Below are 72,089 nucleotides of genomic sequence, written 5' to 3' on the forward strand. Positions count from 1 at the left end.
ACAATAATCCAATAGGTGAGTACTTGTATTAAATGTCTCCATGATTTTCAAATGCTTTAATTTTTTTCTTTCTTATGACATAGAATATAATGCAATGTTTTTTTTAACGTGGTGATGTGGTGAAAATTAAAACATTAGCTGGTTTTGTGAACATTAGGAAATTTTGGAAAGAAATTAAGTGTGGTTAATTCTGTGGCTGGCATACATTCCAAATCTCATGAAGGTTTTCTTCCTGCTATTAAAATAACACCTGCAAGCCTCTTGTATCTGGAAGCAAGGCATTGTCACTTTTGGTTGTGTTCAAAATATGTAAGTGAGAGAGCTTTAAATGATTAACTTATGATATCATATTGTGTCATGTGTATGTATCTATATAATATGAAGAAGTTTTGAGAATTTTACTATAAATATTTTGAAAAAATATTATGCATGTTTATGGGAACAGAAAATGCATGAATGGGTGTGTAGAGAACAGGGTCTATGAAACTTTTGATAAAGCTAAGAATTATCATATCAAATATTTTTTTAAATAGAATGAAAACATTTTAACCAAAACTTTTGCTGGTAATTGGTACAGAAGTTTGATAATTGCTTTCTTAACCATCATTGCACCCAATAGGAGCTGAATAGAAACCATTCACTTTCAAGAAAATACTTGTATTCAGAATTCTGTTGAGTCCAGTCTTCTTGACTATGTTCAAAAGATTTTGCTATTTGATTGGTTGGGATCATGTAAATGTACTACAACAGTGGTTGGACAATTATAATGTAAACTATTGAATCAATTGTTGCCTTGTGATTCAAATTATTTATTAGTTATCCAATGATCCTGAATCTATATTCCTTAGGGGAATAAATTTAATGATTTTCTTTAATGTGACAAGTCCAGTGTTTGGAATGCTGCATAAATTATCAAATTCAATCTTCACAACAATCCTGTGAGAGAGGATTTACCACTTCTATTTTGCATGTATGAAGCTATCTAACTCACAATCTTACAGTAAGACAGAGTCTGAGGGTTAGATGGCACCAAAAGCTATATTCTCCACTGGACTCTTTGTACAGACAATATGTGGTTAAGATGAAAGGTATCTGGTTCTAATCAAGAACTCTAAGAAATAGTGATTAGTACAATTCATCATTTCTAGCAATTAAAAATAACAACTTCGTTATAAACTACATAACAAGGGTTTAAGTGGCAGTATTAAAAGAAACCAAAATAATTGTTCTTCAAATCTTACTTACAAATGACTACTGCCAAGCTGCTAGCACAATGAATCTAGTGAAAAGTATGCTCAATAGCTACTCTTTCTTTTTATATTATTTATTTATTTATTTTTTAGACATACCAACTATGAATTTAAAAAACATCCTGAGCTCTATAAAGCATAAAACTTCCCCGGGAAATCACAAATTCATTCTCTTTTAAAATGTTTACTTATGTATTTTTATCTACTTGAAAGGCAGAATGTCAGAGAGAGAGATCTTCATTCAACTGATCAACTTCCAAAATGCCCACAGATGCAAGGACTACAGCATAAATCAGGAGGCCAGAACTCCATCTGGGTCTCTCATGTGAGCAGCAGGGGCCCAAATATTCCAGTAATCATCCACTGCCTCTCAGCTACATTAGCAGGAAGCTGAATTGAAAGCAGAGGCACTTTGATACAGGTTACCAACATCCTAAATGACAGCTTAACATTCTACTTTCTATGAATCTTATTTTGTATAATTCCTCTATTCTTTGGACTCTCAAGGCTCTCAAAGGTGACATGGAAAATGAATTATCGGGGCCGGTGCTGTGGCATGGTGGGTAAAGCCGCTGCCTGCAGTGCCAGCATCCCATACGGGCGCCAGTTCTAGTCTTGGCTGCTCCACTCCCTATCCAGCTCTCTGCTATGACCTGGGAAAGCAGTAGAAGATGGTCCAAGCCCTTGGGCCCCTGCACCCACGTGGGAGACCTGGAAGAAGCTCCTGGCTCCTGGCTTTGGATTTGCGCAGCTCTGGCCATTGTGGCCAACTGGAGAGTGAACCAGCGGATGGAAGACTTTCTCTCTCTCTCTCTCTCTCTCTCTCTGGATGGAAGACTTTCTCTCTCTCTCTCTCTCTCTCTCTCTCTCTCTCTGCCTCTCCTTCTCTCTCTCTCTGTAACTCTTTCAAGTAAAATAAATAAATCTTTGAAAAAGAAAGAAAGAAAATGAATTGTCAAATGGTTCAAGACTAGGAAAATGATAAAGGGTATGAGAAAATAACAGAAAAAGAAAACTACAATATATTATGATTTCAAATTTAAAAATTGGATAATTGTGAGTTTTTCAAGAAAGAAATTCTAGCAAACGCTATCAAATATATATGTTTAGTAAAATCTGCTTGGTATCTTTTAAATGGCAATCTTTGGCTTTATGATAAAGGACACCACTCTATATTCAGAAGTTCTCTGAATTTAATTTATTCTGAGCTTCCTTACTGCTCATTATTGTGTACTTAATGTTGCCAATCAATGATTTTGCTTTTTGCTCTTATCCTATAAAGTCAACTTTAGTGTAAATTCAAGCTCAAAAGATTTTCACTTCTAAAGTGACTGATAAATGTGAGTAATGTCACAGACATACTGTATTCAATGTTGTACTTTTGTCTGCCCAGTATTTCTTCTCCTTTCCTTCAGAAGCTGCACTTCCACCATCATATGCAAGCCAGGTGGCACCATCAATGTGCTTCAATCCTCTCAGCCCAAGAATAGTGAGGAATAAGTGTGGCCCCACCCATCAGACTCTCTTTTTCTTTGTAGAATTACAATCCAAAATGAACAAAAAAAGGATGGAGAATAGGATACATTGACCTTCAAATGAGATCTTTGGGAATGTTCTAATTCCTGTTCCTTCTGAAACACAATTAAGTAGGCTTTTTCTTTAAAAGTGTGACCTACAACATATCTTTCTTGTGAAGTTCCTTTTTGTTCAGGAAAATCAAAGTTTATGACTGTTCTTGGACCCAAAGTTCAGTATAATTGATATGCATCGTTAAGATTTCTACAAGGCATCTAAAAATGATTGTCACAAACTCTTCATAAGCAAGGTTGATAAACATGGTCTCCATGACAAATAGCAATAATTGTCATGTACTGGTGACCCTTCTATTTGCTAGGCTAATGGCCAGATATTCATTTCAATGATTCATTTAATTCCCATATTTCTAACTGACATATATTGCTCTTGCCTCAGTTTTACAGAAGAGGAAACCAAAACACATGGTCATGCAATGAGTAAGCGGTAACAGCCAAATCCTGAACCCTAAAGTCTGATGCTAGACGTTCATTCCCATGACATGACAATGCTTGAGATTCCATTGCTGATAAAATAGCTACTATCGAGGATGAATGGATGTATTCTAGACTAGAGAGTTATTTCTAGCACTAGGTTCTCAGGCTCAGAGAATATTTATATCATCAACTTTAGTGAAGACATGAAATATGTTAGTAACTCAGAGCATGACAGAAAGCCTGAAGGAGTACATGAAGGTAACACACTTTAAAAGGAACACTGTACCCCACATAGTGCTCAGTAAATGTCCACCTCCTTTCTCTACTTCCAGAGCTGCTATGAGGCATCATTCAATAAAGAGCTGGATCTCAGGGCCATAATCTTTTCCAACATAATCCTTACTTTTTTTGTAAAGCAAACTCTGATATCTTGCCCAACTTCAGCCTTATTTATATGTTGTAGACATATTTCTTTCTTAGTAAATGATTATCAGAGAATTTAATTTAGTTAAGGTGATTTGGAGTCATGACTATAATGACTGAGAACAGAATTACCGTTCAGTTCACTTTGTTGGAAAGCCCAATATAATACACCATGTTAATGTAATTGACTTACTTCTAACAGTTGAAAATATCTCTCAAGCTTAAATATCAAGAATGTAAAGCATTATGATCCTAGGTATGAAACATTATCAAAAATAACAAAACATTAGAGCAAAATAAAATGTCTATGAAGTATTTTCTCCATTAAATAAATACCCAAACACCATTCATCTCCCAAATTTTGTAACCCTTAAAACTAGAGAGATCCATATTACTAGGAAAGGAAGAATAACAAATAATTACATTGATTACACTTAATTTACAAAACAGCTCAATACCAGAAATGCTTGTATAAGTAACAGTATCATGAAATTATTAAAACATGAAATGATGTTTTTGAGAAAAAAAAACTCACTAGATTGAGGAATAAGTGGCATTAAGTTAAATTCCTAAGATAACCATCAAAATCTAAGAATTACATAGAGCTGAATTTTCCTACCATTCTATACAGTATTGGAATTCTAGTCTTTTGGGGATACAGATGATACTAGTACTAACCCTTACATTGTGAAACATCTTCTCTAAGGTTGTAAAGCATTCCCAATGATCCATCTTGCTAACTCACTTATATCTGTAATTGATACTAGGAAAAGAATAATAAAATATATCTTTGACTTATGCCAACCTAACCATATTCTCCACCTCATACAATATTCCACCCACTAAATTTCAAATTCATAAGACAAAAGAAGTTGGAGTAAGCAGAAAGAAAATGGGAAAAGAAAGATTTTTGATAAAGCAGTTTTCAATAGTGTACAGTTCTCAACCTAAGGAAACCTAATTTCATTTGCCAGAGGAATTGCCAAGTAACATTCTGCTTACCTTCTGCCTCAAGTATTGTTAACACTTTTTCATCTCTGTAATATTTGAAAGGTCTTTTGGTCACTATTTTGAAACCCTTCTTCATTTATGCTACTTGTGAAGAAATTGAGGACACGAGATTAAGTTATTTGGTCAAGGCTACATAGCTATTCACTCATCTCCTGAAATAGAGTCAAGTACACAGTCAGCAGTCACTTTCTTGAACTCAGGGTCAGCCAGTGTTTATTTCTCTAAACCACACTGACTTATGTGGCAATCTGCCTTTCTTGATTCAACATGCATTGTGTGAAAATGCTTATTCATATTCATCACTGTCTAAAACACAAAGAAATTGATGATATACTTCCTGCTGTGCAAGAATTTATAATATTTTAGGAGAAGATGAAGAATACACACATTATAACTTACAGTATATATAGTGTAGTATGATGTTAAGAAGAAAGACAGACCTCATTTTGCATCCTGGCTCTGATATTGATCAGTGTGTGTTCTTGAAAAAATTGGGATTTGAACCTGTTTGTCGTTCTCCAAATAAGAGCAATAACATTTAAAACAATTTATTTGAGGACTTAATGAAATGATGGATATAAAATTATGAATCCAGGCTTTGCCCAAAATGAGTGTTTAAGACAATCCAGTATTACCATTGCCTTTGTTGTTTTTGTTATTATTCTTTTCCTGGAATATATTTTTTCAGACATTTTCATAGATTCCTTCCTGTCATTATCTAATTCTTAATTCAAATATCACTTCTTTAGAGAGGATTTCTTTGTTTAACATTTGGTATAGCTGCTTTCCCAAATTATGTCACTGTCTACACCATTTTTAATCACAGCGTATCTCAATTATTTGTTTATCGCTTTACTGTGTGCCTCTCCCCCTGAAGTATAAACTCTACCCCAGCTAGGAGCCATCTTAATAACTACTGCATCCACAGTGCTAGCATATAATAAGTACTCAATATTTGTTGAAAGAATAACCGCTTATCATGTCATTGAAATACAGATATGAGTTTTCAAACATTTTCACATATAATAATCACAATAGCAACACAAGGCAGGTTTCATTATTCCCATTTTAAGAATAGAGCATTATTTTTTCCAAGTCTGCTGTTTTTATCATTGGATTCAAACTGTCTAGAATAATCAAGCTGGGGGATGCTGTAGTGGCCTAGTGGAGAAAGCTGCCGCCTGAGATGCTGGCATTCATATGGGTGTCTATTTGTGTTCTGACTGCTCCACTTCCAATCCAGTTCCCTGCTAATGCACCTAGAAAAGCAGGACAAGGTGGCCTCCACGTTGGAGACCACATAAAGCTCCCATCGTCTGGTTTCAGCCTGGCCCAGTGCTAGCCATTGCAGGCATCTAGGGAGTGAACCAGGAATGGAAGTTTCTCTGTCTCGTCTCTCTCTCTCTCTCTCTCTCTCTCTCTCCCTCCCTCTCTCTCTCCCTCTCCCCCTCCCCCTCCCTCTCTCTTTTCTTTTCTGTAACTCTGACTTTCAAAATAAATAAATCTTTAAAAAAGAATAATCAAGCTACATATATTAATACATTTCAAATAATTCCTTCAGAAACACACCATATACAATCACATAAGGTTAAGCAAGATCTGTGAATTAGAATATCTAAGAAAGGCAATGTGAAGAAGGGAGGTTAGAGCTTCTAACATAGGTTGGATTTGAGATGGTAGAAATATATAGTGTACACTATACCGATAGCATGGTATGTCCAATTATTTTGTACAAATAGGCATGGCTAGAATACGTACCTAAAGTTTTATTCAACTTTTTTAAAGATAAGCTCTAGCAAATTTTATCTCTGCATGAAAGGATTTTGGAAGACATCACCGTATACTAACAACAGGTAAAAAGCCAGACTTAAAACTCAGAAACTCTTCTTGGATCACTGGGAAAAGTAAGGACACAAGCCAAACCACTTCCACCAAGATTGGAGGGAAAGATAAATACAGGGAGTGACTGTGTACTGGAGAAGAGACTCACAAGAAGCAATAACCAGTGTCAGGTAAGATAATAGGGACCATAATTAATCAACTGTTAGAGGCTCAGTGTGGACAAGTATGAGTTAAAATCTCCTGAGGAATCCAGTCCTTTGGGGGCTTCCACACTTTGAGTTTTACCTCCAGGAACCTGACACAGTTCTCACAATATATATTAGAGAAAATTGTCCTCATGCTTCCACCAGGGACAGGAGTAAAAGAGTCCTAAGTATAAGGCTAGTTAGCCAAAACTTAATGTGCTGATGTGTAATCAGAGCCTAACTGACCTGAGGGAAAGGAAACACTCAATGCCAGCCTGCTCTACCCATTCTGTTCTTCCTAAAAGAGGAAAAAGCAGGAAGATCACAGTCTACAAACACGATCTCACTAATAGACTGAGACCTACTCATAGGACTATTAAATGTTTCTCTTATTCCCACATTTTATATAATTAAGGGGTATTTACAGCAGTTCCTTTTACCTGGTATGGCATGTCTGGCTAGCAAGACAAAATTACAAGACATACAGAAAGGCAAAACACGATTTGAAGAGACCAGACATGGCAGAGATGCTGTAATAATCAGACTGGAATTTAAAACAACTGTGATCAATACGGTAATGGCAACAATGGTTAAAGTAAGCACTATGTAAGAGCAGACAAGAATATGCAAGCGGTGAGGTGGAAATCCTAGGAAATAATCCAAAATAAATGATTGAATAAAAAAATATTGTAATATCTGTGCAGAACGCCTTGATGGAGCTGATTGGTAGACTTGACATCACTGAGGAAAGAATCTATCTCTGAGTTTAAGTCAATAGAAACTTGCAATACTGAAAAGCAACAGGAAATGCTGTGGGGGGGGGTGGAATCACAGTGCTGAAGGACTGTGCTCAAGTCTAAAAGTTGTGACATAAAGATAATGGAATAATAGAAGGAGAAGAAAGAGGGAAAGGAAAGAAAATAGATAATTTGATATTCAAGATTACAAATGAAACATACCTCATTTTCAACAGGTCTTTCCAATCATTGTCTTTATCACTTTCACTTTAGAGTTTCTTTTTTTTATTATTTGACAGGCAGAGTTAGAGAGAGAGAGAGAGAGAGAGAGAGAGAGAGGGAGAGAAAGGTCTTCCTTTTCCGTTGGTTCACCCCCCTAATGGCCACTACAGCCGGTGCACTGCACCTATCCGAAGCCAGGAGCCCGGTGCTTCCCCCTGGTCTCCCATGTGGGTGCAGGGCCCAAGGACTTGGGCCATCCTTCACTGCCTTCCCTGGCCACAGCAGAGAGCTGGACTGGAAGAGGAGCAACCGGTACAGAATCCAGCGCCCATATGGAATGCCTGCACTGCAGGCGGAGGATTAACCTAGTGATCCACGGTGCTGGCTCTCACTTTAGAGTTTCTGATGACTAAACCAAGCAATAGTTAAACTGAAGTCCATGGAGTAAATCTTACCTCCTGCTGGCTTTATAAATAAAATTTTAATGAGACACAGCCATAGTTTGATGCTACAAAAACATTGTTTGGTTGCTATTATTGTATGACCCATGGAACCTAAAATATTTATTATCTGGGCCTTTAAAAAATGTCTGCTGGCCCTTGATCAAAAATTACCTGTATAAATCATCAGCCTTAGAAGAATGGCTGAGGCTGATAAATGTCAAGATGTTAATCTTACAGTACCAAATTTTTTTGTTTTTTGTTTTTTAACTTTTATTTAGTAAATATAAATTTCCAAAGTACAGTTTATGGATTACAATGGCTTTTCCCTCCCATAACTTCCCTCCCACCTGCAACCCTCCCATCTCCCGCTCCCTCTCCCCTTCCATTCACATCAAGATTCATTTTCAATTATCTTTATATACAGAAGATCAATTTAGTATATATTAAGTAAAGATTGCAACAGTTTGCCCCTACACAGAACACAAAGTGCAAAATACTGTTTGAGCACTTAGTCATAGCATTAATTCACATTGAACTACACATTAAGAACAGAGATCCTATATGAGGAGTAAGTGCAGAGTGACTCCTGTTGTTGACTTAACAAATTAAGTGCTTTTTTAAAAAAGGAAGGTGACATGTCCACGTGTCAAAAGGGTCCAAGTTGAAAGAGCTTCTGAGCAAAGCTGGCAGATTTTGAGCAGCGAAAATAAAATAAAATTAGTATTGGGTTATAAATCAGTATAAAACAAATGTTCAGGAGTCCATGCTTGCATAAGTAATTGATTCCACAAGTAAATATAGAATAAGGAACAAAACATCCTCACTGGAAAATTCCAGCTAATAAATGTGGAAGGAATGAAAAACAAATCAGAAAATCACAATTAGAACACTGGATAACAATTATTATAGGCAAGATAAACTGAAGGGTACTAAAATTAAATGGGGACCCCCTTAAGGAGAAACAGGAGTTTTCATAGCTTCAAAAGTATCTATGTCCTTCATAAATATATACAATTATTAATCAATTAAAATATAAAATAAAACCTTTAAAAGTAAGAAAAATCAAAATGCTTAAAACTCTCTCTGAAATTGTAATACTTATCATGGGATTGTTTTAAAATTAGTGCACAAATTCTTGGATAGTCTCATTTCATTAATTGGGCTTAATTCCTCTCTCCTTATTTATGGGCTGTAGTTAATTACTCACTTCCAAGGAGTAACTATAGAATGGGAAAAACAGTGATTTTTACGATGGAAAAATATGGCAGACACCATCTTTGCCAAGTGATGAAGGTTATCATCAACAGCAATGTCATGTTGATACAAAGCAATGCCTTATATGAGGCAATGAGAAAGGGAATCTTTCTGTGGTGTTCTTCCTGAGGATCAACAAGCTGAGTGTAATCATGAGAAAAACATCAAACTGAGTAATAGTTTGCAAAATAACAGATCACTGATATTTAAACCTATTAAGATCATGAAATACAAGGACAGACTGAGAAACTGTCAAAGATTAGAGGAGAATAAATAGAAATGAGGACTGAATGTAATGTCCTAGAAAAGAAAATGGAAATTAGGTGAAACACAGGGAATCTAAATAGGGCTTGGAGTTTCATTGACAAAAATGTACTAATGTCACCAAGACAGAAACTGAATCAGTAATAAAGACCCTCGCAATAAAGAAAAGCCCAGAACCAGATAGATTCACTGCTGAATTCTACCAGACATTTAAAGAAGAACTAATACCAATTCTTCTCAAGCTATTCAGAACAATTGAAAGGGAGGGAATCCTCTGAAACTCCTTCTATGAAGCCTGTATCACCTTAATTCCTAAACCTGAAAAAGATACAACAGAGGAGAACTACAGACCAATATCCCTGATGAACCGAGATGAAAAATCCTCAAAAAAAAAAAAAGAAAAAGAAAAATCCTCAACAAAATTTTATCTAATCGAATCCAACAACACATCAGAAAGATCATTCACTTGAACCAAGTGGGATTTATCCCTGGTATGCAGAGATGGTTCAATATCCACAAATCAATGTGATAGATAACATTAACAAATTGAGGGGAAAAATCTATGGTTATCTCAATAGATGCAGAGAAAGCATTTGATAAAATACAACATCATTTCATGTTGAAAAACTAGAACAAATTTGATATAGAAGGAACATTCCTCAATACAATCAAGGCAACTTATTGCAAACCCATGGCCAGCATCCTACTGAATGGGGAAAAGCTGGAAGCATTCCCCTTAAGATCCAGAATCAGACAAGGATGCCCAGTCCCACCATTGCTATTCAATATAGTCCTGAAAGTTTTAACCAGAGCCATTAGGCAAGAAAAAGAAATCAAAGGGTTACAAATTGAGAAAGAGGAAGTTAAGCTCTCCCTATTTGCAGATGACATGATCCTATATAGAGGGGATCCAAAAGACTCCACTGAGAGACTATTAGAACTCATAAAAGAGTTTGGCAAAGTGGTAGGATATAAAAATCAGCATGGAAAATAAATAATCTTTGTATACATAGATAATGTCATGGTTGAAAAAGAACTTTTAAGTTCAGTCCCATTCACAATAGGTCCAAAAAGAATCAAATACCTTGGAATAAATGTAATCAAGGATTTCAAACAACTCTATGATGAAAATTAAAAAACACTGAAGAAAGAAATAGAAGATTACATTAAAATGGAAAATTATTCCATGTTCATGGATTGGAGGAATCAACATTATCAAATGTCAATACTACCAAAAGCAATTTACAGATTCATTGTGATCCCAATCAAAATACTAACAACAGTCTTCGCAGATCTAGAAAAAAAGATATTAAAATTCATATGGAAACACAAGAGACTCCGAAAAGATAAGCAACCTTATATAACAACAAACCTGGAAGCATCATAATATCTGATTTCAAGACATACTACATTGCATTTGTAATCAAAACAGTCTGGAACTGGCACAACAATAGATTTTCAGACTAATGGAGCAGAACAGAAACTCCAGAAATTAATCCATGCATCTAAAACCAATTTATTTTGATAAGGAGATACAATAAATTCTTGGAGCAAGGACAGTTTCTTTAACAGATGGTGCTGGGGAAACTGGATCTCCAAATGTGGAAGTATGAAACCAGACCCCTACCTTACACCTTACACAAAAATCCACCCAAAATTGATAAAAATACTAAATCTTTTTTTTGACAGGCAGAGTGGACAGTGAGAGAGAGAGACAGAGAGAAAGGTCTTCCTTTTTGCCGTTGGTTCACCCTCCAATGGCCGCCGCGGTAGGCGCGCTGCGGCCAGTGCACCGCGCTGATCCGATGGCAGGAGCCAGGTGCTTCTCCTGGTCTCCCATGGGGTGCAGGGCCCAAGCACTTGGGCCATCCTCCACTGCACTCCCTGGCCACAGCAGAGAGCTGGCCTGGAAGAGGGGCAACCGGGACAGAATCCGGTGCCCCGACCAGGACTAGAACCCAGTGTGCCGTCGCCGCAAGGCGGAGGATTAGCATAGTGAGCCACGGCGCCGGCCAAAAATCCTAAATCTAAGACCCAATACCATCATATCATAAGATAGTGCTGGGGGAAACTCTGCAAGACATTGGCATGAAACTCTGCAAGACATTGCAAGACTTCTTGGAAAAGACCGCAGAAGCATAGGCAATCAATGCCAAAATTGACAAATTGGATTACATCAAGCAAAGAAGCTTCTGCACTGTAAAAGAAATGGCAAAGTGAAGAGGCAACCAACAGAATTGGAGAAATATTTGCAACCTACACAGCTGATAAAGGGTTAACATCCATAATCTATAAAGAGTTCAAGAAACTCAACAACAACAACAACAACAAAAAATCTAGTTAATAAATGGGCAAGGGATTTAAACAGGCATTTTTCAAAAGAGGAAATCCTAATGGCCACCAGACACATGTAAAAATGCTCAGGATCACTAGTCATCAAGGAGATGCAAATCAAAAGCACAATGAAGTTTCACCTCACCCCAGTTAGAATGGTTTTCATACAGAAAACAAACAATAAAACAAACAACAAATGTGGGTGAGGATGTGGGGAAAAAGTACCCTGGTCCACTGTTGGTGGGAATCTAAACTGGTGCAGCCACTGTGGAAGACAGTATAGAGATACCTCAGAAATCTGAATACAGACCTGTCATATGATCCAGCCATCCCACTTACAGGAATTTACCCAACCAAAACAAATCAGTATATGAAAGTGTTATCTGAACTCCCATGTTCACTGCAGCACAATTCACAATAGCTAAGATGTGGAATCAATGCAGATGTCCATCAATTGTTGACTGGACAAAGAAATTACAGTATATATACACTATGGAGTACTACTCAGCTGTAAAAAAAAAATGAAATCTTGTCTTTTCTAACAAGATGGTTGAAACTGGAAACCATTACACTTAGTGAAATTAGCAGGTCCCCAAAAGACAGATGTCATATGTTTTCCCTGATCTGAGGTAACTAATAGAGTACCTTAAATATAATGTATTGGAATGAAAGAGACATTTTGTGAATCGATGATTGTTTATAGCCCTTGTCTGTTCCATTGAGGAACAGTGTTTTGTTTTGTTGCATTTCTCTTCATAGAGTTTGTTGAATTCTGTTACTTAGAGTAGAATGAACTGTATGATCATTAAGTATACTGAAAATAGATCATTGTAAAAATTAAGAGTGGGAATCCCAGAGGGAGGGAGAGGATGTGTTAGCACGTGGGTGGGAAGGAGGTTGGGGGGAAATGCCACTATATACCTAAATCTATATATATATGAAATATATAAAACTTCTATAACTTAAATAAAAAAGAATAAAAATCTTACTAATATCAGTTCTTAAATTTGTAAAATGCACCATGGTAATGTAAGATGTTACTTTAGAGGATCCTGAATGAAGGGTATATGGGAACTGTCTGTTATATTCTTTTAACTTTTCTATTCATACAAAATGAATCAAAAATAAAAAGTTTAAAAACAAAAAGAAAAATTACCTGTTAGGAAATTGCAATTCTCTTCCTCTCCCTCTCTCTCTCCTCTCTAATACACACACACAGATGCACACACATACACACAATGCTCCAACCATAATATGTGTTCACCTCTATTAAATGTTAACACTAATATACTACAAATGAATAAGAGGATCATTTAGAAAAATAAAGTTAGCATCAAGTGTCATTTTTTTAATACTTGACACTAGGCTATATGGTGGTCAGATATAATGATCTCTACATTAGCATTAAAGTTTGAATATACAATAGACATTTTCTTACAACCATCCCTTTTATGTGATTGTAAAGAAAACTTTGGAATGCCCTGTTGTAAGCTTTCTTAGATATTTTACTTTATAGTGAATTCATCATCATGTGCTCTGTGCTCAGTGTTTTCAAGAAAGAGTTCTTTGTAACTCTTAGTTTCAAAAGTATTACTTGTTCATATAAGCTTAGGAAATTCACTATTAAAAATGTTAAACTGGTTTCTTTACCATAAGATTGCTTAAGAGTTTTAACTTGGCTAAGGTACTTTATAAACCTTAGAGAACACACATTGCATGAAAATTTTCAAACTTCTTTGTTGGTAGACCATTTTGCATTTAGCACTCCATGGAGTTTGTATAGAAAAAACTGATTTAATTTTTCCTTTAGATGTCATAGTTATAGCTTTACTGGATTATGGCATATTAGTTTCCAAAGCTAGGCCAGGCCAAATTTAGGAGCCTAGAATTCCATCTGGGTCTCCCACGTGGTTACAGGGATCCAAGCATTTCAACCATCTTCAAGCTGTTTTCCCAGGTACATCAGCAGGGAGCTGGATGGAAGTGGAGCATCTAGGGACTTGAACCTGAGACCATATAGGATGGAGGTTGCTGGTGGTGGCTTAACCCACTGCATCACAATGCCAGCCTTGAAGATTTTTTTTTCAATCACCCCATTTTAAATATATAAGTAAAGTCCAGATTTTTTTAAGAGGTAAAATGATATCGCCAAGATAGTTTAGGAATCATCATTCCCCATAATAATCAGTCTTCAATTTAATGTTCTCCCCACTTCCAAATTCCAAACTAAATACTTGCCCTTTTTCCTGTCAAAACATCATATACATATTTCTAATTCTGTATTTTTTACTGAATAAACAGTATTTGGTCCATTTACTTGGTAATCAACTGTTTGAAAGTTGATAATCAACAACTTACTGCATTCTATACTTTGTCTCTATAGAACTCCATAGAACCCTTTTCTTTGCATCTTAATTTCTTTATCTTCACTTACCCCAACTGGACTTGACAATGTCACATACTTGTACTCCTTGTTCGTTCCCTAGCAGTGATAGGGAATTAGCAGACTACCCCTGTGGTCACTGATGTGTAGTTACTTTAAAGTAGACCATACAATGTCTATTAAGTTTCCTGGCTACAAAAGTACAGAGGGGGTAGTAGAATTGTCTAGAATATATCCAGAAGTAAATTGACCTTTACAATATATAAATACTATTGATTTTTTAAATGTAGACTAATTCAGAAATATCTGTGCCATCTTTGCAGTTCACGTCCCAAGGTATTAATCATTGAAAAACGTTTTAAAAGTCTTTTCTTCTTCTTAGGAAAATATAATAGATATTTCCAAGTTTTCACAAAGTGTTAAAGAAAGTTCTGTGCTGCAGTTAAATCAAGGCAATATTTTGGTTAAGTATTAAAGTAAATGATAGCTGTTCACAGAAACTCAATTGCTAATTTTTTGTTACTGGCAGTGATAGTAGTGCCCTGGGCAAAGTTATGAAAGACTCACCACCATTGCTGGATATAATAAACCAGCATTTCTATTTTATTAATGTGACCCTTTTCTCCCAACAAAGTAAAATATTTTGAAAAATAATTGGTATATTATGCAGATTCTTTAATATTCATAGCCTGATATATAGATTAAGCAGCAAATTAGTGTTTGCCTTTGGAAAGTATGAATGTTGCATTAAGGTCCTATAGAATTTCTCCTTTTTTATTTCAGCTTCACTCCGTTCCTGACTTTTAGCAACCTGGTATGCATCATTGTCACTTTTACATTAGTGCTGCTACCATGAGCTTTTATGGTAATTTACTATATGTGCCAAAGTTATCACTTCTCAACTGAGAATTAAACGTTATAAAATCAGCTAACTGTGTAGATTTCTGTATATTATTGTCAACAATTTTTAAGGACTCTAGCCCCCCTTGTAGTGCAATGCTTAACTCAAGAAAGGGAGATATATTTTCATCTACACAATAAGTGAACATGTGCCTTAACAGTCAAAGTGTATGATACTTCGGGTGCATACATTTGCCCTAGTGATTGAGATGTCTCTTGAGATACCTGCATCCTGTATTAAAGGGGCTGGGTTTAACTCCTAGCTTTGCCACCAATTCCAGCTTCCAGCTAAAGTAGACCCTGGAGGCCAGTGATGGTGATTTAAACAGCTGGATTCCTGCCACTCACATGGAGGATCTGGATTGAGTTCCAGGTTCATGGGTTTGATTTGGCTTAGCTTTAACTGGTGGACATTTAGGGTGTGAACCAGTAAATGGGAGACCTCCTATCTGTTTCTTTCTCTGTTCCTGTCTCTCTACTTGTCAAATAAATGAAACTTTTTTTTTTAAGATTTATGATCTAGCAGTTACTAGATCCTTTAGTTGTTGATACCTGACCATCTGATAAAATCTCCTAGCATATATTTAATATTTAGATGTGTCCAGTAGCTATAAATCCTGCATGGCTATACACATTTTGATTGCTGTAAACTTTGCCTATATCAATACCTGTTTTGTTTTTTGTTGCAAAAATTAGAGGCAATCAAACATTTTTGAATGTGACAAGCACACATCTGTGGAGGTAAGGGATTTTTGTTACATTTTTAATTTCCTCAGTGTGTGTTTTGAAAAATTTATAGTTGTACATGTGTAATATATCATTATTCCTTTCTTATTAAAATTAAATTGATTGATATTATCAACATCTAAGCTATTTAACATATATGTTTTAAATGTTTACCTGGATCTTATTTGTACATATTTTCATTAAGAAAAACAGCAACAAATAACTTGTTAAGCAATAAGAGCTTACTGAGAAGGATTTATATACTCAGGGAGATTTGTTTCCACTGTTGAGAAAATTACATTGTATTTTAACTTCAACATGCATCATTTTACTTTAATTTTTTGTCAGTAGCCACAATTTTGTGCTATTATATTTTTAAACTCATCTCTAGAGAAATTGGCTTGGAATTGCAGAGAAGTATAAAATATATTAATTAGGATAACAATGTTACAATTCAGAGGATGCTGTAGGTTTAACTTTGAAGACAAAAGGAAAATGTTTATACGTATTCAAATCAATGAAATGGACCACCGTGGTCAGTGCTATGTGTCAGATAAAGTGCCATGGATTCTATGAAGATTTAATCAGTGTATATAAAGAGGTACAAGTATCTTTCAAAAGTCAGGCTGGCACAGTTGGTTTAAGCTATGCATATGTGTTGAAATGTTGCACTGTACTTCTTAAAATGTGAATTACATGTGAATCAAAGTTTTAAATAAAATTTTTAAAAGTCACCCCCAACTAACCGAGCACCAAAAAGGAAACCTGTTGAAGTGAAATGGACACTATGAGAAACGGTGACTTGATCAGCCCTTGCCCTGACTGTTGATGAACAACTTAATACTTTACCCCTCCTATTATGTGTTGTTTGTTTGTTCTACTTAATACTATTGGTTGAATTCTGTAATCAATACACAGTTATTCTTAAGTGTTGAAACTTAACTGAAAAGTGATCCCTGTTAAATATAAGATTGGGAATAAGAGAGGGAAGAGATGTACAATTTGGGACATGCTCAAGCTGACTTAGAGTTAGAAACATACCAGGGAATTCCAATTCAATCCCATCAAGGTGGCATGTACCAATGCCATATCACTAGTCCAAGTGATCAATTTCTGTTCACAATTGATCATAATGATAGGACTAAGAGTCAAAGGGATCACATAAACAAGACTAGTGTCTGCAAATACTAACCGATAGAATAAAAAAGGGAGAGAACGATCCAACATGGGAAGCGGGATACACAGCAGACTCATAGAATGGCAGATGTCCTAAACAGCACTCTGGCCTCAGAATCAGCCCTTAAGGCATTCGGATCTGGCTGAAAAGCCCATGAGAGTATTTTAGGCATGGAAATCCAAGACACTCTGGCAAAAAAAAAATGACCTAAATGAAAGATCTCTGTGAGTGAGATCCCAGTGGAAAGAACAGGTTATCAAAGAAGGAGGCACCTTTCTCTGAAGGGAGGAGAGAACTTCCACTTTGACTGTGACCTTGTCTAAATATGATCAGAGTTGGTGAACTCAAAAGGCTTCCATAGCCTTGGCAACTCATGACAAGAGCCTAGGGTGATTACTGATGCCATAAACAAGAGTGTCAATTTGTTAAGTCAACAACAGGAGTCACTGTGCACTTGCTCCTCATGTGGGATCTCTGTCCTTAATGTGCTGTACATTGTGATTTAATGCTAAAAATAGTACTCAAACAGTATTTTTTACTTTGTGTTTCTATGTGGGTGCAAACTGTTGAAATCTTTACTTAATATATAGTAAACTGTTCTTCTGTATATAAAGAGAATTGAAAATTAGTCTTGATGTGAATGGAAGGGGAGAGGGAGCAGGAAAGGGGAGGGTTGTGGGTGGGAGGGAAGTTATGGGGGGGAAGCCATTGTAATCCATAAGCTGTACTTTGGAAATTTATATTCATTAAATAAAAGTTAAAAAAAGTCACCCCAAAAAGCCAGGCATCTCTGACTCTGAGATTGGAAGTGACTTGGCCAGGATTATGTTACTAGTAAATAAGTCAAACACAGAAAAACAAACACTGCAATACAGCATGTTCTCTTTTATGCATGGGAGGTAAAAAAGAAAAAAAAAAGAAGCCTTAATAGGAACACAGAATTTTGATTATTAGAGGCTACTGGGGGAGAGGGCATAAGAAGGAGTTTTAACTAAAAATTAGGGGAAGATGGGTATAGTGTATGGATTGTGACAAATATACTAATAATGCAAGATGTTAATAACAGAAGAAGCTGGGTGTGGAATATATAACTCTGCATAACTTTACAATTTTTGTTTTGCAAATTTAAAACTGTTGAGAAATAAAAAGTTTAATAGTGATAGAGTGATATTTAAATCCAGGTAATTTTGTTCCTGAAATTCACTCTTCTCATCCAGAGTATACTACCTGCAAGATGTAGGAAGGATTTCATTTGTTGTGTCCTGCAGGACCCAATTGTGTCTAACAAGTGTGCTGCCTCTGCATGTGAAAAGCAACATATCAACTCCAGTCTGTGGTCAATTGCCCAGAAGTAACAACTAATTAACAGGAAGAGTTGTGTTTTTTTTTTTTTTCATCAGGAGGTCAACTCTATGAATAACTGCATTATTTTTAAAAAGTGAGATTAATCTATGTTTTCCTTAAACAATCATATTTTTTTTAATTTTTCAAAATATACGTTAAATTCATATAAGAATGCATTTAAAACCATAACAAATTAAAAGAGCACTCCATAAATAAATATGGGAGAATTACTTCATGGACAAAAATCCAAACACACCGAATTTTCTGTAAAGTTCTTATCCCTTAAGTATTCTCCATTCCAACATGCTTCGTTTACCAGAATCTAGCTAATTTTGGTATGTGTTGAAATAGGAATGGCTATGTGGAGATTTGTTAGACATTCATACTGTTTATATCATCACTGGGGTTGGGGAGGTGAAACAAAATAGTATATTTATATACTATTATATGTATATGTTGGCTATTATACTATCTGAATTTTTAAAGAAATTGGGAGTTTTATTAAGGCTTATTATAACCATTCATTTGTGTCTTAAGACACTGCCCAAACATCAACTTTTCTGTAAGTGTCCCCTGACCCTGTTAAAGAGTGTCAATTGTTCCTTTTATCTAAACCAATTTACTTACACTTTCCATGCCAATTTACACAGTGCCCTAAAATTGTATTTTCATGTTTACCTCACTAAGTCCATTGTGCATTACAGAGCCAAAATTGGGTGTTTATTTAGTGCTGCATCTCCACTACTAAAAATAAGGCCACCACATGGGAAGTGATGGATTATTGCTTGATGAAGAGCTGGCAAATACACTGGTTGAATTCAAAGTCAACTTTTAACTATGATATGTGAGTATGAAAAAATAAGCTTTATAAAATATTGTATCTGGACTCCAAAGAAAATGGATTCATTTTCAAATGAATGGTTATAAAAAGCCTTAATAAAATTGCCAATTTCTTTAAAAATTCAGATAGTATAATAGCCAACATATTGTCAAGCTAAATATACTATTTTATTCCACCTCCCCAACCCCAATGATGATATAAACAGTATGAATGTCTAACAAATTTCCACATAGCCATTCCTACTTCAACACATACCAAAATTAGCTAGATTCTGGTAAATGAAGCATGTCGGAATGGAGAATACTTTGCTATGACTTTTTTTTTTTGACAGGCACAGTTAGACAGTGAGAGAGAGAGAGAGAGAGACAGAAAGGTCTTCCATTTTCCGTTGGTTCACCCCCAAATGGCCGCTGCGGCCCGCACTGAGCCAATCCGAAGCCAGGAGCCAGGTGCTTCCTCCTGGTCTCCCATGCGGGTGCCGGGCCCAAGCACTTGGGCCATCCTTCACTGCCTTCCCAGGGCACAGCAGAGAGCTGGACTGGAAGAGGAGCAACTGGGACAGAATCCAGCGCCCCAACCGGGAGTAGAACCTGGGATGCCAGCGGCGCAGGCGGAGGATTAGCCTAATGAGCCGTGGCGCCGGACAGTATGACTCACTTTGTAAAATTCTGAATGTTGTAATCATAAAGGTTCTGTTTAACTTTTTGAAATTTCCTTAAAGAACATATTGACAACTTGCTAGTTCAATTATTGATAATGCTTCTAGAGAATTGTTGGCTTCCTAAAAGACATGTGACACTTGCCTTTGCTATTATTGACACGTGGTAATCTGATTTCATATATTGCACTGTGCAGCTTCATTTGGCAGTACACCACCAAAGTAGAAAAATGTCAGTGTGCAGTTCTTTTTTGTTTGTTTTGTTTTCAACGCATGTTTTATTTTTCAAAAACAATAACAAGTGATAGTAGTTTACATTTAATTAGGGGTTGATTTGTTTCATCTTCTGTGTGTTTATATGTGTGTCTGTCTGTCTGTGCTTTATTTCTTTATACAGAGTTATTTAACATTAGACACATCAGTTGAGGCTTCCATGACTTAGCGTTGTGGATCGCCCCCAAACGTGAAGGGAGAGATTCTTCCAAAGCTGCAGCCTTCAAAAACCTGAGGTGTAGCCCTCAAAAACCTGAGTTGTGGAGAAGGCTGAGCAGAGTGGTAGGTTTATGTTCCCAGAGGAATGTATCTGATCTCTAGGTGCAATTCTTAAGCAAAACACTAGGTGATGACAATACTAAATTGATAATCAAACAGAAAAAAATATTCAACTCTATACTAGACTACCTTAATTGTATGTTTTGTTATAAACTATGGAATAAATCAAATGTTAACAATAGCAAAATTCCTAACATAATCAGAATGCATTCTTTATCTTTCATAAATATTTTAGCAGTTATCAAAATGTTTTATTTCCACCAGTTAGGGATGGATATATTATTCCAAGTATCTAGTGGAAATAAAGCCTGCTACTAAGTATTTTTTCACAATGTTTCCTCGGAGAAAATTGTACTTTTTAAGTGTTTGTCCCTACCCACCTCCTTCTCAAGAAAACCTTAGACCCAATCTTACAGCACAGCCCATGTGTTCCAATAGAGGGCACTATCCCCCTAAGGAGGAGATGATTGACTAAGCACAGAGCTAATGATAGTTAAGTTGCTGAAAATGAATTATTTCTGATGACACCCTATATTACTCAATATTGAGGACCAAGTACGTGAAATCATTCAAATTTTTCAAAAATCAATTTGTTAAAATAAAATTAGTGACCAGATACTACCTGCTGCCAGTCTCTACTGATGAGATGACTTCCATGAGTTGACAGGGAAATAAAATTCCCAGGAAAGATCTATTTTTTCAAAAATATTAAATACTGCTTGTTTCATAATAAAATTTTAAATACTTTACATTCCTGAAATTTCTTGTGGTACTCACAATGCTTATAATTAAATAATCTTTAAAACATAATTTTACTAATAGCTAAGGAAATTCATAGGACTAGCTTGTAAATATCTAATGGAATAGCTTCAAAAACTGTCACCATATGGTTTTAACATTAAGAGTTCTGTAAGGGTGCTAAGTGAAACATAGCTCAACATTTTACAGACGAATACATTTCCTTTCTCACCCTCTGAACTAGTGTCTGGAATTATTCATGGGCATAACTACTTTAGAACACATTTTGGTTTCTTAAATGTGACCTTTTATACTGAAATGAGTTAGTTCTATTAAAACAGGATTAATGTAAAATGGAATACGTGTGTGTTCTTTAATATCCATAAGGAAGAACATTTTTTATTGCTTAAGGAGACCTTTAAAGCGAACAGAAGAAAAGGGAGTGAAAAGAGATTGAATAGACGATTGTGTTCCTCAGATCTAAGATTTACAAGGTCACGATTTTCCAAAAATGTGTCAATTTGTGTTTTCAAAAAGATGTCATTTCTCTAATATTTAATAATTTGCAATTAATGTTGACTCTGTCATGAAGAATACTCCATATATCTGCTTTTTCATACGTTTTTCATCTTTGGCAGCCTTCTGTGTCTTTCTGGTCTTCTAATTAATGAGCTTTTCTCACCTTGTGATTATCTAATTTTCACTTAATTGCTTTATAGTCATAAAGTTCATCTTGCTTTCTTCCCCCATAAGAATGAGGCTTTTTTTAATGCAACAAATCTTCATCTTGTAGAACTGAAAATGATACTTTATATTAGGAAGATTTCTCCTCCTGAGAGCTTTGGAAGATTACAATTTCAATTAAAGGTTGAGAAGGTTACTATAAGCCTCCTAAATCCAGTTGTTCATCACTTACTGAAAGTCATTAATAAACTTTCTTTGGAAAAGAAAATTTTCCAGAAAAAAGGAGACAAAATTAAATAATATTATTCCAAGTCTATTTCCCTTTTATAAACTAGCAACACAAGATCACTTGACATATTTTCTACAAATGTTTATTTCCACAACTCATCAGCAAGTGCTTAAATATAACCTGAGCTATGTATTACATAGTTTAATAATAAAAGAAATTTTAAATGTTCATTTTTATTATTATATCCATCCTTTGCTTTTGTAAGAATCAGTGCATTAATTTTAAATTCTCATGTTTGACAAATTTTCTTTTATATTTGATACCAAAGACATTACTGGAAGAAATGTTTGGATATTAAGCAAAAAGCTGTAGCAACCACACAAACTAACACATGTATTTCATACGGTCACCCTTTAGAATTGGAAAAATTATTTAGATTAAATTTTGTATCATTATTTTATTGTGCCAAAAACCAAAAAAGGAGTAGAGACTTGTAGGTGAAAGCTCATTGTATAAGAACATGGTTCTTAAGGGATCTAGCTCAATTCTGCTATCAGAATGATGATGTAAGTTTGTAAGACTGTTCCCTTCACCCAACTCTTCAATCAGATTAATGATTTCAGGAACAACTCCTAAGCTTCATTTTTTTCCCAACAGATAACTCAAGAATATTTAAAATTATCAACCTAGGATGTTGAATTTAATGTGAATTCACCTGGTTTAGCAAGTCAATACGAAGATGAAACAAAATTACTCAATTACATAACTAACTGATATTTTCCTCTCAATGCTTGAGGTAAAACAAAAAGTTAAGTACTTTATTCCATGCTTCCAAATTTGTGAATTCTCTAATGTATACATCTAAATAAATTTGCTCCCTCCAAATATGATTTACTAACTCCCATTAGTGCTTAATGCATTTACACAATACTTAGCACAGCTGCTTTTGGAACTCAGTATTTAATAGGTGTTAATGGGATAATCAGTTATGATAGACCTATGAGACTTCAAGATATGTACTTTTTTACTTCATGTAAAGCCATTGAGGTTTAAGAGGATTTTTTGTATTAAAAGCAACATGAAATTACTCTTTTACATCATTAGAAACTTAATTATAATCACTAACTATACGATTTTAATATGAAATGACAGAATGTTTCATGTTTAAATTATAAATTTCTGCTTCTTCTATAACCACCATTAGTCTTGAACACTGTTGTTATTGAAGCTTCATTTGGCTAGAAAATTGTCAACAAGAGCCCCTCTAATGAGTGACACAATTGAAAAATACCATTAGCATTCCACCCCAATCAGTTTCACAAAAGGTATAAGCATGTCATGAATAGCATAGTTTCCTAAAAAAAAACTGAGAGTTTGTTGCTATGGTGTATTCTCGATAATAAAACTAAGTTTAATGAATTAGAGGACTAGGCAAGTAACATTCGACATGATGTGATCCAAATTAGGACTTTGGGCCGGCGCCGCGGCTCAATAGGCTAATCCTCCGCCTAGCGGCGCCGGCACACCGGGTTCTAGTCCCGGTCAGGGCACCGATCCTGTCCCGGTTGCCCCTCTTCCAGGCCAGCTCTCTGCTGTGGCCAGGGAGTGCAGTGGAGGATGGCCCAAGCCCTTGGGCCCTGCACCCCATGGGAGACCAGGATAAACACCTGGCTCCTGCCATTGGATCAGCGCGGTGCGCCGGCTGCAGCACGCTACCGCGGCGGCCATTGGAGGGTGAACCAACGGCAAAAGGAAGACCTTTCTCTCTGTCTCTCTCTCTCACTGTCCACTCTGCCTGTCAAAAAAAAAAAAAAAACAAATTAGGACTTTGTATTGTTAGTGAGAAGTCAAATCACCACCAATTCATAATGTAAGAAAATTCAAGATGTTAAATAACTTGTACTCAAATTAGAGCAATGTTTCACCTATAAAAAACTATATGAAAGAAAGTGGATTTCTAAAAGGCATTTCATCTCTAATACCTCCACATCACTATATCTGTAAAAGGAGAAATAACATTTTATCAATGTTCATATCTAAAAAAATATGCTCAAGGTCAAAAATCCTTGACTTTTTTCCATCAATACCAGCAAGTTGCCCTTTTTTTAAAAAAAAGATGTAAATTGCCAGTGGAGATGAGCATGTTATTTTGAACTCTTCTGTGAAGATGAAATATCCTGACTCAATAGTGAAGTCCCTGAGGGGAAAATTGATGCAAAAAAGCAGGTAGACAAGGACATTTCTTGGAAAGTAAATGACACACACAAAGATTTGAGGATAAGAAAATGTGTGACACATTCACAGTACAGTAGTTGAATATGACAAGGGATGTGTTCATAGAGGAAACTGGATTTTACATGGGACTAGGAAGTCATCCAAGGCCATGTCTCACCAAGCCTCATTACCCTACGTGAAGGCACTCACTGAAGAAGCTTTAGCAGGACTGATACTGCCTGATGTGTATTTTTAAAATATCACTAAGAAAGCAAAATGAAAGACTGATTGGAGGGAACTGATATAAACAAATAAAAATAGGGGCTGGTGCTGTGGCCTAGCGGGTAAACCCACTGCCTGCAGCACCAGCATCCCTTATGGGCGCCAGTTCGAGTTCTGGCTGCTCTTCTTCCCATCCAGCTCTCTGCTGTGGCCTGGGGAAGCAGTGGAAGATGCCCAAGTCCTTGGGACCCTGCACCCAAGTGGGAGACCTGGAAGAAGCTGCAGGCTCCTGGCTTCGGATCGGAGCAGCTCCGGTCGTTGCAGCCAATTAGTGAGTGAACCAGTGGATGAGAGACCTCTCTCTCTCTCTCTCTCTCTCTCTCTCTCTCTCTGCCTCTCCTTCTCTGACTTTCAAATAAATAAATAAATATCTAAAAATTAAAAATAATAACTGATTAGGTTTTTTCATGAAAGTAAGACTATTTAGAATAAAGTAATGTCAGTGAAGTTGTAAATGAGGAGACAGATGATGTAAATATTTACATGTAGATTCCATCAGTAGTGTTAAAGAAATGGAGGTAAGAGATGAAAGAAAGAAAAGTAGTTAGCAGTCTACTGGATTTCTATCCTGAACAGTTGGCAAAATAAGTAAAATTCGGAGTGAAGATGTTTTGATTTAATACCGATTTCATGAATATACAAATAGGACATGCTGGTGGATATAATGGAATTAAAGTATTACCACAAAGGAAGTCTCAAGAGAGAAATCATCTTGGAAATTATTAACATTTGGATTCTGGTTGAATCCACGACTGTGGATGAGATCAGATGGTGGTAGTGCTGATGTCAGAGCTGCCATGAATGGTGAGAAAATATTTCTTCCTTTAAAAAGCCAATTAGGAGCAAGCATTTTGGCACAGCAAGCTACCACATGCAATGACAGCTTCCCTTACTGTGCCAGTTGAGCCACATGAGTCCTGGCTGCTCCACTTCCAATCCAGCTCCCTGCTAAAGCAACTGTAAAGGCAGCAGAAGATGGTCCACGTACTTGGGTTCCTGCATACACGTTGAAGGCCTAGATGAAGTTCAGGCTCTAGTTTCATCCTGGCCAGTCCAGGCAGTTGCAGAAATTAGGGAAGTGAAACAATGGATGGAAGATCTCTCTCCCTCTGTCCCCACTTTTTTGGTAACTCTGCTTTTAAAATAAATAAATAAATAATTTAAGAAGTAATTGAACAGACGTATCTGCTACCATTAAGGAGTAGATGACCTCTTATTTTTTACACTTTCTTGTACATTGTGGTATAATTTTTATTTTATAATATAGTGTAATCTAGTATATGCCTCTTTCACAAAATGCCAGTCAGTATGAAGAATTTTACTTGATTTTTAATGTTGTATCAATATTTTAATATGTGATTTTTGGTATACAGAAAAGTTGAATGAATGTTACAGTGAACACCTGCAATCCTTACTGCTATGTTTATATGAGTTTAACCTATGTATGAGCCAATGACAGAATAGCTCACTGAGGCATTTGCTAACATCTGATGGGTCCCTTCGCTCAAAACACAGGAAGAGTGAATTTTTAAAAAATAATTCCAAACATTATATAATTTTTGAGACTGACTTTGAAATAATCTAGTGAGAGGAAAACAAGACATAGACTTATATGAAAAAATATTTGTCATAAGTTGATGATCTTTGAAACCAGACGATGGGTACATCAAGATTCATTTGTCTCTTCTCTATCATATATATATATATATATATATATATATATATGTAAGATTTTAGTAATAAAGAGTTTAAGATATAGTAAATATGAACTTATAATAAAATGTATCATAAACAATATAATCAAAACTGAGAACATGTAGTATAAATATTTTATCATTAATTACCAAATAAAAGGATTTTAAAAGGATGGTAGTTAAAATTAATCTCCCATGAGGAAGAAGGCAAATATATACAATTTATGTGCTCATGAGATTTATACAGAATATTTTAGTACACATTATCATGCTTTAAAGTCAATGCTTTGATATTGCTAAGATCAATCTGTTAGAAAAATAAATAAAATCATTAAAAATATAAATTGTCTCTGGAGGAAATTGCTTTTCATATTAGGATTATTTTACCTAACTAGTTTCTATTTTATAACCATGTCAAATCTAATAAAACTGAAATCCATGATATGCTTTTAAAAATACATTGAAGACATTAAATACAAGTTTAATAAATGAAAAAAATACATTGAAGAACAATGCTTATTTTATTATAAACTGGGAGCTATTTTCTACAAATTTAATTTTTCATGTTAAAATTATTTACATTTCCATCCTTAAAATCTGTTTATTTTTTAAAGATGTATTTATTTATTTATTTGAAAGGCAGAGTTACAGAGGGGGAGAGAGAGAGAGAGAGAGAGAAATCTTCCATCCACTGGTTTATTCCACAAATGGTCACAAAGAGCAAAGCTGGCTCAATCTGAAGCCAGGAGCCAGGAGCCTCCTCCAGATCTCCCACATGGGTGCAGGGGCCCAACCATGTGAGCCATCTTCTACTGTTTTCCTAGGCACATTAATAGGGATCTGGGTTCCAATTGGAACAGCTGGGACTCAAACAGTTTTGGTGGGATACCGGCACCACAGCTATGCCACAGCTCCTGCCCCTAAAAACTTTGTTTCTATAACTATTACATTTTCCCCCTTTTTCAGTTGTGGAAAAGGTAAATTAACAATCTTCTACTTCATTACTACATAAATTTAGAATGCCAGTGTCTTGAAGAGTGTCCCTGATGTTTTCCTAGAGAAATTTGATGACATCAGATTGTAAATTTAGATCCTTGATCCATTTTGAATTGATTTCTGTATAAGGTGTAAGGAAGGGGGTTTGTTTCATTCTTCTGCATGCCAAGATTCAGTTTTCCAAACACCATTTGTTGATGAGACTGTACTTTATCCAGGCACTGATTTTAGCTACTTTTCCAAAGGTTACTTGGTTGTAGATATATGGATTGATTTTAGAGGGTTCTATTATGTTCCATTGGTCTGCATGTATTTTTGTGCCAGGCTGTATTGATTGTAACTACCTGAAAGTATGTCTTTAAATTTGGTTTTGTGATGTTTCTGGCTTTATTTTTGTTGTTTAAGACTGCTTTAGCTATTTGGGGTATCTTGTGTTTCCATATGAATTTTAGTATCATTTTTTCTAGATCTGAGAAGAATGTCATTGGTAATTTTTAAAAGAATTTTTTATTTATTTCAAAGAGTCCCAGAGAAAGGTAGAACCCAAGAGAGACAGAGGTCTTCCATTCCTCTGGTTCACTCTCCAAATGACAATGACCAGAGCTGAGTTGATCTGAAGCCAAGAGCCAGGGGCTTCTTCCAGGTCTCCAGATGACTTGGGCCATCTTCCTAGGCCATAGCAGAAAGCTGGATCAGAAGAGGAGCAGCTGGGACTCAAACCAGCACCCAAAACGGAATGCCAGCACTGCAGGCTGGGGCTTTAACCCACTGCACCACAGCACCAGCCCCAGGCATGGGTATTTTGATTGGTATCACACTGAATGTATAAACTGCTTTGGGCAGTATGGACTTTTTAATATTAATTCTTCTGATCCATGAACATGGATGATTCTTTCATTTTTTGTGAGTCTTCTATTTCTTCAATGTTTTGCAATCTTCATTGGAGAGAACTCTTTCACATCCTTGGTTGAATTTATTCCAATGTATTTATATTTTTGTAGGTACTGTTAGTGGTATTAATCTTACAAGTTCTTATTCAGCCATGAGATTATGTATACAAAGGCTACTAATTTCTGTGTGTTGATTTTATATCCTGCAACTTTACCAAACTCTTTTGTGAGTTCCAATAGTTTCTCAGTGGAGTCTTTCGGTTTCCCTATTTACAGGATCATGGCATCTGCAAATAGGGATAATTTTACTATCTCCTTTCCCATTTGTAGTTCTTTGATGTCTTTTGGTTCCCTAATGGCTAAATCTTCCAGAATTTGGATATATTGAATAGCAGTGGTGAAAGCAGGCATCCTTGTCTGATTCTGGATCTTAGTGGAAATGCTTTCAACTTTTCTCAATTCAATATGATGCTGGCTGTGGATTTGTCATATATTGCCTTGATTGTGTCAAAAAATGTTTATTCTATACCCAGTTTGCTTAAGGTTTTCATCATGAAAGGATGTTGTATTTTATCAAATGCTTTTTCTGGATCTGTTGAGATACTCATGTGGTTTTTATTTTTCAGTATGTTAACGTGATGTATTGATTTTCATATGTTGAACCATCTCTGCATATCAGGGATAAATCTCACTTGGTCCAGCTGAATGATCTTTCTGATGTGTTGTTGGATTTGATTAGCTAGTATTCTGGTGAGAATTTTTGCATCTATGTTCATCAGGGATAGTCATCCATAGCTCTCTTTCATTTTTGTATCTTTTTTCTGGTTTGGGAATCAAGGTGATGATGACATCATAGAAGGAATTTGAGAGAATTCCCTCCCTTTTGGGTGTTTTGAATAGTTCTAGAAGTATTGGAATGAGTTTTTTTTTTAAGTCTGATAGAATTCAGGAGTGAAACCATCCAGTCCTGGACTTTTCTTTGTTGGGAGGGTCTTTATTACTGATTCAATATCTGTCTTAATTGTTGGTCTTTTTAGATTTTTTTATGTCTTCATGACTCAATTTTGGTAGATCGTATATGTCCAGAAAATTGTCTACCTCTTCTACATTTTCCAATTTGTTGGCTCATAACTATAGTAATTCATGATGATTCTTTTTATTCTTGTGGTATCTAATGTAATGTCTCATTTTTCATCTTACATTTTATTAACTTGGGTCTTCTCCCTCTTTTTGGTTAGTTGGGTCAGTGTTGTGCATTTTTGTACATTTTTTGTTTTAATATTATTTATTTCTTCTTTAATATTAATTACTTATTTATTTCTTCCTACTAAATTTAGGTTTGGTTTGTTCTTGTTTTTTTATGTTCTTGAGATGCATTGTTTGATCATTTATTTAATTTCTTTTGCTATAATCTTTCCTCTTAACACTGCTTTTGCTATATCCCATACATTTTGATATGTTTTGTTGTATCTTCATTCATTTCCAGGAATTTTTTATTTCTTCTATGGCCCACTTTTCATTCAGAAACATGTTGTTCAGTCTCCATGTGTTTGCATATTTTCTAGAGTTTTTTAAGTTGTTAATTTCCAGCTTCATTCCATTGTGGTCCAAAAAGATATATAGTATGATTTAATTTTTTTTTGAATTTGGGAGATTTGCTTTATGGCCTACCATATGGTCTATCCTAGAGACATTTCCATGCGCTGATGAGAACAATGTGTATTCTGCAGCTGTGGGATGAAATGCTCTGCAGATATCAGGTCCATTTGGTTTATACTGTTGATTAGGTCTGTTGTTTGTTGATTTTTTTTTGTCTAGTTGATCTGCCCATTGATGAAAGTAGGGTGTTGATGCCCCCCATTATTATTATATTAGAGACTATGTCTCCCTTTAGATCCATTAACATTTGTTTTAAATCTCCAGGTGCCCTGGTGTCAAGTTCATATACATTTATATCTTCCTGTTGAATTGATCTCATAGTTATTACATAACATTTGTCCTTTTCTCTTCTTACAGCTTTTGTGTTAAAATTTATTTTGTCTGATATTAGGATGGCTACTCTTGCTCAGTTTTTAAAGAATTATTTTATTTATTTGAAAGACAGAGTTACAGAGAGGTAGAGAAAGAGAGAGAAGTCTTCCATCCACTGGTTCACTCCCCAGATGGCCACAACAACCACAGCTGTGCCGATCCAAAGCCAGGAGCCAAGAGCTTCTTCTGGGTCTCCCACGTGGGTGCAGGGGCCCAAGGACTTGGGCCATCTTCTACTGCTTTCCCAGGCCATAGCAGAGAGCTGGATCAGAAGTGGAGCAGCCAGGACTAGAACTGGCACCCATATGGGATGCCGGCACTTCAGGCCAGGGCTTTAACCCATTGTGCCACATTTTTGCTCATTTTTGCTTTCTGTTAGCATGGAATATCTTTTTCCATCCTTTCACTTCATTTTGTGTGTAATTTTATTGATGAGGTGTTTTTCTTGTAGGCAGCAAATAGACAGATCTTGTTTCCTCCCCCCACCCCAGCCCCGCACTGTCTCTGATAGGGCCTTTATTCAAAATAAGTTGTCTGGGATAAAGCGAGCTGAGACGTTAGGCAGCAGGCTTCTTGTCTTCCAGGCCGGCCTTCCTGTCAGCTGCCTTCTTGTCTGCAGCCGGCTTCCTGGCGGCGGCAGCCTTTTTCCCCAACACAGGCTTCTTCTGCTTGATGCCCACTGCCCTCGGCTTCTTCACCTTCTTCCCCACCACGGGCTGCTTCTTGGCTGGGGTCTACTTCGGGCCGGATTTGGCTGCTAGTGCCACGTCCGCCCTCTCCACATGGAGCTTGTGGTTCTGGGCCTGCCACAGGATGGTGTTGCGCCACGTGGTCTTCGTGTACAGGTTCAGCTTCAACATGATCCTCAGGTTCTTCAGAGGGTTCTTCTTCAGGACTCAGCGATGAATCTTCTTGCGTGGTGCTCGGAGTGCTCTCTGGATCTCTGGGCTTTTCAAGATTCTGCTGAGGTCTGTATTGAGCATCTTGTGCATGCGAAGGTTGTAGTTGCTCTGGAAGGATGAGGCTTTATGCCGAGTGCCATACAAGTTATCCCAGCTTCCGGAAAGCACTTTCCGTCCAGATGCAGAAATGCCCCATGTGCCCACCGGGAGCAAGCTTCAGAATGTTCAGCTTGGTCATGTTGAGCAGAGTAATCCCGGGGATGTTCCGGAAGGCCTTGATGATGCCATTGTCCTTGTTGTAGATGATGCAGGGCCCCCTGCGCTGGATTCTCTGGTGGTTTCTCATTTTGCCCTTGTCGGCCCTCATCCGCTGAGAGGCGTAAACCTTTTTTATGTCATTCCAGGCCTTGAGTTTCTTGTGCAGCAGAACTGCCTCCTTGGTCTTCTTGTAGCCTACAACCTTATCTTCGACCACCAGAGGAAGTTCCGGAACTTCCTCAATACGATGACCAGTGCTGGCAGGGCCAACGCAGCCAGGGCAGAGCACATGGCATATCACTTTGGGTCGTGTTCACTCTCCAGTGCCAACGGCGCCAGGTTTTGGTTGGTGTAAACATGCGACCTCCTTGGCATGTATTCCCAAAGGCACCCTGGCCAGATCAGTGTGTCCCACCACCTCGCACTCTGGGAATTCAAGCCACAGCTCTGCCAGTACCCCACGACTCAGCACTGGTCTGGTGACCTGCTAGCTCACTGACAGCATAGGGCTGCCTGTTGTTCTTGTGCAGGCTGGTGTGCACAGAGTTCACGATATCCTACTGGATGGGAGCTTTGAACACAGTGGGCGAAGTGAAATTTTTGCCGGACAACTCCCCCTTCTCGGAGTACACCAATATAAGCAGACAAGCACACGCCATGGTGGGAAGAGGTGAGAGCCATGCTCCTTTCCTTGTTTTTTTTTTTTTAATCCATTCAGTCAGTCTGTATCTTTTTATTGGAGAGTTTAGGCCATTTACATTCAAGGTTATTATTGACAAGTAATGACTTGATCCTGGCATTTTTTCTTAAATATCCTTATTATTTGCTTTGAATTTCCTTTGTACTTTTACTAGGAGATTTTGTCTTTAGATTTTCTCATCATGATGACCATGTTTCTCTGTTTCTTTTGCACATCCTTAAATATCATTTGTAAGACTGGACATGTGGTGACGAATTCTTACAATTTCTATTTGTTTTCTAAGATCTTTATTTCACTTTCATTTATAAATATGAGCTTTGCTTGGTACATTATTCTGAGTTCAGCGTATTTATTTATTTCTATTAGAACTTGGACTATGTCTCTCCATTCTCTGCTAGTCTGTAGGGTTTCTGATGAGAAATCAGCTGTGGGTCTAATTGGAGATACTCTGAAAATAATCTGGGTTTTTTATGCACATTTTACTTTATTTTTTAAAAGATTTATTTTATTTATTTGAAATACAGAGCTACAGAGAGAGGTAGAGATAGAGAGAGAGAGGTCTTCCACCCACTGCTTTACTCCCCAGATGGCCACAAACAGCAAGAGCTGCACCGATCCTAAGCCAGGAGCCAGGAGTTTCTTGGTCTCCCACGTGGGTGCAGGGGCCCAAGGGCTTGGGCAAACTTTTACTGTTTTCCAAGTCCATAGCAGAGAGCTGGATCATAAGTGGAGCAGCTGGGACAAAAACTGGCACCCATATGGGATGCTGGTGCTTCAGGCCAGGAATTTAACCCACTGTGCCGCAGCGCTGGCCCCTTCATGCACATTTTAAAACCTTTACTTTAGGTTTCCCTGTTGAAAGTTTAACTGTAATATGTAAATGTCAAGAGCATTTCTCATTGTTTCTGGTAGGAGTTCTATGTGCTTCCTATACTTGGATGTCCCTATCTTCCTCTAAATTAGGTGAGTTTTCTGCTATTATTTCACTGAACATGCTTTCTAATCCATTCTCTCTTTGCACCTTTTCAGGAACTCCTAAGACGCATATGTTTGGTAGTATCATAGTATCTTATAAATCTCAAACACTTCTTTCAGTTTCTCTAATTTTTCTTCTTTTTTGGTCTAACTATTTCCAATGATTTTTCTTCTACCTCAGATATTCTTTCTTTTGCCTCACCAAGTCTGTTGCTAAAAAGTCTTTCAACTGAATTTTTGTTTGACCTATTGAATTCTTCTTTTCTAAGTTTACAGTTTCATCTCTTCAATATCTCTGTCTCTCCCAGCAATTTTTTTCTTCCTGGTTGTGTATGGATTTCTTTAACTCATGTATTTGCTTCTCTATGTTTTTGAATAATCTTATAATCATTCTTTTGGATTCCATTTTAGGCATTTCACCAATCTCTTCATCTTCACATTTCACCAATCTCTTAATCTTCGCATTCTAATATTGAAGTGTTGGTGTGTGCTTTTGGAGGAATTTTCCTTGTTCATGTTTCCTGTATTTCTATGTTTAATTTTAGGTATTTGTGGAAAAACTTGTTGGTTTTCTCCTCGGTCCTTTTTTGTCTTTGAAATATGCCTCTGTGGCTTAGTGAAGTATCTGTTCCTTCAGTGGGTATCCAGAGGTGCAAACTGGGTGGGGTGAGGGAGCTCTGGCCAGTGCTCAAGGATGGGGCAAAAGTCAGGGTGACTCCACATTGAGCATGGTAGAACTCTACTGTCATTTGGGCGGTGGATATGCTCACATAAGCCTGCATGATGACAGCCTCACCTCCTGTCTGTCAAGGTGATCAATGCACAGGGTGAGCCCATGGTGGCTACATATTCCACCAACACAGGAGCATGAATCACCCAAAGGATCTCTGTAGTCCTCAGTGTGAGCATGGAACCCTCTGCAATGACCCACCCCAGGCATTCAGCCAACTCTGAGCCTATGAAGCTGTACACAGTGATTGCCCAGAGACCCAGCTACTCCCCACTCCCTACCAATCAGTCACAGGATTCCCACAGTCATAGCGTGGAATGCTCCCAACCCTGTGAACCTTCTCTGTCTACAGAGAGCCAAGGCATTTCGAGAACCGGCTGTCTATTGGTGCTCCTCCTTGGCAGTTTGAGTCCAGGTGTCCATGATAGAGTGAGGGGACAGGAGTGCATCATAGGCCTTAAGTTGGTGACTTGCCCCCTGTTAAGCTGCCTGGCCATACTCGAAATCAATGGAAAACCACAGATTTATCCCTCTTATAAAATCGTATAGTTGCACATGTTGGAGCCACAGCAGCCTCTACTTGCCTTATTACGATTTTGCTTTCACCTCTCTAATTGCTGGGCACCCTTGTGGGGGATAGGATAAAGACAATATGGTTTCCCTCTGGGAACTGGGTGGGTACCCTGCCCCCCACTAGTTCTCCAGGGCAGACTCAAAGTCAGCGTGGTCTTTAAGGTTCTCCCTCAGGCAATATTAGCAGTGACATGTGCTGCCACAAATTCCTCTCACCTTGCTCCAGGAAGAGGGTGTCTCCCTCCAGCCCCCTATAACAAGAGTCACAGGTGATGATAAAGCAAATAAAAGCATATCTTTGTTTTAGTACTGAGCTCAAAAAGTGGAGCCAGTTGGGGATGGTGTAACAAAAATGATGTTTCTAAAACATAAAAAGTTTTCCTGGGGCTGGCATTATGACATAGTGGATGAAGCCACCTCTTGTGACATCAGCATACCTTATTGTAGTGCTGGTTCAAGTGCTGGCTGCTACACTTTCAAATAAGCTTCCTGTTAATGTGCCTAGAAGGGCAGCAGATGATGGCCCAAATACCTATTTCCCTGGCACCCATGTGGGAGAACTTGGTGGTGTTCCTGGCTCCTATATTCAGCCTGCTCTAGTCCTAGCTGTTTTGGTCATTAGAGGAGTGAACCAGATGATAGAAGATGTCTCTCTTTCTGTCTTTCCCTGTCTCTCTGACAGTTCTGCCTTTCACATAAAATAAAATAAATAAATAAATAAATACATCTTTTAAAAGTCAGTTTCCCAAAGTGACAACTATTAATAATATGTGCTCACCAAACCCATTACTTTCTCCTGAGAACACAGATATACTACATTTCTTAGCATTCCTTGCCTAAATGTGACCTTCTGTTTGATTTCCGGAGAAGAGAATGCTAGTGAATGTATTGAGTACTACTTCTAAGTCTGTTCCATGGAAACTTCCCACTATGACCACCCATGCTGTTGTCCACAATGGCTGCAGAAGTTACGTGTTAAAGACAAAGGAGTGACATGATATAAGGAACTTGGATTCCTGAATCACCACTTGTACAAGAGTAGTCAGCTGCCCTAAAACCTCAGTTTGTTTGTTTGTTTGTTTGTTTTTTACCTTAGATAGATGTTAAACCACTTATTTTGGAGATTTCTCTGCTACGATAGCTATCAAAACATTATTTAATACAAAATAGCTCTTTAAGATGTACCACAACAAAAATATAAAATATATGTCTTAAGGCTAAAAGTCAGGCAGTGGGCAGTAAAGTAACTGGATTTGGCTGCTAAAACAATGAAGGTCCATAATATACAGTGGGGAAACATTTGTTAGAACAGTTCCCTGCTATAATTTGGAAGGCAAACCATATGCCCACTGAACTTGTAGCTGGAAACACTCTAAGTCATAGCATACTCTGTTTTCATTTTCTATTTTGATAAAGTATTAAAAGAGATAGCTTAGAAAGGAACTGACCAGCTTGCAAGCAAAAAATGAATCTACTTCTAGATCTGCATAAATAATCATCCAAGAGGTCCTTTCTACTGCATGAAATTTGTACTAGTAAGACTTTGCTGCTCTATCAATCCAAGGGAGTCTAAAGGAAATTGTTAGACTCTAATTTGAAAATTTCCGACATATATCATGACCAGTAGTGGATTCCAAAGAAACAGAAGAAAGGTTAAAACTTAGTTAAGTAGAAAAGCTAAAAGAGAGCCTAGCTCAGTATAGATAATTATACATTACTTTGCATGGAGATTCTCTAAGTGATGTCAATGATGAGCAAATTACTAAATTCAGTTGTTTTAAGGGTAGTGAAAAACAAAACAACAATTATAAGCTTCATGTAAATCCAACACTACAAACTGAAAAATTCAGGGAAAAGGCATCCCAAAAAAGTGATAAATCTGTCCCAGAAATGTGTTTTAAGATGGGTTTTTAAGAAGAGAATGTGCATGAAATTTTGGAAAACCATGATATCAGGAGGAGTATTCACCATCACATTTGTAAATATATGACATCTTCAAATATGTAACATCATAATTGAGTCAAGTAGGGAAACACAGGTTATTTGCCTATCATTTGTACATTGATCTAGAAAAAGGTTAAGAAAAAATAGCTAATATCTGCAACCATATTTATACATTGTCATTTGGTGACAGTGAGACAGAACTGTGAAATGGGTACAGACAGAGATGCCAGCAGTTTGAAAATCTAGAATTGACATCCCAAGGAACTTTTAAACCTCTCTCTTTAGAACATAGTCTCTCATGTAAAGACTATTAGAAGGATGAATTCTACATCTGAAATAATTGTCAGTTATATCCTCTCCCCTGATTTCACATGGCTGATATAGAGGGTACTTCAAGGAGTTTGTGGAAAATAGAATGAAAAGATAATCATATTTTGGCGCAAAACTTTTTTGAAATCCATGCATATTTTTTCCAAAACATGCAAATTCCATATATTATACAAAATTTTGGACCAAAATAAACTCATTCTATTCTTCCATGAACTTTCTGAAGTCCTCTCATATATATCTATAGACAGTATCAATGCTTTCTAAACCACTTTAAGTCACCTGCCAACACAAATTTGCGCTACTCACGACCTCCATGTGTCTACCCTGCTTCGTGCTAACAAAGAAATCTTTCTCAAAGGCATATGCCTATTTCATTCCTTCGTTGAAAATTATTCACTGTCACTTAGAATGACAGACAAGACTATGGCTAATTTTTAGACTTCTCTCATGCCACTTTTTCTCATGTATACTGTAGTGATCCTGTTAGCTATTGTCTGAACCGTAATCATTTTTATACATGTGTAGCTTCACGTGTACTTTCTCCCTATCCAGCAAGATCTCCCTTTCATGCTCCTAGCCACCAATTAGTCTTTGTTTGGGGGTTTAATTGCTGTCCTTTATATGGAGATACTGCCTTCAGGGTAACAGATATACAGATGTCATTTCTTGTGCCCTTGGAGTCCTTGGCATATTAATTTTATCACACTGTGCATCACTGTTCTAGGTGTTTGTCTCCGGTTAGATTTGGAGAGTTTTAAAAGTGAGGAACAGGTCTGATTCCTTCTGAGAATCCCACTTCATAGCAAGAATAGGTAAACAAAATTTTTTCAAATAAAATTCTGAATACTAAAATGATTTAAGTAAGCAGAAAACAGTGTAAATGAACATGGGTTCAAGGCAGAATCTGTTTTTATCTCTTTCAAACGTAGATAGGAAAGGACTAGGACTCTGACCTTGGGAACATGGCTGTAATTAGTTAACAAAAGGATGCAGGCAACAGTGTAGCCTATTACAGAAATACATGCCATAATATTAAGCCCTTTCTAAGTATATTTTTTTCTATTAAAGTTGCCTTGGTTTTCAATTTCAATGTTAGTGTCTCTAAAATGTAAACTACCAGAAATATCTTTTTTTGTGGTCTATCAAAAGTTTGAAGGTGAAGAAAAATAATTTGTAAAATGGATGAGTTAAATTAGTTCAGGAATGACCCAGTTTCATCCACTACTTAAAAGCAGTCACTGTCCGTGTACATGCTTTTCTGTATTTTCCCCAATATTAATCAAATAATAGAAGATAGGGGATTTCGAGGGTGCAGACTACCTAAGCACTAAATGCCATTTACATGCTATTCACCTTTTGATTCCAGAGAATCAAAGGTGTCTCGTTGAGCAGTCTTGTGTGAATGAGAATAAGGTCTTGAATAAATTGCTCACAAAATCCATGCTAAACTAATCCCCCAATGGCTCCCAGTGGTCACATATGTCTTTTACACAAATCTCTACAATGCTTGACTGACTTCAAGGGCCTCCCACACCTCAGTAAATGGGTCAATGGGGGCATTTACCTAAATTTTTAAAGAAAAAAACTTTCTGAATTTAGGCTAAATGCCATATAATCTCTGTCATGCACATGAAAGTAATAATTATTGCAGCTGGGCCTATGGGGCACTTCTTATTAGGGAAGGATCATTTACTTGAAAGATTCCTAAAAACGCAGAGCATTTAGATGGTTCATGCTGCCACATTTCCATTATTAATCATCTAATATTAAACCTGCCAAAAAGAACTATATCCAATATTTTCTTTTCAGTTACCTAAAATAATGATTATATGTGCATATTCTAAGCTTTTGAGATTACAGCAGTCTTACACATTCTAAATTTTTGCAGTACATTTTATGAATGCATGTGAGACTTAACTATACCGGTAATTAGTTGTTAAGCATATTTCAATCATCTTACCAATTTTTATTTTAAATAAATTTGTATATAATGGAGTCAGAACAGGCTAGTATTTCAGAAAACAAGAAGAAATAGAAACTAATCAGACACTATTGATAACTTTATCATTAAGGATCTCTTGGTTTTAATCTTTTAATTTATCATGCATTTATTCATTTTCTGATCTGTTTATTTCTATATGTTTGCTGTCTTAAACACTGAGCCAAAAAAGACATTTTTTTAAATTTTATTTAATGAATATAAATTTCCAGTGTACAGCTTATGGATTACAATGGCTTCCCCCTCTCATAACTTCCCTCCCACCCGCAACCCTCCCCTCTCGCGCTCCCTCTCCCCTTCCATTTGCATCAAGATTCATTTTCAATTCTCTTTATATACAGAAGATCAATTTAGTATAAAGATTTCAACAGTTTGCACCCACATAGAAACACAAAGTGAAACATACTGTTTGAGTACTAGTTATAGCATTAAATCAAAATGTACAGCACATTAAGGACAGAGATCCCACATGAGGAGCAAGTGCACAGTGGCTCCTGTTGTTGACCCAACAAATTGACACTCTAGTTTATGGTGCCAGTAACCACCCTAGGCTGTCATCATGAGTTGCCAAGGCTATGGAAGCCTTCCAAGTTTGCCGACTCTGCTCATATTTAGACAAGGTCATAAAAGACAGAGTGAGGATAGTAACCAATGAACCTAAGAGTGGCATTTACCAGGTTTGAACAATTCTACAGCATTAAGTGGGGAAGAGGAACATCAGTACACACAGGTTGGGAGTAGAGCCATTGGTGGTAGAGTAGAGGTTATGATTACAAAGGAATGAGGCCCAAGTGTGCTAGACAGGGTCTAGAACAAAGGACAGAGTCATTATTAGAGGAGCTAAGAAAGGTGCTATCTAAGCTACAAGTAATTTTTCTGATTGAGAGGCAAATAGAACCTGATAGAAGGGGCTTGATAATAATCTGGTGGGCTTTAGGCCTTGTAAGTTAAGAGGCCCAGACCTATCTATCTCTTCACATGGGGTACATCCTAAGGGAGGTGTGAACCTCCTAGGGGAAGGCACTCTGTTGACTTTCATTACTTGACTGGCCTGGGAGGAGAGCTGGCCAGGTAAAGGCAGGGGGCATCTCTAACAAGAAATTTACAGTTCTGCCTGCAATGTTGCTGACCCTACTTGACCATCCCCTCAGCTGCAGTGGTCACTTTGGAAGTTGGGCTGAGTGAAGGGCTTTTCAGCTTAGAGCCAATAAGATCTGTGGCTCTGACCTGGGCATCCTTCGACTCCAGGGCAGGTCCATTTCCAGTGATCCAACTCTTGGCAGAGCTGCCAGGGCTCTTCACAAGCTGACTTCTGCTGAAGCCTAGGCTTACCACATTTTTGAAAGCCACTGCAGTGGACTGGCCTGTTGGGTCTCCTTGAGGGCAGATCACTGTACAGATCAGCCATTAATAGGCCTGCCACCCATTGCTTCTGATGCCTAGCTTTCTTTTCCTCCTGGTTTGTGTTAAAGCAGACCAGAGGATGCAAGTCAAGGGAGTGCCCGAGTCCCATCTCTAATCTTCTGTGGCCTGAACTACAAGTCTATAGTCACAGGCATGTTCTGTAGTAGTTTTTCTAAGGTAGACAATGCCTATGAGGAAAATTATATTCTCACTTTAAAACTTTCTTTCCCTTTGGTCTGAAAGGGAGGTTTTTTCTACTTACTGTATACTTCGCTGATGGCGAAATAAATCTAGCTATGAGATTATTATTTAAGTTCTTATTTTGGCTATGCTATTACAGAAAAATGTTAGCCATCTCCTTCATAATAGAATTAGTTTCCTACCTTGAAGAGAATAGAGAAATGAAAGAACAAGTTGGGCTTAGAATAGAGAAATGAGGGAGCAAGTCCTAGATCGCTTGCTGACAATAGCAATATCACATGAATACTTAGCAAACAGTTTCAACCATTAGATAACAACTTAAGAAAACATTTACCAGAAGGTCCAATGCCTTCTATAAATTTTAAGAATCATGTATTTGAAAACACCTCTTAAATATCTAAGAGCTATGGGTTATTTAAATATGTGCTTATTTTCAAAGATTTGAATAATCACCTTGTAACAATGATCAAATTTGGTCTATGTTATGTCATGATTTTAAGGAATCTTATTTCAACCAGATAGTTTGGATTTTGAGCCTTCTTGGCATTCTTGACAGGCATTTAAAAAATCAAAGTTTCAAACAATCTGGTCTCTAAAATTTCCAGTAAATCTTGGACTTTGGTTTTTCCAGTTTGGGCCCAACTGAAAAAATTTAAGGACCTATGTCTCTCATCTTATAGAGACACCAACTAATCAGGCTATTTGGAGTATATTAGAAGTACTGTCAAGATGTGATGTAGTACCAAACTTTAAGTTTCTATAATGGAAAATGCTATTAATACAAATGTTTGAGAATTAAAAAGTCTAATGATCTTGAGTTACTAGACATGATAGTTATCTTAATGAGAAAGCCCCAGAGGCCTAAAGGGTTAAATACTTGTAAAATCCTACAGGTGCTTTCAAAAATACTGTGAAGTAAGCAAGTGCCTCTTGTTGGTTGAGGAGTTTATAATTTTAAACATGGCGACTTAAAGTCTTTTGTCATCCACAGTTATGTATGATTTGCTGCTCATAAAACTAAAGCGTTGTTGGTTCTGTGTTTAGCTGTCCTCCTATAGGTTCCTATGGACTTTTTCCAGCCACTTCTATTGTATTCAGTACTTTGGGATGGCTCTGTAAACAGATGAAGCCAATAATGTATTAACAGTACCAACTGAGAGAAAGTATGGTTAACTGAGGTTACTAAAAACAAAAAGCAATTCAAATCAATTGGCAATTTACAAAAAGAGTTATATTTTAAAAGCTATTATTAAAATTGCTATATTGGTCTATTATGCTATGTTATATGTGTGTACATATTGTATGTCCACATGGGGAAATTTTATTAAGAGTTTTATTTTAAATGGCTTATAGATAAGATTGTCCATAAATTTAAGCTGCTAAAATTAATCAAAGATACATTTTAATTTGTGTGACCTGAATCTGTGTATCATATGTTTTAGACTTGTTGGGAGAAAGAAACTAAAAACATTTTAGATGGTTGTGCTTAAGTTTACTGGCTAAACAAACTACACCATGTTAGATATTTAAGAGGTGTTTTCAAAAATGACATTTAATATTACAATTATTCTATTTAGTCTTTTGGTTATTTTTTTCCGAATCTCTATTCAAGGGAATGCAAAAAATAGGGGAGGTGTTGAAATGGCAGAATAAGTTTTCTGAAGTTTGAATCATACTTCCTGATAGTAAATAAGAATATGAGGAATACAGCATCAAACAATGGACTAGAAGTGGAAATATTTAAGAGTTTTGGCTTGTGTTCTTCTTCCAGTAAGTTATATCACCACAGGCATATAATTAGATCTCTGTGCGTCAATTGTCTCATCAGTAAAAATGGCGTTACCACCTTCTTGTTTCCCTGTGTTGTGGTAAAACTTCAACTGCTGACAGCTAATCTACGGGGTTCGTAATTTGTACTAGGTAAAAGGAAAGAGCCACGGATTGCATGAGTAAAAATGTCTAGTCTTCAATCAAATTACATATTAAATAATCAGGTAAAAGAACCAGAAAGAATGGGGGACAAGCAAACAGAAAGTATCCATGAATTAAAACATACAGGATGGGGCCAGTGCTGTGGTGCAGTAGGTTAATCCTCCGCCTGCAGCACCAGCATCCCATATGGGCGCCAGGTTCTAGTCCTGGCTGCTCCTCTTCCGATTCAGCTTTCTGCTATGGCCTGGGAAAGCAGTGGAAGATGGCCCAAGTCCTTGGGCCACTGCACCCGCGTGGGAGACCGGGAAGAAGCACCTGGCTCCTGGCTTCGGATAGCTGCAGCTCCTGCCATTGTGGCCATCTGGGGAGTGAACCAGTGGACGGAAGATGTTTCTGTCTCTCCCTCTCACTGTCTGTAACTCTACCTTTCAAATACATAAATTAAATATTTAAAAAAATACAGGAATCAATGCTATCATTTTAATATGCATAGGCACTGGGGCCAGCGCTGTGGTGTAGCAGGTAAAGTGGCCGCCTGCAGTGCCAGCATCCCATATGGGCATCGGTTTGAGTCCTGGCTGCTCCACTTTCGATCCAGCTCTCTGCTATGGCCTGGGAAAGCAGCAGAAGATGGCTTAAGTCCTGGGGCCCCTGCACCAGTGTAGGAGACCCGGAAGAAGCTCCTGGCTCCTGGCTTCGGATTGGTGCAGTTTCGGCCATTGTGGCCAATTGGGGAGTGAACCAACGGATAAAAGACCTATCTCTCTCTCTGTCTCTCTCCCCCGCCCACCTCTCCTCTCTCTGTGTAACTCTGACTTTCCAATAAATAAATCTTAAAAAAATAATATGCATAGGCACTTTTTCATGAAGCTGTCTCAGGATATCATGTTAATAGTTGACCAATATTGGAAAAGATGTTTGGAACATTGATATCATGGCACAGTACTGTGAATGGTTTGATAAATAATCAAGAAATAACACTGTAGTATTATGAAGATTTGTACTGATCTGATATATAATGAAAATATATCGAAGGGGGCTTCAAAAAGTTCATGAAAATGGAATAAAATAAATTTATTTTGGTGTAAAAATTAAATTCATGCATGTGAGGTATCTTCAAAAATGTTCATGGAAAATGCATGTTATGAAAAAACTATGTATGAATTGGAAAAAATGCACCTAAATGAACTTATTTTTATTACTATTTTTTCTATGAACTTTTTAAGTGCCCTCATGTATTATTATGTTCCAGTAGCTACAAGCTTCTAATTTGCTGTGTTATGTAAGGAGCTAATAACAGCAATACAAACGTGATGAGATAAAATATTTTGAGGAAAGAGTTACAAGGTTGTCAATACCAGATGGTAGGTGCTCTTATTTCACTCTCTTTAAAAGAAATTATATTCTGGCTGCAGTAAAATATTCTTCTTTCTAGAAACAGGTAACTTGCAGTTCTAGGATTCTCTAGCACTATATTGGAACTAAACAGTATCTTTCCTTAAAATGATGTAAGCTATTCACCTCTACTTTATTTAAAACTCTTACAAAAAATATCTTTTCCAAAGGCCTTTTAGAGTAGGTCTTTACCCTTGTGATTAACACATCAGTTAAAAAACCTGTGTGTCTAATCAGAGTACTTGTAGTCTATACCTGGCTTTGGTTACTGACCCCAGCTTCCTGCTACTGGATACCCTGGAAGGCAGTGGTGAGGATTCCAGTGATCAGTTTCCTGCCTCTGATTTGGGAGACCTAGACTCAGTTCTTGGCTCCTGGCTTTGACATAGCCCACTCCTGGCCATTGCAGCCATTAGGAGTGTGATCCAGAAGCTGGAAACATTCTCTCTCTCCTTCTCTCTCTCTCATTTACATCTCCATCTGTACCCACCTCTTCCTGTGTCTCTGCCTCTCAGACAGATAAATAAATACCAAAATTCTTAGAAGACATGACTTTAAGTCAGAGTCTCCTTATCTGTTCCTTCTTTTTCATAAATATGAGTTGCAGCTGAGCAAAAACACTTTCCTACCTGAATACATCTCAGTTACCAGTCACTTGATTATTTAACTGATTACTTTTAAAATGTTTTTAAAGATTTATTTATTTATTTGAGAGGCAGAGTTGCAGACAGAAAGTATGAGAGACAGACAGAGGTCTTCATTTGCTGGTTCACTCCCCAAATGGCTACAATGGCCAGAGCTTCACTGATCTGAAGCCAGGAGCCCTGAGCTTCTTCCAGGTCTCCCACATGGGTGCAGGGACCTAAGGACTTGGGCCATCTTGTACTGCTTTCCCAGGCCATAGCAGAGAGCTGGATTGGAAGTGGAGCAGCTGGGTCTTGAAATGGTGCCCATATGGGGATGCTTGTGCAGCAGACGTAGACCTAACCTACTATACCACAATGCTGGCCTCCACTTTTTAAATTTTAAAAATATTGTCTCCTCAGTGGTCTCTGCTTTTTTTCTCTTGATATTTGGAAATAAAAATTGAGTTTTATATTTTGTTAATTTTTAAATGCATAACATAGATTGGAAAGAAATCAGTTACCACTTCATTCTGTGTTCTAATGATAAGACTCAAATCCATATTTGCAATTGGATCTCAGAGAAACAGGATTAAGAAAGTATATGGCAGGCTCCCCTTGTGATCTAAATCACTTAAGATTATTTAGTTATGATGAAATCAGATATCAGGCCTCACTTAAGTAAGTGTAATGTTCCCATCATTAGATCACATCACAGACACAGGTTTCAATCATTAAATTTCTGCAGCAATTAGTGTTTTATAAAATTAGAAACACACTACAGCAATTGCTAAAATGTTCAACATCCTTGTTCTGTTGAAATGTTTCGCTAATAGATTTCTAGACAGCATATACATGATAAAAGAAGAGAATGTGGCACAATGATATCTGGATTGCATTAAAGTAAATTTAATTTCTTTGTGTCACTCTTTCCAAGCTAGTCATATTTTACATGACCCAAAATATATTTTGTGGTTTAAAAGATGTTGATTTACAAGGATTCAAAGCAAAGACAGATGGCAATTTCTGTTCTGCAAAAAGGGTAAATTCCCAAAGTAGATTAGTTGTAATAAAATTCAGTTTTTAAAGCAAATAAAACAATGTCATTTTTATCTGTGATGCTCACAGTGTATCTGTGATTATGATAATTTAAATCACTTTTTTCTCAATAAAATAAATAAATTTCATTCTAGGAGTGTGATAAGATATAATTACAGGGGTGGACATTTGATCTAGCTGTTAAGTTGCCATTTGGGACACCCATATCCCACCTGGCTTTGAATCATGGCTTCACTTCTAGTTCCAGCCTCCTGTTAATGCACACCTGGGAAGCAGCAGATAATGACCCAAGTAGCTTAGCCCCTGCCACCCATGTAGGATATCTGGATTGAGTTCCAGGATCCCGGCTTCAGCCTCGATCAACACTGGTTGCTGTGGGTACCTGGGGTGTAAACCAGAGAGTAGGAGCTCCCTGTCTCTCTGCCTCTCTCTGTATCTCTGCTACTCAAATAAATAAATGTAAGGTTTTCAAAGCATTTAGAAGAAATGATTATGCAATAATTTTAATTCTAATTTAAGACACATGTGAACCAGAATAGAATAAATGAGATAAGATGCCCAAGTCTTTTCAAACAGTAGATGATTTTCCCATTTTCCACAGTTTCTCCCTAATAGGTCTCTATTGAAGAATCCATTTTTCTGGATATTTAGATCCACTGGGAGAATAGAGAAATAGTAGTTATTTTGGGCCTTATTTATATCAGAATTTTGTCCCTAAAGATTTTTAGTGAGAAAGTGGGATAAATAAAATTATTCAATATACACCATATCACTTTCTGATATATAATTAAATTTATGTATTAAAAATATACTGTTTACTATGTTAATGTTCCCAGATAACAGAAAATAGCATCTAAACCAACACAACAATTTTTATAGAGCAGAATACAGAGAAACAAAATCTTACAGAATCTAACTACGAAGCTATTCAGTACATCTAAGGTATACCAAAGGAGTCATTTGTTCCCACTCTGTTAAGCATCTGGTAGAAGAAACATTTAAGAAGAAAAGTTAATGAAGGGAACCCATAGAGTCTGTACAGTCTGATAAGCCATTTAAAAAGAGAAAATGCATCGGCCTGCCCCATGGCTCAATAGGCTAATCCTCCGCCTGCAGCGCCGGCACTCCGGGTTTTAGTCCTGATCAGGGCGTCGGATTCTGTCCTGGTTGCTCCTCTTCCAGTCCAGCTCTCTGCTGTGGCCCGGGAGTGCAGTGGAGGATGGCCCAAGTGCTTGGGCCCTGCACCCGCATGGGAGACCAGGAGGAAGCGCCTGGCTCCTGGCTTCGGATCAGCGCAGCGTGCCTGCTGTAGCAGCCATTTGGGGGGTGAACCAACGAAAGGAAGACCTTTCTCTCTGTCTCTCTCTCTCTCACTGTCTAACTCTGCCTGTCAAAAATAAATAAATAAATAAAGTCTCTCCTTGCCTGGGTCTGCATTTTTTTTTAATTTGGCAATAGTTAGACAAGCACCCCCTACTCTCCATGATTACCGCTATAGGCATCTGTTGAAAGCAGAAAATTCAGTCAACCTTGCAATATCCTGTGTCCCATCATTTTGGCAAGCAACAATATTTCTCCTTAAACAGTCTATCTGTAAAAAATAGTTCTTCTGTCAGGCTCCTGTGAAGAGAAACAGCCTATAATTAAGGACTTGGCTCAGCTCACATATGTATAGCAGAAAGGGTTCCAATAATAGTAAAATTGTTGCTTGTAAAGTGAGTAGATGATACTACACAAAGCAAGGAGAAAAATATTCTGGCATCCAGGTGAGAAATATATACTTGGTTGTTGCTTGTGATTTGTTATTTCTATATAATACAATTCTTATTTTTCTGCTCTGAAAGTAATTAATTATCTTATTAAGAAATATTTCCATGAAGAAATTTTCTGCCTCAAAAACATTGTGTTTATTGGAATGGTCCAATTCTTGCTATTTTTGGTAATTCACATGGGAAAAATATCAACTGTTTAGAATCATTGATTATTTATTTTACAATGTTCATCAAGTTTAAAAACTCATTTTACTACTTTCAAAATAGTTTTGATAATTTCTCCAGAATCAGAGATTAAATTATTAGGTTGAAACTGTAGAAATAAATTTTGTAATTATAGATAAAAGAAATAGTTTACAATTTTCAATTTTAATTTCAGGTATATTATTATAATTCAGACAGGAAAATGGGTTGTGACATACATCCAGTAAAGAAAGAGAAACCATAAGGGAAACCTATTAGCTCTTCCATAGGAAACTACCTTACAATTCTACATTTTTCTTGTTTGATATGGCTAATAAGATAATTATCTAAAAGAAAAACTACTTATTACTGATCACTACATGTGTAACATATCTTAAAAAGGTTAAGGATAAACAAAAGAAAGGCATGACACTGCTACATGCATCGGAAAGGCATAAGGTGCAACTTGTCAGAGCACCCTGGTTAAAGCCATGGCTTCCCTTCCAATTCCAGTTTCTGCTGGTGCACACCCTGGAAAGTAGCAGTTGATAGCTCAATTGATTGGGTCTCTGTCACCCAGGAGGGAGAACTGGAAAACTCAGACTGAGTTCCTGGCTCCTGACCTGGACCTGGCCCTGTCACAACTATTGCAGGCATTTTGCGAGTGAACCAGTAGATGGAAGAACAAAAGGTGTCTTTCTCTCTATCTATCATCTATCTATGTATCTCTATCTATCTTCTAACTATCTGTCCCTCTGCGTTTCAAATAAATAAGTCAATGAGTGAGTCTAGATTTCCAGCCTGTGCGCTGAAGTGTAATGATCTTAGAAGTCACTGTTCATGTCCTTATATCAATACTGTGGAAATAGATAATCAACAGTTGTTCTTCCATCAATCAGAAAACTGAGATTGCAGGTCAAACTGCCACCCTGAAATATGGCGGGTAGGGAGAATCTCATTCAGAGAGATAAAACATTCAAGTGTTTGCTCACCTGCATCAGAAGCTTCTAGAAGATATAATTGATAGAGCCACTTACTTAACTAGTAATTGTGATGCATTGCTGGAGGCTACATGTTGTACTAGCAGAGAGTGAGAAACTCCTGGGGACTCCAGTCTCAAAAGGGCCTTTACACTCTCCCAGTAATTCCCCTCCAAGAACCTTCAGAGGGTTATCCCACTCAGGATCTGAGAAAGTTCCTCTCAGGGCCCTGCCATGGGGAGGTGAGAAGTCCCATTGTGAAACCCACTGAACGTTCTGTATTACAAAAGACTGTTTTCCAGGAAGAGGGATTTCCACAGAGGGTAATATTAAAAAACCTTTCCCATAGCACTAAAAGAATTCTTCCTAATTCTAGTATAAACTTTCCAAACTGAGATATAGAAAAAGAAAGAAAAACACAACATCTAAGAAATGTGGGACAGAATCCAAAGGTGTAACATAGGCCTAACTGAATTACCAAGAGAAGAAAGAATTGCATAGAAGTCAAAAGAGACAGAGTGATTGTGGTATAACCTTAGCCCTGTCATTCATCCATTATTATTGCGTTATTTAAAAAAAAATTGTATAATAACTACTAGGTATAGACACTCGTGATAAAAGAGTGAGCAAGACAGAACTGCTTTCATGAAGAGTACTAAAGAAAACAGGTCAGGAAGTAAATCAAAAAATTACAGGGTTTAGATTAGGTACTATATAAAACAAACAAACAGGATATAAAATAAAGAACAAAGGTGAGGAAAATATTTAATTTTTAATCATTCCTAAATAGATTTATTTTAAAATATAAATATGAAACCATTTAAGGATATCTATTAGTATAATTCACTACATTTCATATATCAAGAAAGAAAAAAGCAATTTAAATAAATTTTTAAAAGTTACTAGAAAAAGTTAAAAATCAATTTCTGACTTTTAAGCCATTTCAAAACATAGGACTTTGTATATTCCTTAACAAAATTAAATGCATGTCTCTAATAGAAAATATGTATCATGCCTAATAGTGAATAAGTAAATCAAACCCATTACAATTTACATCTGGTGTAGAGATGCTAGCTATCACATTACAGAACAGAAAGAAATATTTGATGAACATAAAAAAGTAAAAAAAAAATGCATTATTTTTGATAACTGATACACCAGTATGTTTACACCTGATCAAAACAGGAAAATCAAAGTAAAAAGCCATTTTAAAAAACAATAGAATTCAACAAAGGAGCTGCTTACAAAATGAATATGCAAATAAAATTTTTCTTACAAACACTAACCAGAACAAAATATAATGGGGGGAAAAAGAACTCATCTATATTAGAAATGGGATAGAAGGAAACTACCTTAGAATAAAGTGATTAGGAACAGACACTCAGAAGATATAATTTAAGTTGAGGCTTGAGGTATTATATGTAGCCAGCCGAATGGAGCATAGAAAAATAGAATGTGGTCATTCTAAGTGTTTATTAATCTCAATTATACTAGAACTATTTCTTCATGGGGCACAAGCCAAATTCCTATATTACATTGGTTTCTATACTTTTGTGTCACTTATGTTTTTGAGCATATGATGAAAGTTATGGATACTCTCAAAAGAAAACTGTGTACTGAACATGCAGATGAGTTTTGATACTGATTCAGATAAAATATATCAGATCACCAGTTATTATGGACTGAATATTTGCAAGTCACAGGGATTCAAATGTTGAATTCCAAACCCTCAATGTGACGATTTGGGGGAGATAGAGCATCCGTGAGGTAGTTAGAGCCAGATGAGGAACCTTGGTCTAATAGGATTACAATACTTATAAGAAGGAACTGCAGAAGGATTGATCTCTAACATTTTCCACCATTTGAAGGCACAGCAGGAGGTGGCCATACTCAAACCATGAGGAGAGCTCTCACCAGAAACAAAATTGACTAGAACCTTGATCTTGGATTTCTAGCCTCCAGGATGGTATGAAAATAAATTTCTTTTGTTTACGCCATCCAGTCTATGATATTTTTGCTATGGCATGTGAGCTAATATACCTGTCAAGTTCTATTAGAATAAATCTTAGATAGGAAGAAAAACTGCATTCTGTGCTCATTGCTGTCGATCTATCACCTCAAAATGGTAAGATAAATATTTAGCCTTTTGAAAATTCTCTGTGCAGACGCTCCTTGAGTTACAGTGGGGATACATCCTGGAAAACTCATCATAAACTGAAAATATCGTAAGCCAAAAATGCATTTCATACATCTAACCTATCAAACCTCGTAGTTTAACAACCTAGTATTATTGAAGAGTATTGGTTTCTTACCCTAGAAACTATGAATCCCTGACACTACCAACATTGTGAGGAAATATCATAGAGAATATTGAAATCCCATTGAAACATCACAATTCAAAATATACTTTCTACTGGCTGCATATCATCTTCACACTACCATAAACTCAGAAAAATCAATGTCAGTCTTACGTTGGGGATTTCCTGTTTATCCAACACAGAGTAGGTACTCAGAAAGCATGTGAAATAACCCTTTCACCCTAGAAACCTGGAACATTTTCTAAAATGACTCATTTCATAGTGCAGGCTATTCCATAAATGCATGCTTATCTGCTTGTTTTCCCCTATATACAAGTAGACAACATTTCATCCCTCTCTCCTTCATGGGCAATGGCAATTTAAACCATACTGTACCTTAAATTTTCATCATTCTCTGCTTTTTTCCAATGCTAGTGACCAGCCTGGAAAATAAACTTCCCTCCATTCTGTATTTGGAGACACTTTGTCTTTTAAGATCTGTCAAATGCTAGTTCCTATGTGAAATCTTCCCTGGATCTGCCCAGTCACAGCTGAGCTAATTTCTCTTTACACATATGTTCCCACATTTTACCTATTCTTCAATTATTTACAGAGGTTTGAATCATCTTAAAGAGATTGTAAACATCTGGTCTTCTCTCCTTCTTTTGCAATCTTGATGGATGCAGCCGTGCATTGTAATGAAAGAAGGGTTTACAGACTGAATGTGAATATGGAAACATGAAGAAAAAACTATATAACAACAGTAAAAACAACAGTTACCCTTGTGAAGTTTGTTTATATTTCAGTAATTCTTGAAATTCTCTAAACTCTCAGGTTGTTATGTTTATAATCAATGTTTCAGTTAACTAGTAACTCAAATGCATATTAGTTTTCATGTACTAGATACAGATGGGTGTTTTATTATTTTATTTTATTTTATTTTCATTTTATTTGAAAGAGAGAGAGAGAAGTGAGAGAGATACTTTCCATCTGCAGGTTAACTCCCCAAATACCTACAACAGCTCAGAATGGTCCAGGACCTAGGTTATCAATCTGGGTTTCCCACGTAGGTGACAAGTACACAACTACTTGAGCTGTCATCTGTTGGCTTCTAGGACGGAAGCCTAGCAGGAAGCAGGAATTTGAAGAGGAGCTAGAACTGAAAGTCTGGCAGATATGGCTTTCCCAAGTGGTATCTTAAATACTGTGCCAAATATTTGCCCTAGTTGGATATTTAAATAAGTCCATTTTATAGTTTTATTTTTTGAAAATATATAGAGTGTTGATTATTTTCAGGGTTGTGTTTAAAAATAATTAGAATAGCTTCCATCCTGCTTAAAGTCACTTTTAAAAATTTTCCCATCAGTGATCTACTTGCACTTAGACATAAAAATTATAAATGAAACAAAATTGAGTAATTAAAACTAATTGAAGTCTGTAAAGCAGAATGAAAGGTTATACCTATAGTGAATTTATAGTCTGAAAATTTCACAATTAGCTATTGACATTTTCTAATTGCTTGCTTCAGTATGTGCAGTAAGTATATTTCCCTTTGTTTGAGAGCCTTGATTCGATTCCAAAGAGATTATATGTGGAATGGGCTAAGTCTCCCTCATTTAGTCTGTTTCACCTCATAACTTGACCTTCAGTTAGTTAAAGGGGATTTATCAGGTAATTCTGTGATGTAAACAAAATACTACAGGACATCAGAGTGAGATTGCCAACTCATTTTACTTAGTCCCTGAATAACTAACAACACATAATGATGTGTTAGGGATATGACTCTGGGCATCATTGAACACAAAACATACTCAACAGATGATGTGCCATATGGTTTTCCTTTCTTGCACCATGAATAATTTCCACATGATTCATCAAAAGTCATAGTAGGAGTTCATATTTACCCAATGCTCACTAAATGAGTAATATGCAACCTTATAATTGTAGCCAGTTTTCCAGTAGTCATCTTTAAAAAACAACAGGAAGACACATGTCCATCATTTTTATGTGTTTTATTAGCTATTTTATGTAGCTTCAGACCACATGGCTATTCTTTAAAGAATATGTCTACTTCTAATAAATTATCTGCAAGTGCTGATAGTTACAATTTAATTAGGCAGAACTCTATCACTGCTCTGCCTAATAAAGTCTTAAGTACCAATTACAAATATTCATTAAAAGTTGAAACCTCTTTTTGAATGAAAGGCCATTGAGTGGGCTGGAGCCATGATGAAAACATAGCAAGAATATCACTTGACATTCTGCATTAATTGAAAATCAAATTAAACCATCCAGAAATCAATTAGAATGTATTGAACATTGTTTCAACATGAAAATATAGGTAAAATTATTTTTAAAAGTTAACTCACAAACAGATAAGTAACCCTTTAAAATTGAAAGTTTTGAGAGCTAGCACTGTGGTGTAGCTAGTTAAACCACCACCTGCAATATCCACATCCAAATGGGCACTGGTTTGTATCTTAACTGTTCCACTTCCAATCCAGCTCCATGCTAATGCTCCTGGGAAAAAAAGCAGAAGATGGCACAGGTGCTTGGGGCCCTGCAACCTATGTGGGAGACCCAAATGAAACTCTTGGATCCTGGCTTCAGCCTGCCCCAGTCCTGGAACCAGCTAATGAAATATATCCCTCTGTCTCTGTAACTCTGAGTTTCAAATATATAAATAAATCTTTAAAAATAAAATAAAATGGGGGCCAGCACTGTGGTGTAGTGGGTAAAGTCACTACCCGTGGCTCTGGCATCTCATATGGGCACCTGTTTGAGTCCTGACTGCTCCACTTCCAATCCATGTCCTTGTTAGTTTGCCTGGGAAAGAACCCACATGCGAGCCCAGGAGGAAGCCCCTGGCTCCTGGCTCCTGGCTTTGGACCAGCCCACGTCCAGCCATTGCTGCCATTTGGGGAGCGATCCAGTGAATAGAAGATCTCTCTCTCTCAGGCCGGTGCCACGGCTCAATAGGCTAATCCTCCGCCTGTGGCACTGGCACACCAGGTTCTAGTCCTGGTCGGGGCACCAGATTCTGTCCCGGTTGCCCCTCTTCCAGGCCAGTTCTCTGCTGTGGCCAGGGAGTGCAGTGGAGGATGGTCCAAGTGTTTGGGCCCTGCACCCCATGGGAGACCAGGAGAAGCACCTGGCTCCTGCCATCGGATCAGCGCGGTGCGCCGGCCGCAGCGCGCCGGCCGAGGCGGCCTTTGGAGGGTGAACCAAGGGCAAAAGGAAGACCTTTCTCTCTGTCTCTCTCTCTCACTGTCCACTCTGCCTGTCAAAAAAAAAAAAAAAGCACACACTCTCTCTCTCTCTCCTTAATTCTACCTTGAAAATAATCAAAAATAAAATAAAATAAATTGAAAAATTTCTCCCCTAAAGTAAAAAAAAATAAAAATAAAAATAAATAACCCCTTGCTCTTCTGACTTTCTGAAATGGTTTGAAATGGTTTGCAGATAATTTGATTTCTAAACTCATGCAGATTTTAAACCTCAAAACCATAAGAAAATCATGTTTAATGATTCTAAGAAGGTAGAAACATATTCGATTATGGTGTTTGAAAGATGGGATTAGGAGGAAGCCCTTAGTTCACTGAGGGTGTACCCTCAGATGGCAAGGCTCACAAAAGGGTTGGTTATGAAATGCTGAGCTCACTGTATGAGCCGCCTTCTGCAAGTGTTCTGCCATTGCCATCAGCCATTCTCATCAGAAGCCCAACAAGTGGTGATTCCCTGATCTTGGTTTTGAACCACCAAAACGGAGAGCCAAAGTAAACCTCTTCCCTTCAAAAGCAGCTTATCTCAGGTATTTCATTTTAACAATGGGATGCCGATTAATGCATTTACTTAATGGATTTCTGAAAGGAACTTTGGCATTACAGCCCAGGACTTGCCTTTTTTTTTTTTTAAACAGGAATCAGACTGATTCTTCTATCTGAAACAACTAAAATATCAGAATAAATAAATAAATAAAACAATGGATCTCAAGATATGAGACATCAGGCAACAGAGAACTGATTCATCAGAGATGAGAATCAAATAAGCCAGGTTGAATGAATGCTGAGCTCATTGTCTGAAGAACTTCCAGGCCATGGTGCAGTTACATGGAACCCAAGTGAAGCATGGTGATCTTTCTGAGTTGAGGGAAAAAAGCAGAGAATTTGAAGAGATCAGGGCACAAGAGTATTAAAGAGGAGAGAACTATACAGAAAGAGAATTCTGGCTACTCTCATAAGGGTTAAGGCAGTAGGTGACTTTAAGTTAAAAATCAGAGTTCATTTACCATTCTGAAAATCCTAGAATCCTTAAGAATAGTACCGAATCTACTCTGCTTATGCTGTACAAATGGAACAACAAAGCCAAGATGATAGAACATCTGTTCACAATATGGTTTACTGAATATTTTTTATACATGTTTCTCAGAGCTCTTGGAAGACAAAGCTCATTGAAAGGGATCCTTTTTCGGAGCAGCAAGTTTCAGCAGCAGTTTTAAAATATATTTATATATATCAGACAACATATAGCAAAGAAACAAGAATATATGAATCATGCCAAGAAAACCAAGAAATAGAAATTACCTGTGAGTAATAAGTTGTTATCTACCACAAATAGATTAAAAAGTATCTACTATAAATATATTTACAAATAAAAGAAAAACAGGACAAAGATAAAGGAAGGTATGACAACAGTGTTACCTCAAATAGAGAATACCATTAAGGAGATAAAAATTACCAAAAAGAACTAAATTGAAATTCTGGAGGAAAAAAGTACAATACATGTTAACTCAGTGCAAAAGAAAGCAGTAAAGGAGGTATACAGTTACAAAAAAGACAAGATAGTATGGAACAGAAAAATAAAATGGCACCTATAATCCAGCTATATCAATAATAATATTAAGTGTGAATTGATTGAATTAATGAATAAAAAAGGGTATATTGTCAGACCAATAAAAATCATGTAAGTATACATTCTGTTATCTACAGTACATACATTTATAGATTAAAAAATATTAATGTATCAAATTAAAAGGGCATAAAATATGACAAGCAAACAGCAAATACAAGAAAGCTGCAATAACTATACAAAAATATTTTTTCAACTTTTATTTAATAAATATAAATTTCCAAAGTACAACTTTTGAATTATAGAGGCTTTTCCCCCATAACCTCCCTCCCACCCACAACCATCCCATCTCCCACTCCCTCTCCCATCCCATTCTTCATCAAGATTCACTTTCAAATATCTTTATATATACAAGATCAACTTAGTATATACTAAATAAAGATTTCAACAGTTTGCACCCACACAGACACACAAGTATAGAAAACTATTTGAGTAGTAGTTTTACCGTTAATTCACATAGTACAACACATTAAGGAAAGAGATCCTACATGGGGAATAGGTGCACAGTGAATCTCGTTGTTGATTTAACAATTGGCACTCTTGTTTACGATGTCAGTAATCACCTGAGGCTCTTGTTATGAGCTACCAAAGCTATGGAAGCCTCTTGAGTTCACCAACTCTGATCTTATTTAGACAAGGCCAGAGTCAAAGTGAAAGTTCTTGTCTCCCTTCAGAGAAAGGTACCTCCTTCTTAGATGGCCCATTCAATAAAATACACTTTTTAAAACATAAAATGTTACTAGAGAAAAAGAGGGATATTTTAAAATGATAAAAGGGTCAATATATTAGGAAAATATAACAATTGTAAATATTATATATTAATAGCAAGGCTAAAAAATGCATAAAAACAAACTGAAAAAATGGAGTGATAAGCAGAGAACAATATCTCATTTTCAGAAAACATATAGCCATCAGAAATACACACACACACACATACACATATATCAAAGAAGATGACCTATACAAAAGGCTGGCTCCATAAGAGTAAATTTTATGACTTCAGATTTCACAAAAGATTTTTAAATATGACACCCAATGCACAAGCAGCTGAATCTTAAAAATCTTTAAATTTTAATTCATCAAAATATAAAAAGAACTTTTCACCTTCAATGGACAATATAAAAAATGTTAAAACCCAGAATATGGGAGAAAATAATTGTAAATCACATATCTGGTAATGGGTTTCTATTTACAATACATGAAAAAGTCTTACAAACTTATTAGTAAAAAGACAAATAATACAATTTAAAAAGAGTCAACGGATCTGAATAGACTTTTTTTTCCTAGACGATATGCAAATGCCCAAAAAGCTTACAGAAAGATGCTTGACAACATTAGTCATCAGGCAAATATAAATCAATGCCACAATAAAATAGCTCTTTACTAGAATGTTTATGATCAATAAGATCAAAGAATAACAAAAGTTGGTGATGATAGGAAGAAATTGAAATATCCTACTCTGCTGGTGGGAATATAAAATGTTGTAACAAAGTTGAAAGACAGTCTACCACATCCTCAAACAATTAAGCATAGAATTATCACATGTCCCAGAATTTCTGCTCTTAGTTATTAACCTAAGTAAATGAACATATTTCACATGGTTATTTGCACAGAAATATTTATAACACTATTATTCATAATAGAAAAAAGATAGCTACCACCTAAAAGACCATAAATGAATGGATTAATAAAATATGTAGTGTCATACAATGGAATATTACTCAGTATTGAAAAGAATTGAAACACTTAGAAAACATAAAACTTCATAACCTTTATTTTTATGATTATATAAGTTCAGTCACTTTCACAATAGCTTAAAGGTGGCAAAATTTTAAATACCTTGGTATAAATTTAACTAAGAATGTGAAAGATCTCTGTAATGAAAATTATAAAACATTAAGCAGAGAAATAGAGGAAGACACAAAAGAATGAAAAAATCTTCCATGATTTTGGATTGGAAGAATTAATATCAAAATGTCCATACTACCCAAAGCAATTTACAGATTCATCGTGATCCTAACCAAAATACCAAGGCTATTCTTCTCAGATCTAGAAAATTAATATGGAAATATAAGAGATCCCAAATAATCAAAGCAATCTTAAGCAATAAAAATGAAGCTAGATGCATCACAATACCAGATTTCTAGGCATCATACAGGTCAGTTATAAACAAAAGAGCCAGATATTTGCACAAAAATAGACCAATGGAACACAATAGAAACCCCGGAAAATAATCGACACATATACTACCAATTAATCTTTGGGAAATGAGCTAAAATTATTCACTGAAGAAAGGATAGTCTCTCAAAAAATGATGTTGGGAAAATTGGATCTCTGCAGGCAAAGGTGTCAAACAAGACTGCTATCATATACCCTACACAAAAATCAACTCACAATGGATCCAGGATCTAAACCTGAAACAATCAAATTACTAGAGGAAAACATAGGGGAAACGATGCAAGAGACTGGCACAGGCAAAGACTTTTTGGATAAGATCCAAAAAACACAGACAATAAAAACAAAATAGACAAATGGGAATACATCAAGCTCAGAAGCTTTCTGCACAGCAAAGGAAACAACCAACAAAGCTCAGAGGGAGAAATATTTCAAACTATACATCTGATAAAGGTTTAATATACAGAATATATAAGAAGATCAAGAAACTCAACAACAATAAAACCAAAAAAATCCTTAAAGAAATGGTCAAATTATATGAACAGGCATTTTTCAAAGGATGAAATACAGACACATGAAATAATGACTGAAATCACTAGCAATCAGGGAAATGAAAATAAAAACCACAATGAGGTGTCACCCCACCCCAATCAGAATGGCTATCATCCAAAAATCAAAAATACCAAGTGCTGATGAGAATGTGGAGAAAAGGGTACCCTAACCCTAATGCCCCATTATTACTTGTCCATTTTCAGTGTGTAGTAAACTCAAAGCTGTCACTTTTCTTAGAGTTTAATAATCAAATTATACAAAGAACTCCTACAATTTCATAATAAGCAAACAAATAACTTGAGTAGGCACGTCTCAAAAAAGACATAATAAGTGGTCAACTAGTACATGAAAAATTGTCCAACACCACTAATCATCAGGGAAATGGGACTTGAAACCATAATGAAGTGTCATTTCACAACTGTTTGAATGGCTATTGTCAAAAAGCTGAATGATCACCTCCCACAGAAGTGTAAAGGAAGCCCTAAATTGTGTTTCAAGGAACCTCTGAGATCACAAAGCAGACACCATGAGCAAAGCTCACCCTCTAGAACTGAAAAAAAAAAATTATGGACAAGAAGTTGCATTTAGAATGAAATGGTGGCACACACGTCCAAGGAATATTGCAAACATTTGCTCTCTTTATGAATCTTGTGATAGATGAATGTGTGGAGCTGCAACTCCAATTAAACAATATTGCAATGGAGGTAATATGAGGAAATATAAACCTTGGATCCCATATAATAATGACTGTTCAGCAAAGAAATCCAAGTCCCATCTCCCAAGGACCTTTCTTACTATGTTGTTAAAGCTGGGTCATGTTCATTTTCATATTAAGGTTTTGTTAAATAAACTTTTGTGATAGCAAGAAAAATACTTAAAAGATAATAAATGTTGATGAGGAAGTGGAGAAATTGAAAACCTTGTCCGCTGTTGAGAATGTAAAATTGTGCTAGATGAAACAGTATGAATATTGCTTAAGTAATTGCAAATAAAATTACAATAAGATCTACAATCTTATTTTTGAGAGTATATCTAAAAGAATTGAAATCAGAATCTTAAAGAGATATTAATGTTCCTGTGTTCACTGCATGACTGTTTACAATAACTAAGAAGTAAAAACATACAAAATGTCCACTGAAGAATGGATAAAGATAATGTGATTAAAACACAGAATGAAACTCACTTCAGTCTTAAAAAAGAAGGAAACCTGCCAGATAAAATAATGTGGATGGAGAACGACAAGATGGCGGAATAGGCAGGGAGCACACTATTAGTCCGGGGGAGAGACAGTTTAATATAAGTGGACATACTGCAGGGTCAAGAAGAGTAGGGGATGAAACAGCAGAGGAAACTCTTCCGGAACTAGTGATTCACAGTGGACCTGTGTGGAGAGTATGGGAGCCCAAGTTCGGGACACCAGCGGCAGACTCAACACACCAGCGCTGGAACGCGAGTTGAGCCGAACCTCAATGGCCCGAGACACGAGCGGGCAAGCGGAAAGAGGAGGCTAGAGGGAACGAGGCTTGAAACTCCGTGGGGAAAAATTCACCAGGCTAACTAGAAGAGAGAGAGGAAAAAAATTAAAAAAGTGACCGATACGGACACAAGTTTCTCTCTCTCCGCTCACCTCTCAAAGACGAGCAAGACAGAGCAGGCGCCATTTTGGACATACGTCATAAGCAGGGAGACCTCAGGTCTGCACCAGCCCTGAGCCTAGCAGAAAAACCTGACTCGGGGGGGGGGAGGGGTGAAATAACAGGAGATTAGCATCTAACTTGGCAACCCAGTGGGAGACTGCAGGAGAATTGGAGCCCACACTGAGGGCAGCAGAGATTCCCTGTGTGGTCCTTGGGAAAGAGCTTCCGATCTCTGGCTCCTGTGGGTATATCATTTGCCTGCTAACTACCTCCAATTACGTTCAGCTGTGTGGAATTACTTCCCTTTTGAATCAAAAAAAGAAAGAGAGATTTACCACACCTAACCTGTGAGTGTCATCTTTGACACACCCTCAACCCTGAGGAACCAAACACAGCTCTCAGTCCACACTCATCTCAAGCCTCTAAGGCTCCACTGAAAGCAGACAGTCCACTTAATATAGAGCCATAGTGTAACAAGAAAAAACACCAGAGTGAAGAAACCAAATATCTCCAACATGCCAAAAAACAAATGCAAAAACCGAGGTAACAAGAACAAGGAAGACACTATGACGCCCCCAAATGAAAAAGACACCCCAATTCAAGATTATGAAGATGATGAGATAGAAGAAATGCAAGAAGTGGATCTCAAAAAATTGATAAGAACATTAAGAAGTTCTCAAAAACAAATTCTTAAACTACAGAAATCTTTAATGGACAAGATAGAAAATCTCTCTCGTGAAAATGAAATATTAAGGAGGAATCAAAATGAAATGAAACAACTAGTGGAACAAGAAACTGTGATAGTGACGAGAAATCATAATGAAATGAGGAATTCAATAGATCAAATGACAAACACATTAGAGAGCCTTAAAAACAGAATGGGCGAAGCAGAAGAGAGAATATCAGACTTAGAAGACAGAGAACAGGAAAGGAAACAGGCAAACCAAAGAAAAGAAGAAGAAATTAGAAATCTAAAAAATATTGTTGGGAATCTACAGGATACTATTAAAAAACCCAACATTCGGGTTCTAGGAGTTCCTGAAGGCATGGAGAGGGAGAAAGGATTAGAAGGCATTTTCAGTGAGATACTAGCAGAAAATTTCCCAGGTTTGGAGAAGGACAGAGGCATCTTAGTACAGGAAGCTTATAGAACCCCTAATAAACATGACCAAAAGAGATCCTCACCACGACATGTTGTAATCAAACTCCCCACAGTGAAACATAAAGAAAAGATCCTAAAAGGTGCAAGAGAGAAACGTCAGATTTCTCTTAGAGGATCTCCAATTAGACTCACAGCAGACTTCGCATCAGAAACCCTACAAGCTAGAAGGGAATGGCGAGACATAGCCCAGGTACTAAGAGAGAAAACTGCCAGCCCAGAATACTATATCCTGCAAAGCACTCATTTGTGAATGAAGGTGAAATTAAGACTTGTCATAGCAAACAGAAACTGAAAGAATTTGTTGCCACTCATCCTGCCCTGCAAAAGATGCTTAAAGATGTGTTACACACAGAAACACAGAAACATGGTCACCAATATGAAAGAAGGTGAAGGAAGGAAACCTCACAGCAAATGATCACAGGAAGCTCAATTTCTTTTTGACATAGAATTAAACTCTGATGCTCTGTTAAAGCAATGTGTTAAAGTAATCTATTACGTTCTCTTGATGTCTGTTAAATTCTAATTGTTCAAAAACAGCTGAATTTTTATTAAGAGCTATGGGTTATTTAAATATGTGCTTATTTTCAAAGATTTGAATAATCACCTTGTAACAATGATCACATTTGGTCTATGTTATGTCATGATTTTAAGGAATCTTATTTCAACCAGATATTTTGCATTTTGAGCCTCCTTAGCATTCTTGACAGGACTTCAAAAAATCAAAGTTTCAAACAATCTGGTCTCTAAAATTTCCAGTAAATCCTGGACTTTGGTTTTTCCAGTTTGGGCCCAACTGAAAAAAACGAAGGACCTATGTCTCTCATCTTATAGAGACACCAACTAATCAGTCTATTTGGAGTATATTAGAAGTACTGTCAAGATGTGATGTGGTACCAAACTTTAAGTTTGTATAATGGAAAATGCTATTAATACAAATGTTTGAGAATTAAAAAGTCTAATGATCTTGTGTTACTAGACATGATAGTTATCTTAATGAGAAAGCCCCAGAGGCCTAAAGGGTTAAATACTTGTAAAATCCTACAGGTGCTTTCAAAAATACTGTGAAGTAAGCAAGTACCTCTTGTTGGTTGATGAGTTTATAATTTTAAACATGGCGACTTAAAGTCTTTTGTCATCCACAGTTATATATGATGTGCTGCTCATAAAACTAAAGCGTTGTTGGTTCTGTGTTTAGCTGTCCTCCTATAGGTTCCTATGGACTTTTTTCCAGCCACTTTTATTGTATTCAGTAATTTGGGATGGCTCTGTAAACAGATGAAGCCAATAATGTATTAACAGTACCAACTGAGAGAAAGTATGCTTAACTGAGGTTACTAAAAACAAAAAGCAATTCAAATCAATTGGCAATTTACAAAAAGAGTTAGATTTTAAAAGCTATTATTAAAATTGCTATACTGGCCTATTATGCTATGTTATATGTGTGTACATATTGTATGTCCACATGGGGAAATTTTATTAAGAGTTTTATTTTAAATGGCTTATAGATAAGATTGTCCATAAATTTAAGCTGCTAAAATTAATCAAAGACACATTTTAATTTGTGTGACCTGAATCTGTGTATCATATGTTTTAGACTTGTTGGTAGAAAGAAACTAAAAACATTTTATATGGTTGTGCTTAAGTTGACTGGCTAAACAAACTACACCATGTTAGATATTTAAGAGGTGTTTTCAAATACATGATTCTTAAAATTTATAGAAGGCATTGGACCTTCTGGTAAATGTTTTCTGAAGTTGTTATCTAATGGTTGAAATGGTTTGCTAAGTATTCATGTAATATTGCTATTGTCAGCAAGCGATCTAGGACTTGCTCCCTCATTTCTGTATTCTAAGCCCAACTTGTTCTTTCATTTCTCTATTCTCTTCAAGGTAGGAAACTAATTCTATTATGAAGGAATCTGTAGGATGCACAATTTAATCTTTAGACCTTATAAAAGAGATGGCTAACATTTTTCTGTCATAGCATAGCCAAAATAAGAGCTTAAATAATAATCTCATAGCTAGATTCACTTCGCCATCAGCGAAGTATACAGTAAGTAGAAAAAAACCTCCCTTTCAGACCAAAGGGAAAGAAAGTTTTAAAGTGAGAATATAATTTTCCTCATGGGCATTGTCTACCTTAGAAAAACTACTACAGAACATGCCTGTGACTATAGACTTGTAGTTCAGGCCACTGAAGATTAGAGATGGAACTCGGGCACTCCCTTGACTTGCATCCTCTGGTCTGCTTTAACACAAACCAGGAGGAAAAGAAAGCTAGGCATCAGAAGCAATGGGCGGCAGGCCTATTAATGGCTGATCTGTACAGTGATCTGCCCTCAAGGAACCCAACAGGCCAGTCCACTGCAGTGGCTTTCAAAAATGTGGTAAGCCTAGGCTTCAGCAGAAGTCAGCTTGTGAAGAGCCCTGGCAGCTCTGCCAAGAGTTGGATCACTGGAAATGGACCTGTCCTGGAGTCGAAGGATACACAGGTCAGAGCCACAGATCTTATTGGCTCTAAGCTGAAAAGCCCTTCACTCAGCCCAACTTCCAAAGTGACCACTGCAGCTGAGGGGATGGTCAAGTAGGGTCAGCAACATTGGAGGCAGAACTGTAAATTTCTTGTTAGAGATGCCACCTGCCTTTACCTGGCCAGCTCTCCTCCCAGGCCAGCCAAGTAATGAAAGTCAACAGAGTGCCTTCCCCTAGGAGGTTCACACCTCCCTTAGGATATACCCCATGTGAAGAGATAGATAGGTCTGGGCCTCTGAATTTACAAGGCCTAAAGCCCACCAGATTATTATCAAGCCCCTTCTATCAGGTTCTATTTGCCTCTCAATCAGAAAAATTACTTGTAGCTTAGACAGCACCTTTCTTAGCTCCTCTAATAATGACTCTGTCCTTTGTTCTAGGCCCTTTCTAGTGCAATTGGGCCTCATTCCTTTGTAATCATAACCTCTACTCTACCACCAATGGCTCTACTCCCAACCTGTGTGTACTGATGGTACTCTTCCCCACTTAATGCTGTATAATTGTTCAAACCTGGTAAATGCCACTCTTAGGATCATTGGTTACTATCCTCACTCTCTCTTTTATGACCTTGTCTAAATATGATCAGAGTCGGCAAACTTGGAAGGCTTCCATAGCCTTGGCAACTCATGACGACAGCCTAGGATGGTTACTGGCGCCATAAACTAGAGTGTCAATTTGTTGGGTCAACAACAGGAGCCACTGTGCACTTGCTCCTCATGTGGGATCTCTGTCCTTAATATGCTGTACATTTTGATTTAATGCTATAACTAGTACTCAAACAGTATGTTTCACTTTGTGTTGCTATGTGGGTGCAAACTGTTGAAATCTTTATACTAAATTGATCTTCTGTATATAAAGAGAATTGAAAATGAATCTTGATGCAAATGGAAGGGGAGAGGGAGCGGGAGAGGGGAGGGTTCCGGTTTGGAGGGAAGTTATGGGAGGGGGAAGCCATTGTACTCCATAAGCTGTACACTGGAAATTTATATTCATTAAATAAAAGTTAAAAAAAATAATGTGGATGAACCTGGAGGGCATTAGGCTGAGTAAAATAAGCTAACCATGGTGGGACAAACACCACATGATTTCACTTATGTGACATGTCTAAAAGAGTCAAATTCATAGAAACAGTCAGTAAAGTGGTGGCTACCAAGGGATATGGGTGGGGGTATTGGGAAGTCGTTCACTCACCAGAAAGTTTCAGGTACGCTAGTTGAGTACATCCTCAAGGGATACTGCACAACATTGTGCGTACAGTTAAAAACATTGCATTGTGCACTGAAATTTTTGTTAAGAGGGTAGATCTCATTATGTGTTTTTGCCACAATAAAAGTATGAATTAAGTTTGAAGTAGCATTAATTCATATTGGCCATCTCTCACTTTTATTTATCCATGGGCAAATCCTGGTAAGATAAGTAAGCAGTGTCTAAGATTCCATAGAGTTTCAGAGTTGGAAAACATTGCAGAAAAGAAGCATATATCTGAGGAAAGAACTGGAAAAATAAGAAAATCAAGGAAATTCTAAGAATTTGCAATTATTCAGCTTGGGTATATAAAAGGAAAATAGAGAAAGATTGATATCATAGGCAAATGAAAAATGATCATCAGAAGAAAATGGTATTTTTTCTTAATTTCAATAAAGATAGAAGAATATAAGATTGAAATTATATCATAAGATCTAGACTTAGTAGAATTCTCTGGAATGTACATATCCCTAATGCTACTAAAATCCATTTTTTCCATTTGGATTTCATGTGTGGACCTGAGAAGGAAAACTAGATGTTTTCTCCAGAAAAGCAGAAGTCAACCCTCTGTGCGTGTAAGTGTGTCTTTGTGTGTGTGTGTGTGTGTACGATCAACTTGAGAGAGGGAAAGAGAGTTTTGATAAGTTAGCAAGTAGTAAAAGGTCTGTTGAAGTAGTTATATTCTATATTGTTTTCTGACACTTTAAACTTGGCTATATTGTTTGCAGAATGGCTTTTACTCAAGGCCTCTTACTTTCTTAGCAGAGTGAGTTCCTGTGTCTGATTAAAGGGAATACTCTTTAACAGATATGCATGATTGGATAATTTTGAGACTGTCCAGAGTATGCAACAAAATTGACTAAAGTAGTAAAAAATAGACTCTATGCTTATGCTTCAAATTTGTCTAAGCCAGAAGAGGCAGCCTTGTTATGAAGAATCTCTCAGCTAACAATTTGCTTTACTAATTTAACATTTGCTTAAATAAATTAGTTTATTTAAAATAATGATATATCTTCATTTTTCAGTTTAGAAATGCAGTATTTGAAGTGGTTTTCCTGTTAGTGAAATTTGATGCACTTAATAAGATAGTATTAATGATCTTTTCAAGGGTTCTAGTAGTTTTCTAAACAAAGGGAATTGTAGGTTGAGATAGTTACACAAAATATGCAAATGAAGATCCTTTAACACAAATCTAATTGCTTCTCTTTTAAGATTCTGTGTGTGAAACTACCTGAGCGGGAATCTATCATGAGGAGAGAAACCCTTGATTTTTAGATCTGTAGTTTAAGTCCACCTACCTCTGGTACTCTTGTGTGTTTTAATTTATCTCCTAGTTCATGGGAATGCACAAACAGGAAAAAGACTATCAATTTTAGAAAAATGGAAAGCAAAAACAAATTTAGAAAAATGTGCTTGGGCTAGTTATAGCTCATGTGTGTATATTTTTGTTTGTTGTTATTTCTCTAAATACAATCAGGTAAAAAAAAAACAAGACAGAAAAACCAAAAAAGTCTATAAGTTTTTAGAAAATCAAACAAGATACTTGGTAATAAGTATCTCAATGGCTTGACAAGTTCTACCCCACTGATACTTTTAAAATAAGAGTTTGATCTAGGATCACATATGAAAATATTGTCTAGCAAATTCTTGCAACACTGACAATGGAACACTTCTCTTAACAAGTGCTTTTTATACAGTCCATGTCTTAGTAAGAAAACCTGTAGATGTTCAAGGACTTTCCTCCAAAATATGAAAAAAGTATTTAATACCAAATATATTAATTATGTTTAATTGAACTTCATGATTATAGAACATTTGCTCGTGACTTATTTTAAAAATACAGGTGTCAATTTATATCTTCATTCTGAACTCTATACTGATCACTGTTCATAAATCTAATCTGGCAGAATTACAATGATAATCATAGTTATAGGAAAAAGAATGCCACACACTGAGTATTATGACTTCCTGAGAAGGAGGACAAGAAGATGAATTAGGAGGCAGAGAATTGAAGAATTAGCACTTTTCAGAATGAAAGTATAATAAAAGCCATTTTGATTGAGAACCTAACAGTGGGGCCAAAGTTATACCTCTGGCTTTGGGCATAATTCTCATAGCATGATCATTAACAACCTACAAATGTTCTTTTACAAGTTTAGGAGTCCAGCCCATTTATTGCAATTATGATAGGGGCTTGTTCAATAGAGAGTAAAATCTATTCTTGACTCTGCTGGCCGTGGAGCTTTTATTCTTGACATATTCTGATGGAAATATTCAAGATTATTATATTTATTATATCCTGGGCATATGCTCATGGTTTATTGGAACATCATTCACACACTGACCTCTATGTCTTTGATACCACCAATACCACATGCAGATATGTACTCTTATTTGCTAAACATTTTAATGACAATAATGGAGCTCTAAAATAGAAAACTAGTACATAAAAATGCACAGGAATTACTACTCTCTTACCACTGTCCATTTCTTTGCCTCCAAATACTACTAATGCAGTGAAATCTTTTCATTTTTAACTCAGAAATATTAAAAAAAAAAAAGTATTCCATTGCTAGTAAAACTGGTCTCAGCTCAAGTTCCTAGGCCCTAAGAGAACTTTGGCCAAGCCTAAAACAAACCCAGATGTTCATGCCATTTCTCTTCACATAATTACCATCTGAGGTATTACACATGTCATTTCTAGAAAATAATAGATGCTGCATTGGGAAATAATTTTCCTAATCTTAATTTTATTTTCACAATATCAACAGAGTGAACACTTCTCAACTTCTTCATATGCTTAGAAAAAGAATACCAAATCAACAAGTCTACCACCAGATTCTAAATCCTTCCCTGTGCCAACACCCCCTCCAAATTACATTAAAATACAAATTTCACTTCAGCCACTTTCACTATGAAAAATATTATTGCTCAGGATGAAGAAACAGCATTAGCTCTAAGACTAGAATTGCCGTGCTATATTTGCATACTTCTTAACAATGATAAGAAAGAAATGCCTATGATTTACATTTTTGACAGTTTGACAGTTTCACTGCTCAGATTTGACACTCGACATTTAAAAGGCGAGTAATTGAAACTGCTATTACCCTGCCAAACAGAGTTCATGAGCTACTGTTATGGATTTTCATAGATGTTAGAGCGATGACATTTTCATAAACTTCACTATCAGTCTGTTTAAAATGGTAAGAATAACGCACTTGCTATTTCTCATGGTAAATGTGTAACAGAATCTTCTTAAAGTGCTTATAGTATGCATTTTAACTAGTATCATGTATACCTGCTCTATATTTTGACTAAATATATAACAATCCTACTAATACTTACACTGTGATGTTACCTTAGCAACCTTCCTCTGAAATGTGTAAGGAGATACCTATGTATAACTTAAAACAGGAGTTTACATGTATGAATGAAATATATAGATATGTGTTAATGGAAAAGGAATAGTCCCTTTTCTGTTTTACTTAGGTATGATAACATGGCTATATCGTAACTTGGCTATATTCTGCCATAATATTCCAGGTACAGATAATATATTCTTGGGAAGAGGGAACTTAGGTACTTAAGTCAGAAGCCCAAAGAATATCTGAGTAATCTCTGGAGACATGGCCTTTTTCAATGTACAATATATTTACTTTTTTTATTCAGTAACAAATGTGAAATTTATTATTGGAAAATGTAACTTGACTCAATCTCAATTTTTATTTTGTATCAATATTTTTCTTCTACAGTAGACCTTTAAAATACAGTGAAAAAGTAGAAGTACTGTCAGAAAAAAAATGATGCATAACTATTTAGGTAACATTTTAAAAATAACATAGAGGTTCTATATTGCCTATTATAACTGAAGAAACTTTTATCTTCTAACCATCCCCTTTTTCAAGTTCTCAAAATATAGCTTCCAAGTAAATCTTTCCTTCCTTCTTTCCTCCTTTCCTTCCTCCCTTCCTTCCTTCCTCTTTCTTTCTTTTCTTTCTTTCTTTCTTTCTTTCTTTCTTTCTTTCTTTCTTTCTTTCTTTCTTTCTTCCTTCCTTCCTTCCTTCCTTCCTTCCTTCCTTCCTTCCTTCCTTCCTCTTTCTTTCTTCTTTCTTTCTTTCTTTCTTTCTTTCTTTCTTTCTTTCAAAAATAGATGTTGCTGTAATTTCTCTGTAATAATTGCTGCTGAAACACTTTGGTTTACTTTCTTTACTGCAAATAGATTTTTATAACAAATCACTATAATAAAATGACACTGCTTTAGTAATATTGATGCCTATTTGCAGTATTTTACTGTAAACCCCTAGTTTGGGCCCAGCGCTGTGGCATACCATGTTAAGCAGCAGTCTACAGTGCCAGCATCCCACATGGGTGCCAGTTCAAGTTCTGGCAGCTCCTCTTCTGATCCAGCTCCCTGGTGATGTGCCTGGGAAAGCAGTGGAAAGTGTCCCAAGGACTTGGGCCCTTGCAATCACATGGGAGACCCATATGAAACTCCTGGCTTCGGCCTGGCTCAGCCCTGGCTGTTGCCGCCATTTGGTGAGTGAACCAGATCTCTCTCTCTCTCTCTCTCTCTGTAATTCTAACTTTAAAATAAATATATAAATAAATAAATAAATACATATTTTATAGAAAAGTTATGTTTGAAGTATTTTTGAGAGAAAAAGTGACATTTGTTAATTTTGCAGAATACACGCATCTTTTTATTATATATATTTTCACAGAGAATTTTCACAAATATATTTTCCATAAGATTAAAATGATATTCTGTAACTCTGTCTCTAGTTAACTAATGCAAAACATCTTTTTTACTTTTTTCAGAAATTATTTTTTGTGGCAAACAAATAATTTGGAATAGCAAAATATGGACAATTAAAGGAGAAATGAAAGAAGAGAGGAAGGAAAGAGAGAGGAAAGAAAGCAAAAGAAGAAACAAAAAGAGAAAAAATATTTTTCTTAGCAATACCATTAGAAAAATAATTTTCTTGGCGGGCGCCACGGCTCACTTGGCTAATCCTCTGCCTGCGGCGCCGGCACCCCGGGTTTTAGTCCTGGTCAGAGAGCCAGATTCTGTCCCGGTTGCTCCTCTTCCAGTCCAGCTCTCTGATGTGGCCCAGGAGGGCAGTGGAGGATGGCCCAAGTCCTTGGGCCCTGCACCCGCATGGGAGACCAGGAGGAAGCACCGGGTTCCTGGCTTCGGATCAGTGCAGCGCGCCGGCAGTAGTGGCCATTTGGGGGGTGAACCAAAGAAAGGAATATCTTTCTCTCTCACTGTCTAACTCTGCTTGTCAAAAAAAAAAAAGATAATATGAGTATAGTTTAGAATGAAGCAATTCATAGTATGTTGCTGGTCTAAGTAAAATTTTCTTTCATTGCAGTTGAAATCTGATTCTCTCATCAAAGTTGCCATCATAATTTTCCTCACTAAATTCAGAACTTTATGACTTACCAAATGAGCTCCTTTCTTCAGGTCAGTGGTTCTATTATGAGAGGAGTTGCATGACTATATGTCTCTACTCCCCGCCCCCCTCTATTATGTTCCTTAAAAATCTCAAGCTCAGCACCAGCTTAGAATTACTTGCCTTGTGCCCTTTGATTTCATTTCACACCAAAATACATAAAGCATTAAATGTTATCATTATGCTCGGAGAAGGAAAGAGAAACAAACAGAGAGAGACACAGAGATAGAGGAAATACATGGAAGCACCCACAATTTCCTCTTCTAGGATCTTTACCATACTTTGAAGCAAATGCCAAATGTAAACCTGAAAGTCAGTTGTTCATTTTTCCACAACAAATAGTACGGTAGGTATAGAATTGAATGTCAATGAAAAACAAGTTATGCAATTGATATTGATTATAGAATAAATATTGTGAAGATTTTTAGTGATTAAGAAATTATGAACATAATGTTTTATTCATGTCATTCAGATATTTATTCAGAAAATAATTAAGGAATATCTCATTGTAACAGGATTCTAGGCCATTAATAATAAAATCGCATTTCTACATATTTTAAAATATCAATTTTTTTCTTATATTTCAAAAATTCATTTGTTGGTAATAATGTTCAACTTCAATCAAATACTGATTTTAATATTTGGCTTTTGGCATTCAGCCATAATATATTTTCGGTGAATTTCTATTAAGGAAAATAGTTTTAACACTTATTTGATCTTATTTTTAGCTATGCTAAAGTAGTAATTTTCCTATAGTAAACTTTCTGCTTAGACTCTTAATAAATATGTTTTAGATATGTGGATCTAGCAATATATTTCTCACATACACATTCATATATATTTATCATTGTTAACTCAAAGTCTTAAGTTTCAGTTTTAGTTTGTGATACTAAAATAATCTAAATTGTATGTTTACATCATTAATGATAAAATATTAAGATAATTTTTCATATCTTTATTATATTTCTCCTATTTTCTTTCTTTTTAAAAAATGCATTTATTTGAAGGAGTTACAGAGAGGGATACAGAGAGGAGGAGGAGGGGAGAGAGAGAGAGAGAGAGAGAGAGAGAGAGAGATCTTCTATCTTCTGTTTCATTCCCCAGATGGCCACAACAACCAGGACTGGACCAGGCAGGCCAAGGCCAAGAGCCAGGAGCTCCTTCCAGGTCTTCTACATGGGTAGCAGGATCCCAAACATTTGGGCCATCTTCTATACCAAAATGCCAGCCCCTCTACTACCTTTTTCTACTTTCCCATGGTTACAATTACAAATGTAATTCGATGACTATTTATTCCACTTATCTGAAAAATTCATTTCCACTTACACTTCATTTTCCCTACTGGCTGGTATAATCTGTGAAATTATCATTAAAAATAAGGCAATGTTTTCATGCATAGTCCTCAGTGGAATACAAAATAATCAGTACTCACAACTCTAAAATCACTTTTCTTACTGTGTATCACTTCTCATAATTAATCATCATTTTTTTAAAAAAATATTCTTATTTGTTTTAGTTAAAGAAAGCAATCCTTGCCTTACAGAAATCCACAGCACAAGAGAAGACTGAGATCTTTCAATACTTTAGTGTCTTGTGCTCCAGTATTTATTGTTTGTTAGCTTGCTGACCCACTAGCCTGCTTTCCTCCTGTTTTATGACAATGTAATACCTGACATGGAGGGCAAACAATTTTAAGATTTGTTCCAAGCATCATTCTGACCAAGACTTTTGGCCAGATACTTCATTCCACTATGTAATTTAGTGTGACCCAGGCTGACTGTCAAAATCCTGTGGCTGTCAAGCACAGATACTGCCTGAGCTTTATCTAACAATATCCAAGAGGACCAGGGTTT

At 36.6% G+C, this 72,089-nt stretch overlaps 1 pseudogene; it reads right to left on the reverse strand.

Annotated features, from left to right (window-relative positions):
• Nucleotides 1-30,870: 30,870 nt before the first annotated feature.
• LOC133753469 (large ribosomal subunit protein uL4-like) lies at nucleotides 30,871-32,156 on the reverse strand (annotated as a pseudogene).
• Nucleotides 32,157-72,089: the final 39,933 nt, after the last annotated feature.

The sequence above is a fragment of the Lepus europaeus genome, chromosome X, assembly GCF_033115175.1.
Source record: "Lepus europaeus isolate LE1 chromosome X, mLepTim1.pri, whole genome shotgun sequence".
In the NCBI taxonomy this organism is placed as follows: domain Eukaryota; kingdom Metazoa; phylum Chordata; class Mammalia; order Lagomorpha; family Leporidae; genus Lepus; species Lepus europaeus.